Below are 72,089 nucleotides of genomic sequence, written 5' to 3'. Positions count from 1 at the left end.
CCACTACCTAAATACTATACATGGACTGACCCTGGACTCTGACCCCATAGGTAGCAATGAATATCCTAATAAGAGCACCAGTGGAAGGGGAAGCCCTGGGTCCTGCTAAGACTGAACCCCCAGTGAACTAGACTATGGGGGGAGGGCGGCAATGGGGGGAGGGTTGGGAGGGGAACACCCATAAGGAAGGGGAGGGGGGAGGGGGATGTTTGCCCGGAAACCGGGAAAGGGAATAACACTTGAAATGTATATAAGAAATACTCAAGTTAATAAAAAAAATCATTAAAAAAAAAAAGAATGGATCAATTTGCCTTCTTCTACATGCTGTCCTCCAGTTGATCTAGCACCATGTGCTGAAAATGCTCTTTTTTTTCCATTGGATGGTTTTGGCTACTTTCTCAAAAATTAAGTGACCATGGGTATGTGGATTTATTTCTGGGTCTACCATTCTATTCCACTGATTTATTTGCCTGGCTCTGTCTCAAAGCCATACAGTTTTTATGACTGTTGCTCCGTAATACTGCGTGAGTTCAGGGATAGTGATACCCATAGAAGTCCTTTTATTGTTGAGGATAGTTTTAGCTATTCTGTGTTTTTTTTTATTCCAGATGAATTTATGAATTTTTCTGTGTAACCCTATGACGAATTGGATTGGAATTTTGAAGGGAATTGGAATGAATCTATTGGTTGCTTTTGGTATAATGGCCATTTTTACTGTATTAATCCTGCCAATCTATGGACATGGGAGATCTTTGCATCTTCTGAAATCTCCTTCAGTTTCTTCAGAGACTTGATGTTCAGCTCATACACATCTTTTACTTGCTTGGATAAAGTAATCCCTATATATTTTATATTATTTGGGGCTATTGTGAAGGGTGTCTTATCCCTAGTTTCTTTCTCTGCTTGTTTAGCATTTGTGCAGAGTTATTTTTATACCCAGCCACTTTGCTAAAATTGTTTATCAGGCTCAATAATTATCTTGTGGAATTTTTGTGGTCACTACGTATACTATCATATCATCTACAAACAGTGCTATTTTGACTTCTTCCCTTCCAATCTATATCCCTTTGACCTCCTTCAGTGTCTTCTTGCTCTGGCTAAGATGTCTAGAACTATATTGAATAAGGTGTTTGAGAGTGGGCACCCTTGTCTAGTCCCTAATTTCAGTGTGATTGCTTTAAGTTTCTCTCCACTTCATTTAATGTTACTACAGATTTGCTGTATATGATTAGGTATGGACCTTAAATTCCTGTACTTTCCAGAACTTTTATCATGGAGGGATGTTGAATTTTGTCAAAATCATCCTCAACATCTAATGAAAGGAACATGTGGATTTTATGTTTGAATTAGTTTATATAGTGGATTATGTTGTTGTTTTTCTGTTTATTAAAACATCCCTGCAAGCCTGGGATGAATCCTACTTATTCATAGTGAATGATTGTATATAATGTGTTGTAGAAAGAGGTTTGCATGAATTTCATTGAGTATTTTAGTGTCGATATTGATAAGAGAAATTGGTCCGAAGGTCTCTTTCTTTGTTGGAACTTTCTGTGTTTTAGTTATAAGAGTAATATAAGAGTCTTCATGGAAGCACTTTGGTACTACTCCATCTGTTTCAATTTTACGGAATAGTTTGGACAATATTGTTATAAATTTTATAGTGAATTTTAGATGGATTTTTTCACTAAACCCATCTGATCCTGGACTCTTTTTGGTTGGGAGTCTTTTGATGATTGCTTGTATTCCTTTGGGAGTTATGAGTTGTTTAAATGTTTATCCTTTCCTGATGGTACCTTGTATTTGTCTAGAAAAAGTCCTTTTTCTCCAGATTTTCAAATTTTGTTGAAAATAGGCTTTTGAAACACAATAATTTTTTTTAATTTCCTGTGTTTCTGCTATTATGTCTTCCCTTTTAATATTTGATTTTGTTAATTTGGACACCCTCTCTTTATCCATTGGTTTGTCTGGATATGGGTTAATGTTTCCTGTTGATTTTCTCAGAGAAACAGGCTTTGATTCTGTTGTTTCTTTGTATGGTCCCTTTTTTCTTCTTGGCTGATTTCAGCCTTGAGTTTGATTATTTCCTGCCTTCTACTACTCCTGCGCATATTTGCTTCTTTTTGTTCTAGAGCTTTTAGGTGTGCTGTCAAGCTGCCTGCTGATGTATGCTCTCTCCTGTTTCTTTCTGCAGGCACTCAGAGCTATGAGTTTTCCTCTTAGCACAGCTTTCATTGTGTTCCAAGAGTTTGGGTGTATTGTTCCTTCATTTTCATAGAAATCTAAGAAGTCTTTAATTTCTTCCTTGACCAACATATTATTGAGTAGAACATTGTTCAACTTCCATGTATATGTGGGTGTTCTTTCTTAATTGTTATTGAAGAAGAGCCTTAGGCCATGGTGGTTTGATAGGTTTCATGGGATTATTTCTATCTTTATGTATCTTTTGAGGCCTGCCTTTTGACTGATTATATGATCAATGTTGAAGAAAGTGCCATTAGGTGGTAAGAAGAAGGTATATCCTTTTATTTTAGGATAGAATGTTCTATAAATATCTGTTAAGTCCATTTGGTTTATACCTTCTGTTAGTCTGTCTATGTCTCTGTTTAATTTCTATTTCTGTGATCTGTCCAGTGATGAGAATGGGGTGTTGAAATCTTCTACTATTATTTTTTGTGGTGCCATATATTCTTTGAGCTTTCGTAAGTTTACTTTTATGTATGTACGTGCCCTTGTATTTGGAGCATAGATATTTATGATTTCAAGTTCATTTTGGAGGATTTTTCCTTTGATTAATATGAAGTGTCCTTCCTTATGCTTTTTGATGACTTTTGGTTGAAAGTGTGTTTTATATATTAGGATGGGTACTCCTTGCTTCTTCAGACCATTTGCTTGAAAAGTTTTATACCAGCCTTTTACTCTGAGGTAGTGTCTGTCTTTGTCTCTGAAGTGTGTTTCCTGTAGTGCAAAACATGGTGTCCTCATTACATATCCAGTGTGTCAATCTGTGCATTTTTAGTGGGGAATTGAGTCCATTGATGTTGAGAGATCTTAAGGAATAGTGATGGTCACTTTCTGTTATTTTCATAATTGAAGGTTAGTTTATGTTTGTGTGCTTCTCTTCTCTTTGTTTTGTTGTGAAAAGATTAATTTCTTGCTTTATCTATGATTTTACTTGCCTCCTTGTGTTGGGGTTTGCAAGTTAGTGTCCTTTGTATGACTGGATATGTAGAAAGATATTTTGTAAATTTGGTTTTGTCATGGAATATCTTGGTTTCTCCATCTACGTTCATAGAGAGTTTTCCTAGATATAGTAGCTTGGGTTGGCGTTTTTGTTCTCTTAATGTCTGTATGACATCTGTCTAGGATCTTCTGGCTTTCATAGACTCTGGTGAGAATTCTGGAGTAATTCTGAAAGGTTTGACTTTATAAGTTACTTGAACTTTCCCTTACTGCTTTTAATATTTTTATTTGTTTTTCACATTTGGTGTTTATATGATGGGAGGATTTCCTTTTCTGGTCTAATCTATTTGGAGTCTCTAGGCTTTGAGTACGTTTATGGGCATCCCTTTCTTTAGATTAGGGAAGTTTTATTCTATAATTTTGTTGAAGATATTACTGTCCCTAGATGTTGGCAGTCTTCACCATCTTCTATACGTGTTAAGCTTAGGTTTGATCTTCTCACTGTGTCCTGGATTTCCTGCATGTTGTGGGCTAGGTGCTTTTTCGTTTTACATTATCTTCGACAGTTGTGTCAATGATTTCTATGAAATCTTCTGCTCCTTACATTATGTCTTCTATCTCTTTTTTTGTCTTTTTTTCGGAGCTGGGGACCGAACCGAGGGTCTTGCGCTTCCTAGGCAAGCGCTCTACCACTGAGCTACATCCCTAACCCCTGTCTTCTATCTCTTTTATCCTGTTGGTGATTCTCACATCTATGACTCCTGGTCTTTTTCCTAGGTTTTCTATTTCCAGGTTTGTCATCCCTTGTGCTTTCTTTATTGTTTCTCTTTCCATTTTTAACTCCTGGATGGTTTTGTTCATTTCCTTCTCTTGTTTTCCTGTTTTTCCAGTTGTTCTTTAAGGTAGTTTTGGGTTCCCACTTTTGGGATTCTACTTGTTCAGTTCTGTACTTTCTGTTGCCCTGTGTTTTCTTAAGGAAGTTATTTATGACCTTCTTAACGTCCTCCATCACCATGATACAATGTGAATTTAAATCTAGATCTTGCTTTTCTGGTGTGTTTAGATATCCAGTGTTGGTTTTGATGGGAGAATTGGGTTCTGATGAGACCAAGTAGTCTTGATTTCTGTTGCATGTGTTCCTGTGCTTGCCTCTAGCTATCAGGTTGTCACTGGAGTTAGCTTGTCTTGCTCTTTCTGACAGTGGCTTGACTGTCCTGTAGGCTTGTGTGTCAGAACTGCTGTAGACCTGTTTTCCTTTTTTCTTTTACCCAGTTATGGGAACAGAGTATTCTGCTCTCAGGCATGCAGTTTCTCCAATCCACTGGCTTTCAGCTGTCTCTGTGGGCAGGAACTAGATGGAAATTCCCATACTTCTAGATCTTTCTGTGGGGGAGGGGGCACAGATGGCACAACATGTTTTCCTTTTGAGTCAGGAATCTGGGCAGAGAGTAGTCTCCTCTTGTTTCCCAGGAGTATCTGCTTTTCTAAAGGACTAGTTATCCCACCCTCAGGAAATTGGTACAGGGAGCTGTTTGATGAGTTCAGTTCAGATCCAGGCAGAGTCTGGAACATCTTGCTCCAGTAGCTTTACTCCTCCTATATTCCTGTGTCCGGAGTCACCATGCAGTTTTGTCTTGGGCCAGAGATGTGGGCTATGGTGGCCAGAAGTGGCAGTCTCTGTGCCATTTACTCTAGGTTTCGCCCACACTCCTGGGTAATCAGCTCTCTCTCCCACATAGTCCAGGAACAGGGAGCTCTGGGCCGGGGTTCAGAGGTTCAGGAGCCAGCTAGAAACTGGAAGTTCCCGGTCCCAATGGTAATTCTATCTTTGGGTGTCTTGAGTCCACCAGTCAAGTCACTTAGAGCAGAAAAGTTGGATTCACCTCTGGTCTCAGGCCTGAATTTACTCCTCAGGCTGACTTTCAGTTCTCTAGGAGGGCCACAATCAGAAATGTCCAATCCCTACAGCTCCTAGGTCCCTATGCCCAAGAGGCTCATATGGAGCTAGGTGATTTTTTTTTCTAGAGTCAGGAATGTGATCAGTGTTCTCAGAGTTTTCCGTCCCTCTGATGGTCTAAGACTTCCCCACCACACAGGAGATTTGGGTGTAGGATGCTGTTTGGATCAGTTCAGATCCAGGTGCAGTTTGGACTGCTGGGCTCCTGCAGCTTGATTTCTCCTATATTCATGTGTCCAGAGGCAATATGCAGTTTCCTCTTAGGCACAGGTGAGCAGAAGTGGCAGTCTCTCCTTCCCTGAGGTCTCAGTATTGCCCACTCTTCTGGATGATCAGCTCGATGTCCCAGAGTGTTTCCAAAGGTTTTTCAAATGTTTATTACCTATTCTACAGGTCTCCAATCTTTCCAATTCTCCTCCAAAGTGTGTTGGACAAGACCCCTCTCGTCAAGGGGAGGTACAACAGGCCCCATCAGACAAAGAGGGCTGCAAAAGTTCTTCTCTTAAAGGTAATCTCAGTGATTTCTCATATTACACAAATAGATTAAGTCCTGCGCCCTCTCAACATGAGACTATAATAACTTCAACAGTCGCCAAAGCAGGGCAGAGAGCTATGTGCACTCACAAAAACAGACAAGTTGTCCCCCATTTCCACCAAAGTGCCTTATGCAATCTGCTTCAGGTAAAATGAGTTTGAAACCTGATTCTGCTGACAACGGGGATTCCAGAAATTCCCTATTATACCAAGTGGACCTTCAAAGTCCTCCACTATTAAAAATGGGCTTAATTCATTACTTATGGTCCAACGGGGACAATATAGAGTTACAAATCCACAAGTGAAACTCATAACACACATACCAGCCCTAGCAGAGGCAAAACTTTCTGCATGCACACCTTTAGATCAAGGACCATTGGCAGCTCCAGAAGGGGCTCTTGAGTGTTCCACATCCACGCAAGATGTGGTAGAATATATTGAGTCTACCCAAGGGACTCATGTGCCTTCTGCACATAAAAAATGTGATCTAGCACACTCAACATCTCCCCCAGTACTTCCAAGTCCCTATACAATGGAGAATTATTCAAATATCCTATGCCACTTAAAAGGTCCCTCCCGACTTGTCACCAGCCACAAAAGAGCCATGTTTATCACAACACACAGTCAATGAGCCATGCAGACTCCATATTTATCCAATGTGCAGAGAAGATGAAACATTCCCCACCTCTTCAGGGAACTCTAGGTCATTCTTTCCTGAAAGGAGAGTCTCCAACAATTTTCACATATACATCAGAGATGCTAAAATTTCCCAAAAGTGAGCAGGACTCTCTGAGTAGTACTCTATCACATAAAGAGACTGTGGGACATGAAAGATCTACAAAAGGAGTTCTACCGACAGCCACATATTTAGAGATGGCTTGTAGATGTGACACTTATACAAAAGATGTTCTAGGACATATTCCATCTGTAGAGAAGATTATTGATCCAACCATATGTGAATGAGGGGTGGGGGAACATGATATGAAAACACCAGTGTCTGTAGCATCCTCGAAATCAGAGGAAACAGATTCCTTGGATTCCATTTGTGCAAAAGAATGCATAAGACCTCCCCAAACTTCACAGTAGGCTACGGGAACTTCCTTATCTCCTCAAGATCAGCCATCTTCCCCAACTACAGAAGATGCTACACACTTCCAAATCTGCACAAAGAATTTCCAGTCCTTATTTATACACACAAGCATACCCAGAACATCTGCCAAATACCTCAAAGGCCCTGGATTTTACCTTATCTTCTGAAGGCGCCTTGGAACCTGTTTTGCCTATCAAGAAGGCTAGGGAACCTAACACTTTTATATGAAAGCCTGTTTCTACTTCTCCTGCAGAAGACATTTTTCTTGGAACTTCCACAATTACACAACGATATCTAGAAACATACTTATTTTCTCATGAGGCTCTCAGTCCTCTCACATATGTCCATGATGCTCTAGGATTGGTCACATCTTCAGTGGTAACTCTAATACCTTCCCCTCATTCTCACGTCACAGTCAGGATTTCCAAACATATACACTATACATTAAGACCTTACTTATCTGAGAAGGATGTCTTAGGATCTACTGCATCTGGACAGCATGCTTTACCATTATCCACATCTACCCAAGTAGATTTATTTCACATGTGCACTCTGGGGAGAAATTGTCGACATTCTCCCTCTACCAAAATGGACCACAGGCATCCAGTTTCTAGAAGCAAAGGGTTAAGATTTGATCCTTCTGATGGAGTCTTGAGAAATTTCTCCTCTAAGGAAGACAATTTCAACCTTCCCCCTTCTGCCAAAAGGGATTTAGTGCCATCTTCTCCTGCCAAAGAGACACCAAAACTACAACTACTCCTGAGGTGAGTCCTACACCTTCTACATGTGTCTAACAGGCCTTGGAATTTTCCAAAAATGATGAAGGAATTGTGAAAAGTTGCCATTTCTTACAAGGGCATGCTGGACATTCCATATTGACCCAAGATGCTCAAGTAACTCCTCCTTCTAACAAAAAGGCATGTTTACCGTCTACCCTACTGCTTCAGGTAATTTCTTCACCCCTCTCTAGGGCTCCAGAAATTGTTCTCCATGCTCAAAGTGATTTGTTATTGTGGAATTAGAATTCAAAAGTACAAAACCTTTAATTATATTTCCAAAGGTCTGAAGGAAATGCCCTATCAAAAATATATTTTAGACCTTGTGAAATTAGCCCAAGTATATCAGAAAAATTCCATGTCTTAAAAAGCATCTGAAAATAAATCTGGCTCTAGCACTCTTCCTGGGAAACATTTACCATCAGCCATACAATCCCAGGACCATCAAAATCTAAAAAGGGGTATCTAGAAACTTTACCATCCACCCAAAGGTCTTTAGGATGTTCAGAAATTTCTCCAAGAGCTCGGTTTACCTAGAGAACAAAAAAACTAAAGCCATCTTCCCACTGTTTTTTTCCCAAGAACCACATTTTTCTTCTTTTCTTTTATATCAAGGCAGAAGTCCAGCTTACTTCTCCCCATCTCCGATATCTTGATCCTATCTGTTCTCCCTCCCTAATGGCTCTTTACTCTAAATTAGAGGCCAATTAGTAAACCATAGATATATGGAAGGAATATCTGAGAGGCAGTGGCTGACAAGACACTTGTGACATCACAGAAGAAAATAGGGCTCTCCAGGATACAAGAGATTTTTCGTGGAGGGCCTAATGATGATGTCACTGAGAATTGCCATAGCCTACCTATAAACACCTATTCTTATATTGGCCAGATTTGGAGGTGCCATTTCCAGGAGTGTCTTCTGTGACACAGTAGAAACCTTTATATGCTACATCTCTCTAAAGCTACAGACTTCTCTCTTCTGAATTAATCATTACATGATCTGAATGGAGAAAGTTACTCAGGGGCTTGCCATGGTTAGAAAAGATCTAGAAAAACAGAAGGAAGGAGATTCTTCTTGACATTAATTTTATTCCCAGTCCAATCCTGTGAAATAAAGTTCAATTCCCTAGGTTTTCTCTGTTCCCCAATGTCCTGGTATTTTCCCTACAGACCTTTAATTGAGTGAATATTGTGTTACATTTTCTTATTGTAAATTCATTGACAGGGAACATTATATATGTTCCTGCATGTGTACTCAAAATTTCATTTTTTCAATTCCATTTTTTTCAATGAATTTGGTAACAAACGAGGCGCAGCTATAGTGTGAATATAAGAGTGGAACTATTGTGTACCTACTTCAAATGATCAACTCCATATTTTATCCACATATTACAAGACATCAGTAAAGCAAAGGAGAACATGGACTATAGAATGTGGTCCTGTATTTCTATTAGATGTCAGTTCTATAATATTTACCTTCCTGTGTTACCAGGGAAAGACTTGAGGGTTTTGGATGTTTTACCATGATTCTTTCTTCAGGCAAAACATCAGTTTCTGGGTGATGCGCATCGACAGGAATGGCTTGAAGTCCAATGAAACTTCAACTTCAAAAGGTTTTAAGAACAGGAAGGAGTTTATTTGGCATTGTAATTTGTGGATCCTATATTCTTGACGTAATTATGTAAAATCCATGTAAATATTTCATCAAAATTCATAGTTGTAGGAGCCACCAAATATATCTATATATATCAGGCACCAAAACTAAGCAAGATTTTTGAAGCTAAGAAGAGCATGCTGCCATGAACTGGATATAGATGTTTCATGAGAGACACAGCTACAGCATGACAAATACAGAAGTGAATGCTAGTGGCAAACCAGAGAACTGAAAATGGATGTCTTGTTTGTAAATGTTGAGAAAGGATTACAATAGCTGAATGGGCTTTCAACTCCATAAGAACAACAATTTCAACTACCTAGAGCTTTCTAGTACTAAACGATTATTCAAAGACTGTGTATGGGCAGACCTATGGCTCCAAGTGCATATGTGGTAGAGCATGGCGATTTTGGGCATCAATGGAAGGAGAACCCCTTGGTTCTCCCTTGTTTTTACTGCTAGTTCAAGGGAATATCCAGGCTCAGTAAGGGGTGTTATAGAAGGGTAAGGGGACCAGTTAGGAATCTTATGGACAGTAACCTGGGAAATTAAAGAACATTTTGAATGTAAATATAGAAATATCCAATTAAAAAAAAGGTATAAAGTCTGCGAAAAAATAAAAAAAAAGAAATAAAGAAAAAAAATTGGCAGCTAAGCAGACCTATTGACTTAGAAATCTAAAAAGTCCCTGTCAGGGAATTGTAGTCAGAATAATACTGGTGTAAATACTGAGATGATGAAGTCCAAATTTGAAGCAATTCTATTTCCCAGATATCAGTCTCAGACACAAACTGCACTATGGGAATCCAAATCATGGAGGAGTTTACACTGAGTTGAGGAAAGAATACTTGTCTTTCCCTTCTTCCTTAGCACCCTTCTCTTCTGGGAATAAAGAATCTAAGCCATGAGCTCCCAGAAAGAAAACTGGGCCCTTTCCAACACCTGGCTTTTGAATAATGAAATTAATGATACAAACTCTCTGACTTCCAGGAACTATAAGAAGCTGGGATGTCCAGATGCTACTGGGAGGCTCTAAGCTCCAGATTCCCATATGTTGAAGGCTCAGATAAAGGCTATCTCTTCGGCAAACCCAGTCCACCTCTAAACAGGACTCCCTGAGCTTTTCAAGGGACCAAGTATTTCTTCTTTTTTATACAAATACTGAAGGCCAGCTTCCTTCTCCTCATCTCTGTTCGCTTTACCCTCTTTCTTTTCCCTCCCAATGGCTGTTTACTCTGAATTAGGGGCCAATTATTAAATCCTAGAGGTACTGAAGGAATATCTGAGAGGCAGTTGCTGTCAGGACAACACTAGTAACATCACAGAAGAAGCTAGGGCTCTCCAGGATACAAGAATTTTTCAGGCAGTGTCGAATGAATGATGTCACTGAGAAATGCCATGGCCTCCCTCTAAACACCTTTCCTTACATTGACCAATTTCGAATGTGTCCTTTCCATGAGTGTCTCCTGTGACACAGTGGAAACCTTTATATACTACATGTCTCTAAATTTAAGTACTTCTATTTGTTTCATTAGTGGATACATGTTATGAATGGAGAAAGTTAGTCAGGGGCTTGGCATGGGTAGAAAAGGTCTAGGAACATGGAGTGGAGGAGATTCTTCTGAATAAAAATTTTATTCTCAGGTCCATTCCTGTGACATACACTTCAATTTCCTAGGTTTTCTCTGTTTCTCAAAGACAAGTATTTCCCTACAGACCTTCAAATGAATAAATATTGTATTAATTTTTTTGTCTACATTCCTTGAAAGGGGACTATATATGTGTGTGTGTGTGTGTGTGTGTATGATATATATATATATATATATATATATATATATATATATATATTCCTGAATGTGTACTCAAAAATTCTGTTTTTCAATTCAATTTTTTCCAGTGATTTTGGCAAGAAAGGAGGCACAGCTATAGAGTGAATATAAAAGTCTAAATACTGTGTACCTTCTTCAAATGATAATCTGCCAAATTCTTATTTTATCCAAAAATTACAAGACATCATGAAGTAAAGGACAGTATGGAATATAGAATGTGTTTCTATAGTCCCATTAGATATCAGTTCTCTACTATCTACCTTCCTGTATTCCCAGTAAGAGACTTGAGGGTTTTGGGTGTTTTAACATGATTCTTTCTTCAGGCCGAACAAGATTCACGAGGATGGGCAGGATGAGTAATGGCTTGAGAACCAGTGAAACCTCAGCTTAATTAGGTTCATAAGAACAGGAGAGAGTCTACTTGGCACTGCCATTTGTGGATTCTGCTTTCTTGACCTTGTTTCCAGAATCCATGTTAAAATTCCATCTAAATGCACAGCTCTAGGATATATATATATATATATATATATATATATATATATATATATATATGATAGATAGATAGATAGATATAGAGATAGAGATAGAGAGAGATAGATATAGATATAGATGATATATAGATATACATAGAATGATAGATATAGGTATAGAAATAGATATAGATAAAGATATACATGTCAGCCACCAAAACAAGATAAGATTGATGAATCTTAGAATTGCATGATTAGAAGAAATGGATATAAGTCTTTCCTGAGAGACACAGCTAGGGCATGTCAAATAGAGAAGTGAATGGTAGTGGCAATAAAGTAAAATGAAAACAATTCTCTTGTTGGTAGATATTGAGAAAGGATTTCATGAGCTGAAGGAGCATTCAATCTGATAAGAAAAACAATGCCAATGAACCAGAGTTTTCTGGTACTATACGAATATTAAAGCTAGTATATGGATAGAGCTATGGATCCAACAGCATATGTAGCCAAGAATGGTCTTGGTTGGGCACCAATGGAAGGAGATGCCCTTGGTCTAAACTAGGCTTTATTACCAATTCAAGGGTTTATCAAAGGGCAGTAAGGGGCATTATACAAGTAGGGTAGGGGGACCGGTTAGGGATTTTATGTTCAGGAAACTGGGAAAGGCAAAAATATTTGAAATGTAATTATGGAAAAATCAAATAAAAACGCAAAATAATTGCTGAAAAATAAAAAAAAATTAAATAAGTTAAAGATAAGAAAGCTACCATCTAATCACACATTTGGACTGAGAAATCTAAAGGGTCATTATCGGGCAATGGGAGTCAGAGTAATACTAGTGGAAAGACTGATATGATGAATTAGAAAGACATCTCTCTCCCAAATAAAAGTATCAGACACAAAAAAGCAGTATAGGTATCCAAATAATCAAGGAATTTACTCTGAATTGAGGACACAATACTTGTCTTTCACTTCTTTCTTAGGGCTTTTTCTTCTGGGCAAAATAAAAATAAAAGCCATGAGCACTATGAAAAATAACAGTGCCCTTCCCAACACCTGGCTTTTCGGATAAAGATATGAATGATATAAACTCTCTGACTTACATGAACCACTAGAAGCAGGTAAGTCCAGAAGCTTCTGACAGTCTCCCAGCACCTGAATCCCATATGTGGAAGGCTCAGATAAAGGCTATCACTTCAGTGAACATTCTCAACCCCTACATAAGACTCAAGGCCCTTTCTCTATGGTGAAGTATTTCTTCCTTTTTTTATACCAAGAGAGAAAGCCAGTTTCCTACTCCCCATGTCTTATCATTTCATGCTCTGTGTCCTCCCTCCCAAATGGCTGTTTACAATGCATTAGAGGCCAATTAGTAAACCCTAGAAGTACTGAAGTAATATCGGAAAGGCAGTTTCAGTCAGGACAACACTTGTAACAGAAGAAGCTAGGGCTCTCCAGGATACAATAGATTTTTCAGGGAGGCATAATGATGATGTCACTGAGACCTGCCATGGTCTACCTGCTAAACAGCTTTCCCTACATTGACCATATTTGAGGATGCCCTTTCCAGGAGAGTCTCCTTTGACACAGTGGAAACCTTTACATACTACTTGTCTCTAAATCTAGAGACTTTTCTTTGCTTCATTAGTGGTTACTTGCTCTGTATGGACAAAGTTAGTCAGGGGCTCAGCATAGCTAGAAAAGATTTAGGAACATAGAGTGGAGGAGGTTCTTCCAGAAAATATTTTATTCCCAGGTATATTCCTTTGACATACATTTCAATATCCCAGGTTTTCTCTATTTCACAAAGGCCAGTATTTTGACTACAGTACTTAATTGAATTAATATTGTATTACACTTTCTCATTGTACATTCCTTGATAAGAGACTTTATTAATATTCCTGTATGTGTACTCAAATATTCTGTTTCCAATTCCATTTTCAGCAAAGCAAAGGATAAAATGACTATAGAATTCAGTTCTGTGGTCCTATTTGATATCAGTACTACACTATATACCTTCCTGTTTTCTCATTGCTAGACTTGAGGGTCAGATATTTTATCATGATGCTCTCTGAAGACCAAACATAAGATACTGGAGGATGGGCAGAAAGAAGAATGGGTTGAGGACCAGTGAAACCTAAACTTCAATAGGTTCATAAGAACAGGAGGGTGTCTTTTTGGCATTGTCATTTCTGAACTCTACATTCTTGATCTAGTTACTCAGAATCTGTTTTACCATTCCAACTAACAACATAGCTGTAGGAGCCACCAAAACAAGATAAGATTGATGTAGCTAAAAAGTGCATTCTGCCAGCAACCCGATATAGGTCTTTCCTGAGAGACACAATTAGATCATGTCAACTACAGAAGTGAATGCTAGTGGCAAACCAGTGAACTGAAACAGATCTCTTGTTTGCAGATTTTGAGAAAGGATTACAAGAGCTGAAAGAGCTTTCAAGCCCATAAGAACAACAATGTCAATGAACCAGAGTTTTCCTTAACTAGAACAATATTCAATGAATGTACACGGACAGAGCTATGGCTCAACCTGCATGTGGCAGAGAATGGCCTTGTTCATCACGAAATAAACAGAAGCTATCGGTCCTCTCTAGATTGTCTCCGAGTCCAAGGGAAGGTGAATGCGCAGTCAGGGGTGTTAGAGAAGAAGGGGAAGGATACGGGTAGGTATCTTATTAGCAGGAAAACGGGAAACGTAATAAGATTAAATTTAAATATAGGAACATCAAGTTAAAAAAGCAATAAAAATTGCTAAAACCTAAAAAATGAAAGAAATAAAAGAAGAGAAAACTGACAGCTAATCATACCTATTGACTCAGAAAAGTTAAGTGGTAGTCAGTGGAAATATTAGTGGAAAAACTGAGATGATGAAGTCTCAACTAATAGCACTGCTGCGTCCCAGACTGCACTATAGATATCTAAACATGGAGGAGTTTACTCTGCTCTAGGGTCACAATACATGTCTATCCCTTTTTCCTTAGGACCTTTTACTTCTATTCAAAAAGAGTAAAGGCCATGAGCTCTCAGAAAAACAACTGTGACCTTCCCAACAGTTGGCTTTTGGAATAAAGAAATTAATGATATAAACTCTCTGATTTCCAGGAACCATAATAACAGGGAAGTCCAGATGCATCTGAGAGGCTCCCAGCTCCTGATTCTCATAGGAATTCTCTTTAGAAATCCCACTAAATCCCTACCAAGTACTCACTGAGCTATACCAAGGACGACATATTTATTCCTTTTTATATAACAAGACTGAAGGCCAGCATCTTTCATTCTCTCCATATCTGATCTTTTCATCCTCTTTGTTCTCACTTCCAAATGGCTGTTTACTCTGAATTAGAGGCCAATTAGTGAACCCTAGAGGTACTGAAGAAATATCAGAGAGACAATTGCTGTCACAACACTTGTGACGTCACAGAAGAGGATAAGGATCTCCAGGTTCCAAGAGATTATTCAGGGAGGCCCTAATGATGATGTAACTGAGAACTTCCATGTCCTACCTGATGAACAGCTTTCCTTACAGTGACCAGCTGTGACAGTTCCTTTTCCAGTTTTGTCTCCTTTGACACAGGGGAAACCTTTATGTACTCCATCTCTCTAAAGGTAGAGACTTCTCTTTGCTTCACATGTGGTTTCATGCTCTTTATAGAGAAAGTTAATCAGGCACTTGGCATGGTTATAAAAGATCTAGGAACATGGGGTGGAGGAGTTTATTCTGGACAATAATTCTATTCCCTTGTCCATTCCTGTGACATACACTTCAATTTCCAAGGTTTTCTCTGTTTCCCAAAGGCCAGTATTTTCCTTACAGACCTTAATTTGATTGAATATTGTATTTCATTTTTGCATTGTACTTTCCATAATAGGAGAATATATATATATATATATATATAGATAGATAGATATAGATATAGATATAGATATAGATATAGATATAGATATAGATATAGATATAGATATAGATATAGATATAGATATAGATATAGATATAGATATAGATATAGATATAGATATAGATATAGATATAGATATAGATATAGATATAGATATAGATATAGATATAGATAGATATAGATATATATTCCTGAATGTGTACTCAAAAATTCTGTTTTGCAATTCCATTTTTGCAATGAAATAGCAACAGAGTGTGCCCAGGTATAGAGTGAATATGTCAGTGTAAATATTGTGAACCTAATTCAAATGAAAAACTCCTAAAACCTTATTTTACCCCAAATTATGAGACATTAGTAAAGCAACAAAAATCATGGACTATAGAATGTGGAACTCTAGTCCCATTAGATATCAGTTCTATATTATCTACCTTCCTGTGTTCCCAGGGCCAGACTTATAGGTTTTGGAAGTTTTACCAAGATTCTTTCTTCAGGCAAAACACAAGACTCAGGAGGATGGGCAGGAAGAGGAATGGCTTGATGTCCAGAGAAACATCAACTTCAATAGGTTCATAATAACAGGAGGGAGTCTGATTGGGATTGGCCTTTGATGATTCTCCTTTTTTGGCCTAGTTGCACAGAATCCATCCTAAAATTGCACCTAACCACATAGGTGTAGAAACCACCAAATATATACATACATACATACATACATACATACATACATACATATGTAAATGTATATGTATTGATATATATATATAGATAGATATAGATAAAGATATAGATATAGATAGATAGACATAGATAGATAGATAGATAGATAGATAGATAGATAGATAGATAGATGATAGATAGATAGATCTGCCATAAAATTACGTAAGATTGATGATGCTAAGAAGTGCATGCTGCCAGGAAACAGATATATCTTTCCTGAGAGACCCAGGTAGAGCTGGCCAATTACAGAAGTGAAGGTTATTGGCAAACCAGCGGAAAGCAAACGAACCTCTTGTTAGTAAATTGGCAATAGAATTACCAGGACTGAATGGACTTTCAAGAATATAAGAACATCAATGCCAATGACCCATAGCTTTCTGGTACTAAACCAATATTCAAAGACAGTACATGGACAGAACTATGGCATTAGCTGCATGCGTAATCTTGTTGGACATCAATGGGAGAGAAGCTCTTAGGCCTACCAAAGCTGGAACCCCAGTGTAGGGGAATGTCAGGGGGTGCTGGGAAAGGGAGTGGTTGGTGTGGGGGAACACCTTAAAGAAGAACTGGTTGGGGAAGTGATAGGACTCTTATGACCAGAAAACTGGAAAAGTGAATAATATTTGAAATTAAACAATAATATCCAGTTTTTATAAAAGGAAAATAAAAGTTAAACAACCTGAACAGCCAAAGTGAGGAATCTCAATCCGACTTGAGAGGGAGAAGAAATGAACCACAGGAGAAAAGAGAGAAGGACATGGATGAGAAAGAAGACAGTAAGGGAAAGAGGGGAACATGGTCAGGTATTGGTGGGGAATAGGATTGAAGCCCTGAGTGCCAGCAGAATGAAAGTCAACAGGCAACCTCAGGAGCTAAAAGGTTGGAGGTGGGGGGTGGCTCTAGAATATTCCAGAGACCTGAGAGTTAAGATATTATCAGAAATCAGAGAAAAGTCCAGTAGTGGGAAGAGGGAAATTGTAGAGACTACCTCCATGAGGAAGAGAGAGCATCAAGTGAAAGATAAGGTTGCCATGCACAAATCAAAGTTCTGACCCATATTTGATACTCTCTGAAAGAACTTCAGGGAGAAAACCAGAGAAGAACCTGAGTAAAAGGAAGACCAGTGACCCGCCAATTCTGGGAACCAGATTAAGTAGAGGTCCCCAAGGCCTGACACTCTTACTCATGCTTTGTCATGTTCACAAAATGGACCTGACATGACTGCCTTCTGAAAGACCCTGAAAGTGTCAGATGAAGACAATTACACTCAGCCAGTGAACAGAGGCTGCTAAGCCCTGTGGTCGAACTTGGGAAAAGCTGGAGGAAGCTGAGGAGGGTAGCAACCCTGCAGGAGGACCAGCAGTGATAACTAACCTGGACCCAGTGTTTTTTTCAAACACTGTGCCATCAATGTGGCATCATGCACCAGCTAATATGAGGGCTCTAAGACTGGAGTGCTGATTCTGGACACGACCAAAGAAGATGTACTCAACCCTCAAGAGGCATGAGTCCCTAGGTAGTGGAGAGGTATGGTAGACTGGGCATGGAATGGGAGACAGCTTCATTCAGATGGGCATGAAGGGGTATATATGGTATGTAGAACAGTCAGAGTATGGGCTGGGAGAGGGATGAAATCTGGATTGTAAAATTCTATTAAATAAAATTAAAAAAAAGAAAATGTAAACTAAAATAAACACTTTCTTCCCCCACTCTTTTCCGTTTTAGTCATGGTATTTCATAACAGCTATAGAAACTCTGGCTAAGACATGGTATTATGGACAAAAGTGTGCAAATCCTATTTAGAGAAGGATCACATTTCTGGAGTCAAGTAGCATGGTCTGATTCAAACTTCCTTATTCAGACGTAGCAACAAACAGGGAATTTCTAAGACTAAATTTATTATCATGACATAGTGAACAATTTTTAATCCAACCATTATGGTATCTCTGATATCTGGAAACAAACCAAGAGACTGGGAATATGAAAAGGGTAGAATCTTGTTTAAACATTCATGGAAGAAATGATAATCCTATCTATTAGATTACCACAATGAGGTTGATGCTTCTCATTGCTGCCTGGTACCCAACACAATGCGTATTCTCTTTTACTCCTTACAAAGTAATAATAGATTAATTAATAAGACTCTATATCTAGAGAGAAAGTTTGAATTTAATGTGAACTTAATTCCAAAGATATTACTGTTTGTATGGGTGTACTTTGTTTACTACATTTATTATAAAAATAATTTGTGTAAGAATGTCAATTGGAATTGCTTGGAAAAGTTCTTATAGCTTGCAGATATGGTTTTACTTTATTGAGATTTTACTATAGCAGAGAATTCCATTTTTTATATCATAGTTTTTTCTACATCTACTAATGGAAATGACAATAGTTAGATTAATTCTGAAACACCTGGGTAAAATTCCATCTGCACATACAATTTTAATTTCCATAGGAAATAAATGTTTTAAAATCTCAAAAGCTATATTTATTCAACAGTAAGATTTTAGAAGTGTATGTTTATTCTTTTTTTTCATTTTCATTAAATATGGGGTTTCTCATTTGCATTTCAAATGTTTTTATCTTTCCTAGGTTTCTCTCCATCACCCCTAACTTCTCCCACTCCATTTTTATACTGGATGTCCCCTGCACATTGACACCCCCTTCCTTACTGCCACAGACAACCAAATATCCAAACTTTTAAAACGGGTTAGAGAGCTAAACCAAAAATTCTCAGCTGAAGTAACTCAATACCTGAGGAACATATCAAGAATTGTTCACAATCCATAGATATGTGATAAAAGCAAATCAAAATGAACCAGAGATTCTACATTACACCAATCAGAATGACTAAGATAAAACAAGTAGTGCATTAGCAGAGTGGGCTAGGATGTAGGCAAAGTAGAACACTTCTCCATTGCTGGTGGGATTGGTATCTGTATATCCACTTTGGATAACAATGTGGAGGTTTAGAGAAAATTGCATATAGCTTTACCTGAAGACCCAGCTTTACCACTCACTTCAACATATATACACAAACTTGATCCACATACAACAAGGGCATGTGGTTGAACATGTTCAAAGCAGTCTTACTTATATTAGTTAAATGATGGAACCAATCGTGATACATGTAACCTCCACTGAGTAATAAATAAAGTAAGGTATAATAAAACAAAGGAACACTACTCAGATATTAAAAATGAGGACACCAAGACCACTGTCCACAAAGTTATGTAACTGGAAAATAGTGAAGGAACAGAGATCGAAAAGGACATATCATGGGATGTACTTAGGGACAATTGGATGTTAGCAACAAAGTTCAGAATACCCACTATTCAAATCCTTTATCATATGGAGGGTAATATGAAAGGAATCCAATTGTGGATGCTTGCAACAAACTTAGAACGCAGAGGGAAGGAGGGACCTAGTTACAGGTAGAGAAGAATGGAAAAGGGGGGGAGTAGAAAAAATGAAAAGAGACAAGAGAGAAATCCATAGGAAAAGTGGAATAAATAATAATCATCAATGGTAGGTGAACTTGTGTATCCCCAGTAAAGTCCCAGATTTCAGGAATGCAAAAGGCTCCAATACACCTACTGGGATGATAGTGGTTTAAATACCAAGCAGCAAAGAGATAGAACCACTAGAGACTGCCTCTTGCAGCTAGACATGACCCTAGTGAAAGGATGGTGCTGCCCATGTAGCTCAAAATTTTTAACCTATAAATATACAAGGCCTAGAAAAAGTAAAAAAGAAAAAAGAGCAGAGAATGAAGAAAGGCGCTTAAGAAACTACCCCACCATAAGAATCATTTCATCCACAGACCTTAAATCCTCGCACTATTCCTGATGTCAAGATGTACTTGCCGAGAAGACCCTAATATGTCTGTTCTCTGAGGGGTTCTGCCATCACCTGACTGAGACAGATGCTGATACAGCTAAACATTTGACAGAAACTGACAGCCACATACGATGAGTTAGTTGAATGCCTAAGGAATCTTTAGGGGATTGGAAACCAATATGAAAAACAACAGTATCAATTAAGTTTACCTTTCAGAGTCTCAGCAAATTTACCAACAAGAGTATACTTGGCCAGTACATGGATACTGCTATATAGATAGCAAAGCATATGGAGAAGACAACTGCCTCATCTGCCATGCCTGGAAAGGAAGTCAATTGGTCTAGTGGAAACGTCATATCCCAGAGAAGGGGGATGTTAGATGGCTAAAGTGGAAGTGGGCAAGTAGAAGGAGGAGCACCATCGTAGAAACAAAGAGCATCCACACCCGCGGATCCCGGCCCGCAGCAGCTCTCTGCTCCCAGACGCGGTGAGAGAGAGACCCAACCGCCTGGTCAGGTGGGCACTCCGGAGGCTGCAGAGCTGAAGAGACCACCAACTCTGCTCACCCCTGCCCACATCCCTGGCCCAAGACGAAACTGTATAAGGCCTCTGGGCTCCCGTGGGGGAGGGCACAGGAGCGGCAGGACCCCTGCCTGAGACACCATTGGAACATGAAAGAAACAGACCGGATAAACAGTTCTCTGCACCCAAATCCCGTGGGAGGGAGAGCTAAACCTTCAGAGAGGCAGACAAGCCTGGGAAACCAGAAGACACTGCTCCCTGCACACACATCTCGGACGCCAGAGAAAAAAGCCAAAGACCATCTGGAACCCTGGTGCACTGAAGCTCCCGGAAGGGGCGGCACAGGTCTTCCTGGTTGCTGCCACTGCAGAGAGCCTGTGGGCAGCACCCCACCAGCGAACTTGAGCCTCAGGACCACAGGTAAGACCAAATTTTCTGCTGCAAGAAAGCTGCCTGGTGAACTCCAGACACAGGCCCACAGGAACAGCTGAAGACCTGTAGAGAGGAAAAACTACACGCCCGAAAGCAGAACACTCTGTCCCCATAACTGACTGAAATGGAGAAAACAGGTCTACCGCACTCCTGACACACAGGCTTATAGGACAGTCTAGCCACTGTCAGAAATAGCAGAACAGAGTAACACTAGAGATAATCTGATGGCGAGAGGCAAGCGCAGGAAACCAAGCAACAGAAACCAAGACTACATGGCACCATCGAAGCCCAATTCTCCCATCAAAACAAAATGGAATATCCAAACACACCAGAAAAGCAAGATCTAGTTTCAAAATCATATTTGATCATGATGCTGGAGGACTTCAAGAAAGACATGAAGAACTCCCTTAGAGAACAAGTAGAAGCCTACAGAGAGGAATCGCAAAAATGCCTGAAAGAATCGCAAAAATCCCTGAAAGAATTCCAGGAAAACATAAATAAACAAGTAGAATCCCATAGAGAGGAGACACAAAAATCACTGAAAGAATTCCAGGAAAACATAAATAAACAAGTAGAAGCCCATAGAGAGGAGACACAAAAATCCCTGAAAGAATTCCAGAAAAACACAATCAAACAGTTGAAGGAATTAAAAATGGAAATAGAAGCAATCAAGAAAGAACACATGGAAACAATCTGGATATAGTAAACCAAAAGAAGAGACAAGGAGCTGTAGATACAAGCTTCACCAACAGAATACAAGAGATGGAAGAGAGAATCTCAGGAGCAGAAGATTTCATAGAAATCATTGACTCAATTGTCAAAGATAATGTAAAGCGGAAAAAGCTACTGGTCCAAAACATACAGGAAATCCAGGACTCAATGAGAAGATCAAACCTAAGGATAATAGGTATAGAAGAGAGTGAAGACTCCCAGCTCAAAGGACCAGTAAATATCTTCAACAAAATCATAGAAGAAAACTTCCCTAACTTAAAAAAAGAGATACCCAAAGACATACAAGAAGCCTACAGAACTCCAAATAGATTGGACCAGAAAAGAAACACCTCCCGTCACATAATTGTCAAAACACCAAACGCACAAAATAAAGAAAGAATATTAAAAGCAGTAAGGGAAAAAGGTCAAGGAACATATAAAGGGAGACCTATCAGAATCACACCAGACTTCTCGCCAGAAACTATGAAGGCCAGAAGATCCTGGACTGATGTCATTCAGACCCTAAGAGAACACAAATGCCAGCCCAGGTTACTGTATCCAGCAACTCTCAATTAACATTGAAGGAGAAACCAAGATATTCCATGACAAAACCAAATTTACACAATATCTTTCTACAAATCCAGCACTACAAAGGATAATAAATGGTAAAGCCCAACATAAGGAGGCAAGCTATACCCTAGAAGAAGCAAGAAACTAATCGTCTTGGCAACAAAACAAAGAGAATGAAAGTACACAAACATAACCTCACATCCAAATATGAATATAAAGGGAAGCAATAATCACTATTCCTTAATATCTCTCAATATCAATGGACTCAACTCCCCAATAAAAAGACATAGATTAACAAACTGGATACGCAACGAGGACCCTGCATTCTGCTGCCTACAGGAAACACACCTCAGAGACAAAGACAGACACTACCTCAGAGTGAAAGGCTGGAAAACAACTTTCCAAGCAAATGGTCAGAAGAAGCAAGCTGGAGTAGCCATTCTTATATCAAATAAAATCAATTTCCAACTAAAAGTCATCAAAAAAGATAAGGAAGGACACTTCATATTCATCAAAGAAAAAATCCACCAAGATGAACTCTCAATCCTAAATATCTATGCCCCAAATACAAGGGCATCTTCATACGTAAAAGAAACCTTACTAAAGCTCAAAACACACATTGCACCTCACACAATAATAGTGGGAGATTTCAACATACCACTCTCATCAATGGACAGATCATGGAAACAGAAATTACACAGAGACATAGACAGACTAAGAGAAGTCATGAGCCAAATGGACTTAACGGATATTTATAGAACATTCTATCCTAAAGCAAAAGGATATACCTTCTTCTCAGCTCCTCATGGTACTTTCTCAAAAATTGACCATATAATTGGTCAAAAAACAGGCCTCAACAGGTACAGAAAGATAGAAATAATCCCATGCATGGTATCGGACCACCACGACCTAAAACTGGTCTTCAATAACTATAAGAGAAGAATGCCCACATATACGTGGAAATTGAACAATGCTCTACTCAATGATAACCTGGTCAAGGAAGAAATAAAGAAAGAAATTAAAAACTTTTTAGAATTTAATGAAAATGAAGATACAACATACCCAAACTTACAGGACACTATGAAAGCTGTGCTAAGAGGAAAACTCATAGCGCTGAGTGCCTGCAGAAAGAAACAGGAAAGAGCATATGTCAGCAGCTTGACAGCACACCTAAAAGCTCTAGAACAAAAAGCAGCAAATACACCCAGGAGGAGTAGAAGGCAGGAAATAATCAAACTCAGAGCGGAAATCAACCAAGTAGAAACAAAAAGGACCATAGAAAGAATCAACAGAACCAAAAGTTGGTTCTTTGAGAAAATCAACAAGATAGATAAACCCTTAGCCAGACTAATGAGAGGACACAGAGAGTGCGTCCAAATTAACAAAATCAGAAATGAAAAGGGAGACATAACTACAGATTCAGAGGAAATTCACAAAATCATCAGATCTTAGTATAAAAACCTATATTCAACAAAATTTGAAAATCTTCAGGAAATGGACAATTTCCTAGACAGATACCAGGTATCGAAGTTAAATCAGGAACAGATAAACCAGTTAAACAACCCCATAACTCCTAAGGAAATAGAAATAGTCATTAAAGGTCTCCCAACCAAAAAGAGCCCAGGTCCAGACGGGTTTAGTGAAGAATTCTTTCAGACCTTCATAGAAGACCTCATACCAATATTATCCAAACTATTCCACAAAATTGAAACAGATGGAGCACTACCGAATTCCTTCTATGAAGCCACAATTACTCTTATACCTAAACCACACAAAGACACAACAAAGAAAGAGAACTTCAGACCAATTTCCCTTATGAATATCGACGCAAAAATACTCAATAAAATTCTGGCAAACCGAATTCAAGAGCACATCAAAACAATCATCCACCATGATCAAGTAGGCTTCATCCCAGGCATGCAGGGATGGTTTAATATACGGAAAACCATCAACGTGATCCATTATATAAACAAATTGAAAGAACAAAACCACATGATCATTTCATTAGATGCTGAGAAAGCATTTGACAAAATTCAACACCCCTTCATGATAAAAGTCCTTTAAAGAATAGGAATTCAAGGTCCATACCTAAACATAGTAAAAGCCATATACAGCAAACCAGTTCCTAACATTAAACTAAATGGAGAGAAACTTGAAGCAATCCCACTAAAATCAGGGACTAGACAAGGCTGCCCACTGTCTCCCTACTTATTCAATATAGTTCTTGAAGTTCTAGCCAGAGCAATCAGACAACAAAAGGAGATCAAGGGGATACAGATCGGAAAAGAAGAGGTCAAAATATCACTATTTGCAGATGACATGATAGTATATTTAAGTGAAACCAAAAGTTCCACCAGAGAACTACTAAACCTGATAAACAACTTCAGCAAAGTGGCTGGGTATAAAATTAACTCAAATAAATCAGTTGCCTTCCTCTGTACAAAAGAGAAACAAGACGAGAAAGAAGTTAGGGAAACGACACCCTTCATAACAGACCCAAATAATATAAAGTACCTCGGTGTGACTTTAACCAAGCAAGTAAAAGATCTGTACAATAAGAACTTCAAGACACTGAGAAAAGAAATTGAAGAAGACCTCAGAAGATGGAAAGATCTCCCATGCTCATGGATTGGCAGGATTAATATAGTAAAAATGGCCATTTTACCAAAAGCAATCTACAGATTCAATGCAATCCCCATCAAAATACCAATCCAATTCTTCAAGGAGTTAGACAGAACAATTTGCAAATTCACCTGGAATAACAAAAAACCCAGGATAGCTAAACCTATCCTCAACAATAAAAGGACTTCAGGGGGAATCACTATCCCTGAACTCAAGCAGTATTACAGAGCAATAGTGATAAAAACTTCATGGTATTGGTACCATAGCATTTTCAGCAAATGGTGCTGGTTCAACTGGAGGGCAACATGTTGAAGAATGCAGATTGATCCATGCTTATCACCCTGTAAAAAGCTTAAGTCCAAGTGGATCAAGGACCTCCACATCAAACCAGACACACTCAAACTAATAGAAGAAAAACTAGGGAAGCATCTGGAACATATAGGCACTGGAAAAAATTTCCTGAACAAAACACCAAGGGCTTATGCTCTAAGATCAAGAATCGACAAATGGGATCTCATAAAACTGCAAAGCTTCTGTAAGGCAAAGGACACTGTGTTTAGGACAAAACGGCAACCAACAGATTGGGAAAAGATCTTTACCAATCCTACAACAGATAGAGGCCTTATATCCAAAATATATAAAGAACTCAAGAAGTTAGACCGCAGGGAAACAAATAACCCTATTAAAAATGGAGTTCAGAGCTAAACAAAGAATTCACAGCTGAGGAATGCCGAATGGCTGAGAAACACCTAAAGAAATGTTCAAAATCTTTAGTCATAAGGGAAATGCAAATCAAAACCACCCTGAGATTTCACCTCACACCAGTGAGAATGGCTAATTCAAAAACTCAGGTGACAGCAGATGCTGGCGAGGATGTGGAGAAAGAGGAACACTCCTCCATTGTTGGTGGGATTGCAGACTGGTAAAACCATTCTGGAAATCAGTCTGGAGGTTCCTCAGAAAATTGGACATTGAACTGCCTGAGGATCCAGCTATACCTCTCTTGGGCATATACCCAAAAGATGCCTCAACATATAAAAGAGACACGTGCTCCACTCTGTTCATCGCAGCCTTATTTATAATAGCCAGAAGCTGGAAAGAACCCAGATGCCCTTCAACAGAGGAATGGATACAGAAAATGTGGTACATCTACACAATGGAATATTACTCAGCTATCAAAAACAACGAGTTTATGAAATTCGTAGGTAAATGTTTGGAACTGGAAAATATCATCCTGAGTGAGCTAACCCAATCACAGAAAGACATATATGGTATGCACTCATTGATAAGTGGCTATTAGCCCAAATGCTTGAATTACCCTAGATCCCTAGAACAAACGAAACTCAAGACGGATGATCAAAATGTGAATGCTTCACTCCTTCTTTAAATGAGGAAAAAGAATACCCTTGGCAGGGAAGGGAGAGGCAAAAATTAAAACAGAGACTGAAGGAACACCCATTCAGAGCCTGCCCCACATGTGGCCCATACATATATAGCCACTCAATTAGACAAGATGGATGAAGCAAAGAAGTGCAGACCGACAGGAGCCGGATGTAGATCGCTCCTGAGAGACACAGCCAGAATACAGCAAATACAGAGGCGAATGCCAGCAGCAAACCACTGAACTGAGAATAGGTCCCCTGTTGAAGGAATCAGAGAAAGAACTGGAAGAGCTTGAAGGGGCTCGAGACCCCAAAAGTACAACAATGCCAAGCAACCAGAGCTTCCAGGGACTAACCCACAACCTAAAGACTATACATGGACTGACCCTGGACTCTGACACCATAGGTAGCAATGAATATCCTAGTAAGAGCACCAGTGGAAGGGGAAGCCCTGGGTCCTGCAAAGACTGAACCCCCAGTGAACTAGTCTATGGGGGGAGGGCGGCAATGGGGGGAGGGTTGGGAGGGGAACACCCATAAGGAAGGGGAGGGGGGATGGAGATGTTTGCCCAGAAACCGGGAAAGGGAATAACACTCGAAATGTATATAAGAAATACTCATGTTAATTAAAAAAAAAAAAAAGAAACAAAGAGCATCTGAAAGGCTTGGGGGATTCAAGAAAGAAAGACCAGTTTGGGAAACACTTTGAAATGTAAACAAATACATAGATTATTTTACACTTCTAATGTTTATAATATAAGATATCTATGTTTCCAACAGAGATGTTCACATCTCTCTCCTTAATGATTATACAGTCATTATTTGTAACATAGGTTTACTGAAAGTTGAAATCCATAATTGTTGTGACTTCCTTATTGTTTGAATTTCACTTAGATAAACCCATTCAATATTTTATCTTCTGCCCTTGTAACTATAGTAAATATTTAGATACTTGATAAAAAATTAAAAAAAAATATTTTGTCTTTCTACTCCATTAGGTTTCCATTCAATGCCTCAAATGTCTCTCAATTTTAGCTATATATTCCATTCTCTTCATTGTTGCTCATTTCCCTGTCTCTTCACATTTGATATTCCTGTTCCTGACTGTGTCCTTCAACAACACATAAGTACACTTGCACTTCTAAAAATATGGACAGTCTTGTTAATACTAGACTCTTCCACAACTGATCATAGAGATACACAGCTTAGAGAACGAACGTTCAGATTAAAGTGAATATGTAACTCATTTTTCCTTTTTGATCTAGATTAACTCATCTATGATGGCATTCAAATGATGAATTCTGAACTCCTTTCATTGATATTGGGTTTAAATTATTCGTGTAATATATACTTCCTACCTTGGATAAATCCAGCATACCACACACCGCACAGAGCAAGTCAAATAATTGTAGGATATGGGCATGTGTGTGTCTAGGTCATTCCATAGTATGTCGTGCTACAGGTTTGAGAAGCAAATCTGTTCAGAGATAGCATGAACTCCTTTGTTTTGCATGTCTCTTTAACATAACAAATCACTTCAAATTGCAGCAATTATTTATACCACTGGGATACAGATTTAATTAATTATATCTACCATTAATCTCTCCATAGGGATTAAGAGCTGATTGATAAATAATTTTTGGAGTCTTTAGATTACAATTTTGCCCCAAAACTAATTAAGTATTTACTGTTATATAATTCAAACCTAACAGGTATTTTGGAAATTTGAGTTTCAGGGTCAGACCTCGTCAGCTACACGTACTCCATCCATTGTTGGCAACTTCCAGCTATGCTTCAGAATGTCATGTTTGCTGTGACTACCTAGTTGTACAGTCACGTGATACACAAGTGAGTTCTCATATAGTTTTCTCAACATTCTATTGATCTTATCAGAATCTATAAAGTGAAGAATCAATCTCTTAGTGTTGAATATAGGTTGCCGAACTGCCTCGGGATAATTTTTGAGTAGCATCTTGTACATATGCCTGTGCTATTTAGGTGGTTTCTCCTTGTCTATTAACACTCCACATAGCTCCACAGCATTAAATTATCGTAAATTTCCAAGCCAAGTGTTTACTTGTCCTAGATTAGAATCGTGTGGGAGTTTCTAGATCAATCTGTGTAATCCTAAGGGATTCTTCTTGATATATTATCATCTACAGATGGTGTAGTATCTACAACATTTGATACACAGCCTTTGATACACCTTCCTTAACCTGTGTAAAATAAAATTATTTTCAGCAGAGGGATCCTGTAATATTTAGGCTACTACACGAATCCCTTAGCTAAAAAATGTCTATGCATGCTTATTCATTCCCAAAAGATCCATGGGGAGACCCACCGGAAAAAAAAAATGTCAATTACTACTCAGATGCCTACGATGTATACAGTCTGAGGAAGAATACTTCAGTTCAGGAGTGGAACTGAAGAATATTCAGCCATTTTCAAAATGAAAAAAAAACAAACAAACCAGTTACTTAGATAAGGATTGAGAGAATGCTTTCATCTATGTAGAACATTAATTTTAGCCTCAAATACAAATGTGTCATGTGCATTATTTTCTTTCTTTTTTTTTTTTTTTTTTTTATTAACTTGAGTATTTCTTATATACATTTCGAGTGTTATTCCCTTTCCCGGTTTCCGGGCAAACATCCCCCTCCCCCCTCCCCTTCCTTATGGGTGTTCCCCTCCCAACCCTCCCACCATTGCCGCCCTCCCCCCATAGACTAGTTCACTGGGGGTTCAGTCTTTGCAGGACCCAGGGCTTCCCCTTCCACTGGTGCTCTTACTAGGATATTCATTGCTACCTATGGGGTCAGAGTCCAGGGTCAGTCCATGTATAGTCTTTAGGTAGTGGCTTAGTCCCTGGAAGCTCTGGTTGCTTGGCATTGTTGTACTTTTGGGGTCTCGAGCCCCTTCAAGCTCTTCCAGTTCTTTCTCTGATTCCTTCAATAGGGGACCTATTCTCAGTTCAGTGGTTTGCTGCTGGCATTCGCCTCTGTATTTGCTGTATTCTGGCTGTGTCTCTCAGGAGCGATCTACATCCGGCTCCTGTCGGTCTGCACTTCTTTGCTTCATCCATCTTGTCTAATTGGGTGGCTGTATATGTATGGGCCAAATGTGGGACAGGCTCTGAATGGGTGTTCCTTCAGTCTCTGTTTTAATCTTTGCCTCTCCCTTCCCTGCGAAGGGTATTCTTTTTCCTCATTTAAAGAAGGAGTGAAGCATTCACATTTTGATCATCCGTCTTGAGTTTCGTTTGTTCTAGGGATCTAGGGTAATTCAAGCATTTGGGCTAATAGCCACTTATCAATGAGTGCATACCATGTATGTCTTTCTGTGATTGGGTTAGTTCACTCAGGATGATATTTTCCAGTTCCAACCATTTGCCTACGAATTTCATAAACTCGTTGTTTTTGATAGCTGAGTAGTATTCCATTGTGTAGATGTACCACATTTTCTGTATCCATTCATCTGTTGAAGGGCATCTGGGTTCTTTCCATTTTCTGGCTATTATAAATAAGGCTGCGATGAACATAGTGGAGCACGTGTCTCTTTTATATGTTGAGGCATCTTTTGGGTATATGCCCAAGAGAGGTATAGCTGGATCCTCAGGCAGTTCAATGTCCAATTTTCTGAGGAACTTCCAGACTGATTTCCAGAATGGTTTTACCAGTCTGCAATCCCACCAACAATGGAGGAGTGTTCCTCTTTCTCCACAACCTCGCCAGCATCTGCTGTCACCTGAGTTTTTGATCTTAGCCAATCGCACTGGTGTGAGGTGAAATCTCAGGGTTGTTTTGATTTGCATTTCCCTTATGACTAAAGATGTTGAACATTTCTTTAGGTGTTTCTCAGCCATTCGGCATTCCTCAGCTATGAATTCTTTGTTTAGCTCTGAACCCCATTTTTTAATAGGGTTATTTGTTTCCCTGCGGTCTAACTTCTTGAGTTCTTTGTATATTTTGGATATAAGGCCTCTATCTGTTGTAGGGTTGGTAAAGATCTTTTCCCAATCTGTTGGTTGCCGTTTTGTCCTAACCACAGTGTCCTTTGCCTTACAGAAGCTTTGCAGTTTTATGAGATCCCATTTGTCAATTCTTGATCTTAGAGCATAAGCCATTGGTGTTTTGTTCAGGAAATTTTTTCCAGTGCCCATGTGTTCCAGATGCTTCCCTAGTTTTTCTTCTATTAGTTTGAGTGTGTCTGGTTTGATGTGGAGGTCCTTGATCCACTTCGACTTAAGCTTTGTACAGGGTGATAAGCATGGATCGATCTGCATTCTTCTACATGTTGCCCTCCAGTTGAACCAGCACCATTTGCTGAAAATGCTATCTTTTTTCCATTGGATGGTTTTGGCTCCTTTGTCAAAAATCAAGTGACCATAGGTGTGTGGGTTCATTTCTGGGTCTTCAATTCTATTCCATTGGTCTATCTGTCTGTCTCTGTACCAATACCATGCAGTTTTTATCACTATTGCTCTGTAATACTGCTTGAGTTCAGGGATAGTGATTCCCCCTGAAGTCCTTTTATTGTTGAGGATAGCTTTAGCTATCCTGGGTTTTTTGTTATTCCAGATGAATTTGCAAATTGTTCTGTCTAACTCTTTGAAGAATTGGATTGGTATTTTGATGGGGATTGCATTGAATCTGTAGAGTGCTTTTGGTAAAATGGCCATTTTTACTATATTAATCCTGCCAATCCATGAGCATGGGAGATCTTTCCATCTTCTGAGGTCTTCTTCAATTTCTTTCTTCAGTGTCTTGAAGTTCTTATTGTACAGATCTTTTACTTGCTTGGTTAAAGTCACACCGAGGTACTTTATATTATTTGGGTCTATTATGAAGGGTGTCGTTTCCCTAATTTCTTTCTCGGCTTGTTTCTCTTTTGTATAGAGGAAGGCAACTGATTTATTTGAGTTAATTTTATACCCAGCCACATTGCTGAAGTTGTTTATCAGCTTTAGTAGTTCTCTGGTGGAACTTTTGGGATCACTTAAATATACTATCATATCATCTGCAAATAGTGATATTTTGACCTCTTCTTTTCCGATCTGTATCCCTTTGATCTCCTTTTGTTGTCTGATTGCTCTGGCTAGAACTTCAAGAACTATATTGAATAAGTAGGGAGAGAGTGGGCAGCCTTGTCTAGTCCCTGATTTTAGTGGGATTGCTTCAAGTTTCTCTCCATTTAGTTTAATGTTAGCAACTGGTTTGCTGTATATGGCTTTTACTATGTTTAGGTATGGGCCTTGAATTCCTATTCTTTCCAGGACTTTTATCATGAAGGGGTGTTGAATTTTGTCAAATGCTTTCTCAGCGTCTAATGAAATGATCATGTGGTTCTGTTCTTTCAGTTTGTTTATATAATGGATCACGTTGATGGTTTTCCGTATATTAAACCATCCCTGCATGCCTGGGATGAAGCCTACTTGATCATGGTGGATGATTGTTTTGATGTGCTCTTGAATTCGGTTTGCCAGAATTTTATTGAGTATTTTTGCGTCGATATTCATAAGGGAAATTGGTCTGAAGTTCTCTTTCTTTGTTGTGTCTTTGTGTGGTTTAGGTATAAGAGTAATTGTAGATTCGTAGAAGGAATTCGGTAGGGCTCCATCTGTTTCAATTTTGTGGAATAGTTTGGATAATATTGGTATGAGGTCTTCTATGAAGGTTTGATAGAATTCTGCACTAAACCCATCTGGACCTGGGCTCTTTTTGGTTGGGAGACCTTTAATGACTGCTTCTATTTCCTTAGGAGTTATGGGGTTGTTTAACTGGTTTATCTGTTCCTGATTTAACTTTGATACCTGATATCTGTCTAGGAAATTGTCCATTTCCTGAAGATTTTCAAATTTTGTTGAATATAGGTTTTTATAGTAAGATCTGATGATTTTTTGAATTTCCTCTGAATCTGTAGTTATGTCTCCCTTTTCATTTCTGATTTTGTTAATTTGGACGCACTCTCTGTGTCCTCTCGTTAGTCTGGCTAAGGGTTTATCTATCTTGTTGATTTTCTCAAAGAACCAACTTTTGGTCCTGTTGATTCTTTCTATGGTCCTTTTTGTTTCTACTTGGTTGATTTCAGCTCTGAGTTTGATTATTTCCTGCCTTCTACTCCTCCTGGGTGTATTTGCTTCTTTTTGTTCTAGAGCTTTTAGGTGTGCTGTCAAGCTGCTGACATATGCTCTTTCCTGTTTCTTTCTGCAGGCACTCAGCGCTATGAGTTTTCCTCTTAGCACAGCTTTCATTGTGTCCCATAAGTTTGAGTATGTTGTATCTTCATTTTCATTAAATTCTAAAAAGTTTTTAATTTCTTTCTTTATTTCTTCCTTGACCAGGTTATCATTGAGTAGAGCATTGTTCAATTTCCACGTATATGTGGGCATTCTTCCCTTATTGTTATTGAAGACCAGTTTTAGGCCGTGGTGGTCCGATAGCACGCATGGGATTATTTCTATCTTTCTGTACCTGTTGAGGCCCGTTTTTTGACCAATTATATGGTCAATTTTGGAGAAAGTACCATGAGGAGCTGAGAAGAAGGTATATCCTTTTGCTTTAGGATAGAATGTTCTATAAATATCCGTTAAGTCCATTTGGCTCATGACTTCTCTTAGTCTGTCGACATCACTGTTTAATTTCTGTTTCCATGATCTGTCCATTGATGAGAGTGGGGTGTTGAAATCTCCCACTATTATTGTGTGAGGTGCAATGTGTGTTTTGAGCTTTAGTAAGGTTTCTTTTACGTATGTAGGTGCCCTTGTATTTGGGGCATAGATATTTAGGATTGAGAGTTCATCTTGGTGGATTTTTCCTTTGATGAATATGAAGTGTCCTTCCTTATCTTTTTTGATGACTTTTAGTTGGAAATTGATTTTATTTGATATTAGAATGGCTACTCCAGCTTGCTTCTTCTGACCATTTGCTTGGAAAGTTGTTTTCCAGCCTTTCACTCTGAGGTAGTGTCTGTCTTTGTCTCTGAGGTGTGTTTCCTGTAGGCAGCAGAATGCAGGGTCCTCGTTGCGTATCCAGTTTGTTAATCTATGTCTTTTTATTGGGGAGTTGAGGCCATTGATATTGAGAGATATTAAGGAATAGTGATTATTGTTTCCCTTTATATTCATATTTGGATGTGAGGTTATGTTTGTGTGCTTTCATTCTCTTTGTTTTGTTGCAAGACGATTAGTTTCTTGCTTCTTCTAGGGTATAGCTTGCCTCCTTATGTTGGGCTTTACCATTTATTATCCTTTGTAGTGCTGGATTTGTAGAAAGATATTGTGTAAATTTGGTTTTGTCATGGAATATCTTGTTTTCTCCATCAATGTTAATTGAGAGTTTTGCTGGATACAGTAACCTGGGCTGGCATTTGTGTTCTCTTAGGGTCTGTATGACATCAGTCCAGGATCTTCTGGCCTTCATAGTTTCTGGCGAGAAGTCTGGTGTGATTCTGATAGGTCTCCCTTTATATGTTCCTTGACCTTTTTCCCTTACTGCTTTTAATATTCTTTCTTTATTTTGTGCGTTTGGTGTTTTGACAATTATGTGACGGGAGGTGTTTCTTTTCTGGTCCAATCTATTTGGAGTTCTGTAGGCTTCTTGTATGCCTATGGGTATCTCTTTTTTTAGGTTAGGGAAGTTTTCTTCTATGATTTTGTTGAAGATATTTACTGGTCCTTTGAGCTGGGAGTCTTCACTCTCTTCTATACCTATTATCCTTAGGTTTGATCTTCTCATTGAGTCCTGGATTTCCTGTATGTTTTGGACCAGTAGCTTTTTCCGCTTTACATTATCTTTGACAGTTGAGTCAATGATTTCTATGGAATCTTCTGCTCCTGAGATTCTCTCTTCCATCTCTTGTATTCTGTTGGTGAAACTTGTATCTACAGCTCCTTGTCTCTTCTTTTGGTTTTCTATATCCAGGGTTGTTTCCATGTGTTCTTTCTTGATTGCTTCTATTTCCGTATTTAATTCCTTCATCTGTTTGATTGTGTTTTCCTGGAATTCTTTCAGGGATTTTTGCCATTCCTCTCTGTAGGCCTCTACTTGTTTATTAATGATTTCCTGTGTTTCCCTAAATGTGTTCATGTCTTTCTTGAAGTCCTCCAGCATCATGATCAAATATGATTTTGAAACTAGATCTTGTTTTTCTGGTGTGTTTGGATATTCCATGTTTGTTTTGGCGGGAGAATTGGGCTCCGATGATGGCATGCAGTCTTGGTTTCTGTTGCTTGGGTTCCTGCGCTTGCCTCTCGCCATCAGATTATCTCTAGTGTTACTTTGTTCTGCTATTTCTGACAGTGGCTAAACTGACCTATAAGCCTGTGTGTCAGGAGTGCTGTAGACCTGTTTTCCTCTCTTTCAGTCAGTTATGGGGACAGTGTGTTCTGCTTTCCGGCGTGTAGTTTTTCCTCTCTACAGGTCTTCAGCTGTTCCTGTGGGCCTGTGTCTTGAGTTCACCAGGCAGCTTTCTTGCAGCAGAAAATTTGGTCTTACCTGTGGTCCCAAGGCTCAGGTTCGCTCGTGGGGTGCTGCCCAGGGGCTCTCTGCAGCGGCAGCAACCAGGAAGACCTGTGCCGCCCCTTCCGGGAGCTTCAGTGCACCAGGGTTCCAGATGGTCTTTGGCTTTTTCCTCTGGCGTCCGAGATGTGTGTGCAGGGAGCAGTCTCTTCTGGTTTCCCAGGCTTGTCTGCCTCTCTGAAGGTTTAGCTCTCCCTCCCACGGGATTTGGGTGCAGAGAACTGTTTATCCGGTCTGTTTCTTTCAGGTTCCGGCGGTGTCTCAGGCGCAGAAGTCCTGCCGCTCCTGGGCCCTCCCCCACGGGAGCCCAGAGGCCTTATACAGTTTCCTCTTGGGCCAGGGATGTGGGCAGGGGTGAGCAGGGTTGGTGGTCTCTTCCGCTCTGCAGCCTCAGGAGTGCCCACCTGACCAGGCGGTTGGGTCTCTCTCTCACCGGGTCTGGGAGCCGAGAGCTGCTGCGGGCCGGGATCCGCGGGTGTGGGACTTCCGGTAAACACAGACCGTGCCTCCTAGAGAAATTCTGCTTCCGTGTCCCAAGCTCACCAGGCAGCTTTCTTGCAGCAGAAAATTTGGTCTTACCTGTGGTCCCGAGGCTCAGGTTCGCTCGTGGGGTGCTGCCCAGGGGCTCTCTGCAGCGGCAGCAACCAGGGAGACCTGTGCCGCCCCTTCCGGGAGCTTCAGTGCACCAGGGTTCCAGATGGTCTTTGGCTTTTTCCTCTGGCGTCCGAGATGTGTGTGCAGGGAGCAGTCTCTTCTGGTTTCCCAGGCTTGTCTGCCTCTCTGAAGGTTTAGCTCTCCCTCCCACGGGATTTGGGTGCAGAGAACTGTTTATCCGGTCTGTTTCTTTCAGGTTCCGGCGGTGTCTCAGGCGCAGAAGTCCTGCCGCTCCTAGGCCCTCCCCCACGGGAGCCCAGAGGCCTTATACAGTTTCCTCTTGGGCCAGGGATGTGGGCAGGGGTGAGCAGGGTTGGTGGTCTCTTCCGCTCTGCAGCCTCAGGAGTGCCCACCTGACCAGGCGGTTGGGTCTCTCTCTCACCGGGTCTGGGAGCAGAGAGCTGCTGCGGGCCGGGATCCGCGGGTGTCATGTGCATTATTTTCAACACTGTATTTCAGAAGGAATTATATACTATTGTGTACGGTCTCTCTCGACTAGTGTATGATATCAATATAGTTTGCTGTGACAAATTTTCAAGTAAATATGAATACTGAGGACTCCAGCAGAGTTACACTAGCTCAAACAAATACCCTTCATGTTATTTGTAACCCTCACTGGGGACATTTACTGCTTATCAGAGTTCGGACTCAGTTTTAAGTCTCTTTTTGATCTCATGCTAACTTTTGATGCTTCCTTTCTCCAATAGAATAGTTAGTAAACGAGACTGTATACCAGATATCAGCTGGATTATCAACCATGGGTTGCAATTTGCCTCTCTGCCGAATTCACAGCTATAAGGAAATGTTCCTTATGAGAAGGCCTTGATCTCTACAATGTAGATTTTTGTTGACTGTGGCTTTCTGACTCCCTCAGTTCTCTTAAGGGTCATATCAGGGACGAAATGGCAACGAGAGTGAAAAGGGTTCTTTGTGGACCCCAGGATAGACAAAATCCACCAAAGTTTCCTTGAATGTGATAAGAACATAGTGGACAGGGTTTATGTTCAACTTAGTTAATTAAATGCTATCCTTTATACCCTGTATATAAACAAAGGTTTACACACCTGGATTGGCTTGTTAGCTATGCCTGCTTACCCAGATTACCCAGTTCCCAGGTTATGAATAGGAGACTTTGTTCTCAGCAAGGTATCAGGTGATGGATCAATATCTTACTGTTGCTCACTGTTTTCCAGTTCCTCCAAGGTAAGCAGCTTCTTCTAAAAGGATCTCCATTTTCCATAGTATCCCTGACTCCAGTCTGAAGCTATGAGCCCAGTCAACAAGAAAATCTCCGTAGCTAAGAAAAATTAATTTTTTTCTTTATTTAGTGCTAAGGTTGAGGGGCAGATATTATGGAGACACTCTTTATTGTAAGTTCTTCTTGAGACTGAGAAGGGGTAAGAGCATTGGAAGAGGGTTAGTTTTTATATATTAAGGTTGCATAATAATAATAATAATAATAATAATAATAATAATAATAATAATAATAATAATAGTAAGAAGAAGGAGGAAGAGGAGGAGGAGGAGAAGGAGGAGGAGGAGGAGGAGGAGGAGAAGAAGAAGAAGAAGAAGAAGAAGAAGAAGAAGAAGAAGAAGAAGAAGAAGAAGAAGAAAAAGAAGAAGAAGATTAAGAAGAAGAAGAAGAAGAAGAAGAAGAAAAGAAGAAGAAAAGAAGAAGAAAAGAAGAAGAAGAAAAGAAGAAGAAGAAGGGTAAAAGGAGAAAAGAAGAAGAAGAAGAAGAAGAAGAAGAAGAAGAAGAAGAAGAAGAAGAAGAAGAAGAAGAAGAAGAAGAAGAAGAAAATTAGGCTGGGAAGATTATTCAGCATTTAAGAGCACTGCCTGCCTTTCCAAAGGTTCAATTCCAAGTATACACATCGTGGCATCCAACTATCTATAGTGTCATCTGATGTCCTCTCCCTGTGTCTGACAGGTACATTATACTCATAAAAATCAAATAAAATAAATCTTTTAAATAAATAAAAAACAAAAGTTTACTTACCTAAGTCTAAGTTACTGTGCTTCTGTAGCTGACCAGCTTTCTGTGCTCCTCTGAGAACAGAAAATGCATTCTCTATCTATTAAAATGCAGGATGAGAGCTCGCAAAATGCTTGCCATATCTCAACTGTTATTCAAACACAGCTTCTGCTTTCCTGAGAAATGAAATAGCTGCCCATTACACTCCTATCATACCTTCAAGTTCTGCTTTTTAGAGGCACATCAGAAAAATTAGTGTTTGCATGAGGACCTTGGAGTTGCAGTTTCTTCTGATGTGAGAATACTGGGGTTAACAAAGAGGAGTCAAGACAGTCAACGAATGACTGGGTGTAATGACTATCTTTTGTTGAAATTCTGATGATGCAATGGGTCAGTATTCCTGGAAGTTTACCCAACTAACAGGTTTTCAACTCCAGCTCAATAGTAAGTTTCTCCAGAAGAAGAGCTGTACTTGCTCATTGATGGTGGAGGTTGGCATGATGCCTTCCCGGCACACCCTGTAGATAAACACAAGGGAACATGCATATTATCGGCCAAGTCACAGGAGAGACCATGCTGAGTCCCCCAACAAAGCATGAAGAAAGGGGAAATCTACAGACACTTTGAAGCACTGAAAGAGTAAGAGAGGTCTTTTCAAGTTGGACCTATTAGTTGCTCTCCTGCCTGCCACCATGATTGCTAGACATATGCATATTACTTGTTACAACATGTCAATGACATGTCCAAGAATCCTCTGAAGATGAAGTCCAATACTCTACCCTGAGAGTCAAAACTTTATCTCTGTGACTCCTATTGTATATCTTCCTCATTCAGAGTGTAATTAAGGAACTCATAGCAAACCAACTGCATGCTTGTCAATTCCTGGCTGTTTGCCAAACATTCATCAGATATTCTTGTCTCTTGGTCCCTTCTTAAATAATCCAGCGGTTTCAGACCATAAGTCCTGCTCCTAGAAGGTCTGACCCGAGCACAGATTCTCCAGGAAGCTCGCCAGCAATGGCTCAGGGCTTACTCTGTCTGCTTTTCACCAGATTGTTTCATTTGCATTTTATAACAAGAAAGAAGTCTTAATTTCATTTTTGTCTCCCTCTCTTCTCTCCATGCACTCTGTTTTCCCTGTAAATAACTTGATAATCCTGAAAAACATGTCTGTGTGTAAACCAATAAGTATTAATTAAATACCAAAAGGGCACCTTCTGTTTCCATAACACTAGTGACATCTCAGTGAATACCATGGAATTTCAGGCACACGATAGTGTATCTAGAGGAGTGTCCCCATCAACAGCACATAACTACACAATTACTAGCTCTTCTCCAAATCAACAAGCCAAATTGTCCTTTCCAGTACCTTTGCCTGAGACACAAGGGAAGACTTTCAATCACTCTCCATCCTAAAATGGAGATATGACTATTTTATTGAAATCTTTCCCACCTTCATGTAGAAATATTGAAGCCTAAATTTTCAAAAAAGCCCAGAAATTGTTCTTCCCCTCCTTATGTTGAAGGCTGAAAATGATAAGGAAGAAAGGAAGTTGAGAATTTAGGTCAGGATGATTGTCGTTGATGCAACGATTCTACACAGTTAACCCCTCTAAGAGGACATCTTCTGGAGCCAAATGATCATTTTCTCAAATTTCCTCATCCGTTGTTCCTCATAAATAATGGTGGAGGGTTGGGATTATGCCTTGTTTTTAGAGCAGGTACATAGATAAGTACAAGTAAGCAAAGATCTGGGAACGATCAACAGAGTAGTAGAGTTTGGGTGGGGGAGTAAAAAATAAGGAATAATTGCCTGAATTCGGACATAACTTTGGTCAGAGCCTCAAAAATAACAAGTTTTAGCCATGGGACTGTTTATGATGTGAGCAGAGGTTCACAGGTGAGGCTACAGGTGCATTGGTTAACATAGGTGCAATTTGAGACCTCAAAAACAGTCAGAGAAAGCATGATGGGTCAACCTTGGAATGATCAATTAAGGAGTCATGCTGTAATATGGAGAGTTATAATGTGGAGGAAAAAAACAGACAGAGACAAATACAGACAGACAGATGGACACACACACACACAGACACATCCCACATCGAAGCATCAGTCATGGGGACAAATATGTTGTAGATCAATGATAAGGAGCTTCAACCAGAGAAGAAAAGTCAAATTCTTCTGTTGGGTGCCACATGTGATGTCTATACTCTTGAAAGTGTGTCACTACTTCATTGCTGGACAGCATCCAGTAGAAACATACAGACAGGGAATGGTAAAGTAAGGGTAAAGTCTAGGTATTATTAAACTATACATGTTTATCAAAGCCCTATGTTACCTTTTGTCATGATGCTGGCAGTCCCAGCCAAGAGAACCCAGCCCATGTTCAGCTTGCCATGCATTTCTTGGATCTCTGAAAATTTACTTTCCATACATGCTTATTGGGCCCTAGGCTTGTTTGGAGTTGTTGAATATTCTGCATCTTCACAGTTGTTTAAGTTCTAGTCTAGTAGAGTTGGATGTCAACTCTATTTCTAAATGTGGTTCTCCAGAGGACACCTAGTTCAGATCACGCTGGAGTTTATTAGATAAGAAAGTGCATAAACTGGCAAGAAATATGTTATCATTAGTAAAGACAGCTGTAGGAAAGAGCAAAAAAATATGACAGCGAGGCAAAGAGACACAAACACACACAGAAACAATGAAAGAATATGCCTTATGTACATGAAGCCAGAAAAGAATTTGTGAATCTAGAAGACAAGGTATGAAGCACTGCCTGTAAATCCCAGTAACTAAGAAAGAACCTTGTAGCCAGTTTTGATATTGAGGCTTCATACAGCTTGACCTTTACCAATGTGAGACTCTCGATTTCAATGAGCAAATCCTTAGCCTGGAAAACATATTTGTGGTGGCCCACAAAAAACACAGAGTTGTCCCCTCTCTCTGTTTCTCATTATTCTGATCTCCCATGTCACAAGAGACTGAATGGTCTTCCACTTACCCTCAGATGCAGCTCACAAGGAACAGCACCTATCTTCAACAGTACTTCATCTGAGCCTACCCTTGGATTGTGGATGGTACTCAGGAAGTGAAATGACACGTTGAACTTTGCTTAGCTGGGTGTCAAAGTTCAGAAATGAGATTTCAACTCTGTGATTGTCAACACTTCCATGTATTCATTGGGATGGCAGTGTCACAATGGTTGCAACTGTCTTGTCATGCCTTTCACATGCTTCATGTGACTGAGTTGAAAGTCTCTCTCAGCTTATTTACAGATTGACAGGATGCAGCTAGGCTTCAAAGGCCACATGTCTGACCACAGAAGCCAAAGAAACAATGTTCCAGTTCACAGTTATTTTGTAGACATGTCAGGGTATTTCCTCCAAGTTTTGTTTTGAAGCATATTCTTTTTTTTTATTAACTGGAATATTTCTTACTTACATTTCAATCGTTATTACCTTTCCCGGCTTCCTGGACGACATCCCCCTAAACCGCGCTAACTGCTAACTCCATTGTATATGGGTGTTCCCATCCCCATCCTCCCCCCATGACCGCCCTCCCCCCATCAATCACGTTCACTGGGGGTTCAGTGCTGGCAGGACCAAGGGCTTGCCCTTCCACTGGTTCCTACTAGGCTATTCATTTTTCCCTATGAGGTGGGAGCCCAGGATCAGTCCATGTATGATCTTTAGGTAGTGGCTTAGTCCCTGCAAGCTCTGGTTCCTTGGCATTGTTGTTCATATGGGGTCTCAAGCCCCTTCAAGCCTTTCCAGTCCTTTCTCTGATTCCTTCAACTGGGGTCCCGTTCTCAGTTCAGTGGTTTTCTGCTGGCATTCGCCTATATATTTGCTGTAATCTGGCTGTGTATCTCAGGAGAGATCTCCATCCAGTTCCTTTCTGCATGAACTTCTTTGTCAAGTGTATTCTTTCATTGCAGATTATGCTACTCTTTCTAGAAGGCCACAGTGTGGGAGAGCATTTGGATTATGCCCCATCCACACTTTATAAATTTCTTACATAGACTTCTTTCAGTGACAAGCTTTCTGTAAACTTGCATACAAACTAAACATTTAAGGACACAAACATACACACATGCACATAATAGATACCCAGATACATACAGACACAGACACACACACATGCACACACACACACACACACACACACACACACACAGTGTGCAGGGATAATAGAGATGTGCATGTTGAAAAAAAGTTAGTTATATTTTAGGACATCTAAAATATAAAATGTGAAGGGTTGCAATAAAATCTAAGACCCCAGGATGGAGGATGGGAAACAATTGTGAGGTGTGCTTTTCCCAAAATTTGGACACATAAACAATGAAGTATGAGACATCAGAGCTGCAACGTTAAACAAAGACCAGAAACATACACAGTCAATTGAATGCAAATAGAGCTCATCTCGCTGATGTCTAATAGAAGAGTTCACGTATTCCCCACACCTCCTCTGCATAGTATATCATTGCAGTCCAATGCTAGAACACCAAAGGATATTCAGGAACATATAAAGAGATGCAGCCAGAATGTCAGCAATCCCAGGTGTCAGCTGAGCAGGGACTTCTGATTTCCTCTGACTCCCTTAGCTACGCTTCAGAAAACTAAGGAGACAGCCTCTTCAGGCATTTTCACATCTGCACGGGGTGTAATTTGGCTTCAGAACATCTTAGCCTGTAGGTACAAAAGCCAGGATGAAAACTAAAAATTCCATCTGCATACAGTTGATGTGCAGATGTCCAGGATAACTGCTAAGAGTCTCTAGATCTACGAGTGTAGATAGACATGCCTTGTAGGAATAGAACCTGGTTGTTTAGTTCCCTGGTTATTTAGTACTTTTCAGGACACATACAGAAGTCAGGAAGGAGCCAGTCCCTCTTCTATTTCACTAATTGATAGTTCTTCAGTGTAGTAGAAAACAGCCTGCCAAAGACACTGTAATTAGGACAAAACAGCAGGAAACAGATTGGGAAAAGGTCTACACCAATCCTCCATCTGACAGAGGGCTATTACCTAATACATATAAAGGACTCAAGAAATTACGCTTCAGAGAGACAAATAACCCTATTAAAATTGTGGTATAGAACTAAACAAAGATTTCTCAACTGAGGAATATCAAATATTTGAGAAGCATCTAAAGAAATGTTCATCATACTTAGTCATCAAGGAAATGTAAATGAATACAACCTTGAGATTCCACCACAAACATGTAAGAATGGCTAAAATAAAAACTCAGGAGACAACAGATGTTGATAAGGATGTCAAGTGAGAGGAATGCTCCTTCTTTGTTGGTGGCATAATGAACTGGTTCAACCACTCTGGAAATCAGTCTGGAGATTCCTCAGAAAATTGGAAATTGCACTACTTGAGGATCCAGATATACCTCTCCTGGGCATATAATCAAAAGATGCTCCAACATACAAAAAGGACACGTCCTCTGTTAGGTTCATAGCTGCCTTATTTATAATACCCAGGAGCTAGAAGAAACCCTAATGGCATTCATCAGAGGAATGGATACAGAAAATGTGGTACATCTACACAATGGTGTACTACTCGGCTATCAATACCAATTATCTCAAGAAAGTCATAGTCAAACGGAATGATCTACAAAATATCATACTGATTGAGGTTACCCAATCAGAGAATGGTATTAAATCACACATGGTATGAAATCACCAAAAGTGGATATTGGCACAAAAGCTCAAATTACCCAAGATGAAGGCCACAGACAACTGGAAGCTCAAGAAAAGAATACACAAAATGTGCACGCTTTACTCCTTTTTAAAAGGTGGAACAATAATATCTATGGATTAGACTGAGGGAATCTCAGTAAGAGCATGCCGTACATGTGGCAAAAATATATACAAATCAGTCACCAAAACTAGATAAGATTGATGGAGCTAAGAAGTGCATGCTGCCAGGGACTGTATATAGATCTTCCCTATGAGAAACAGCTAGAGATTATCAAATACAGAAGTGAATTATAGTGGCAAATCAGTGAAGTGAAAACAGATTGTAAGGGGAGTTATAGAAAAAGAAAAGTGGGGCCGGTTAGGGATCATATGGGCAGGTGATAGGGAAAGGAAATAACATTTGAAATGTAAATATAGAAATACCCAATTAAAAAAGGAATAAAATTTACAAAAAATAAAAAAAAAACAAATGAAAGAAATTAAAGAACAGAACTCTGCCAGGTATTCACAGCTATTGACTCAGAAATGTAAAGGTCATTGTAAAGGAAAGATAGTCAGAGTATTACTAGTGGAAAGACTGAGATGATGAAGACTCAACTAGAAACACTTCTCACTCCCAGATGTCAGTGTCAGACAAAAACTGCACTATAGGAATCCAAAGCATGGAGGAGTTTACTCTAAGTGGAGGACACAATACTTGTCTTTCCCTTCTTCCTTAGGACCTTTATTTTCTTGACAAAAAGAATAAAGGCTATGAGGTCTCAGGAAAACAATTATGCCTTGCCCATCACTTGCTTTTGAAATAAAAAAAATAATGATATAAACTCTCTGACTTTGAGGCACAATAAGAACAGGGAAGTCCAGATGCTTCTGAGAGGCTCCAAGCTCCTAATTCCCATATGTGGAAAGCTCACATCAAAGCTAACTCTCTAGAGAATCCACTCAATCCCTACTGAGGTCTCTCTGAGCTATCCCAAGGATCATGTATTTCTTCCTTTTTTGTATACAAAGACAGAAGGCCAGCTTCTTTCTCCCTATTACTTATATCTTTATCCTTTTTGTTCTCCCTCCCATATGGCTGTTTACTCTGAATTAGAGTTTAATTAGTAAACCCTAGAGGTACTGCAGGAATATGTGAGAGGCAGTTGCAGCCACGACAATACTTGTGACATCACAGAAGAAGCTAGGGGAGTCCAGATTACAAGAGATACGTGAGGGAGTGCCTAATGATGATGATGTCACTATTTACTGCCATGTTCTACCTCCTAAAGAGATTTGCTGACATTGACCAGATTTGGAATGTCCTTTCCATTTATGTCTCCTGTGACAATGTGGAAACCTTTGCATAGTCCATCTCTCTAAAGCTAGAGACTTCTCTTTGTTTCATTAGAAGTTACATGCTTTGAATGGAGAAAGTTAGCCCGGGGTTTGACATTGGGTATAAAAGATTTAGGAAGATTTAGGAAGATGGAGTGGAGGAGATTCTTCTATATAATAATTTTTCCCAGGTGCATTCCTGTGACATATAGAACACTTTTGCAGGTTTTCTGTGATTCTGTGTTTCCCAAAGGCCAGTATTCTCCCTACAGACCCTTAATTGAATATTGTGTTTCACTTTCATATTGTACATTCCTTGATAGGGGACTTTATACAGATTCCTGAATGTGTACTCAAAACTTCTGATTTACAATTCCATTTTTTTGCAATGATTTTGGCAACAAAGTTGGCCCAGCTATAGAGTGAATATAACAGTGTAAATATTGTGTACCTAATTCAAATGATAAATTCCAAAATCCTTATTTTATCCAAAATTTAACAGACATCAGTGAAGCAAAGAACAATGTCTACTCTAGAATGTGGTTCTGTAGTCCCAAAATATATTCAGTTCTCTAATATCTACTTTCATTATTTCCAAGGTTCAGACTTCAGGTTTGAGGGTGTTTTACGATGATTCTTTGTTCAGGCCAAAAATAAGGGTCAGGAGGATGGGCAGGGAGAGAAATGTCTTTAGGTCCAGGGAAAACTTAACTTCAATACTTTCATAAGTACAGGATGGAATCTATTTGGCATTGTCATTTGAGGATTCTACATTCTTGAAGTAGTTGTGCATAATCCGTAAAATTCCATCTAACCCCATAGGTGTAGGAAACACCAAAACTACATAAGATTGATGAATCAAAGAGGTGAATGTTGCCAAGAGCTGGAGAAAGATCTTTCCAGAGATGCACAGTTAGAGCATGTTAATTACAGAAGTTAATGCTAGTACCAAATCAGTGAACTGAAAACGGGTCTCTTCTTGGTAGATATTTAGATAGGATTACAAGAGCTGAAGGGACTTTCAACCCTATAAGAACAACAATATCAACAAACCACAGCTTTCTGTTACTAAGCCAATATTCACAGGCTGTCCGTGGACAGACCTATGGCTCCAACAGCATATGTGGCAGAGAATGGATTTCTTGGGCACCAATGGAAGGAGAAGCCCTTGGTCCTTCTCAGATTTGGTTCCCAGTTCAAGTGAATGTCAAGGTGCAGTAAAGAGGGTTGTAAAAGAAGGGGAGTGGGACAGGCTAGGACACTTATGGAGAAGAAATTTGGAAAGATAGTAACATTTGATATCTAAATATAGAAATATCCAGTTCAATAAGCAATAAAATTTGCTAAAAAATTAAAAAATGAAAGAAAGAAAAAAAGAAACTGTTAGCTAATCTAACCTATTGATTCAGAAATATAAAGATTAACTGTCAGGGATAATACTAGTGAAAAGACTGATATGACGAAGAATCAACAAGAGTCACTTCTCTCTCCCAGATATCAGTGTCAGACACAAACTGAATTACAGGAATCCAAAGCGTTGAGGAGATTATTCTCAGATGAGGACTCAGTAATTGTCTTTCACTTCTTCCTTAGGACCTTTTTCTTCTGGGCAAAACGAATAAAAGCCATGAGGTGTCAGGAAAACAATTGGAACCTTCCCAACACTTGGGTTTTGGGATAAAGAAATTAATGATATAAACTCTCTGACTTCCAGGAACGATAAGAACAGGGAAGTCCAGATGCTTCTGAGAGGCTCCCAGCTCCAGATTCCCATATGTGGATGGCTCAGATCAAACTATCTGTTCATGAAACAACTCAACATCTATCCAGGACTCAGGGAGCTTTCCCAAGGACCATGTATCTTCCCTGGAAGGTTTGGTTGCTTGGCATTGTTGTTCATAAGGGATCTGGAGCCACTTCAAGCTCTTCCAGTTCTTTCTCTGATTCCTTAAATGGGGACCCTGTTCTCAGTTCAGCGGTTTGGTGCTAGCATTTGCCTCTGTATTTGCTGTATTCTGTCTGTGTCTCTCAGGAGAGATCTACATTCGGCTCCTGTCAGCCTGCACTTCTTTTCTTCATCAATCTTGTCAAATTGGGTGGCTGTATATGTATGAGCCACATGTGGGGCAGGCTCTGAATGGGTGTTCCTTCAGTATCTGTTTTAATCTTTGCCTCTCTATTCCCTGCCAAGGGTATTCTTGTTCCCCCTTTTAAAGAAGGAGTGAAGCATTCACACTTTGATCATCTGTCTTGAGTTTCATGTGTTCTATGCATCTAGGGTAATTCAAGCATTTGGGCTAATAGCCATTTATTAATGAGTTCATACCATGTGTGATTTTCTGTGATTGGGTTACCTCAATATGGAAGATATTTTCCAGGTCCAACCATTTGTCTATGAATTTCATAAAGTCATTGCTTTTGATAGGTGAGTAATATTCCATTGTGTAGATGTACCACATTTTCTGTACCCATTCCTCTGTTGAAGGGCATCTGGGTTCTTTCCGGCTTCTGGCTTGGCTATAATAAATGAGGCTGCGATGAACACAGTGCAGCACATGTCTTTGTTATATGTAGGGACATCTTTTGGGTATATGCCCAAGAGAGGTATAACTGGATCCTCAGGTAGTTCAATGTCCAATTTTCTGAGGAATCTCCAGACTGATTTCCAGATTGGTGGTTCCAGAAAGTGTTCCTCTTTCTCCACATCCTCGCCAGCTTTTGTTGTCACCTGAGATTTTGAGCTTAGCCATTCTTACTGGTGTGAGGTGAAATCTCAGGGTTGTTTTGATTTGCATTTCCCTTATGACTATAGATGTTGAATATTTCTTTAAGTATATTTCTGCCATTCGATAATCTTCAACTGTGAATTCACTGTTTTGCTCTGAACTCTTTTTTTCAATAGGGTTATTTGTCTCCCTCTAGTCTAACTTCATGTATTCTTTGTTCGTTTTGGATATTAGCCCTCTATCAGTTGTAGGATTTGTAAAGATCTTTTTCTAATCTGTTGGTTGCCTAACAACAGGATCCTCTGTCTTAAGTAAGCTTAGTGGTTTTATGAGATTGCATTTGTTGAATCTTGATCTTGGAACATGAGCCATTGGTGTTTTCTTCAGGAAATTTTCTCCAGTGCCCATGTGTTCGAGATGCTTCCCCACTTTTCTTCTATTAGTTTGAGTATATCTGGTTTGATGTGGAGTTACTTGATCCAGTTGGAGTTAAGCTTTCTACAGGGCAGTAAGAGTGGATCAATTTGCCATCCTCTACATGCTGACCTCGAGTTGAACTAGCACCATTTGCTGAAAGTGCTCTTTTTTTTTTCCATTGGATGGTTTTGGCTCCTTTCTCAAAAATTAAGTGACCATGGGTGTGTGGGTTCATTTCTCGGTCTTCAGTTTTATTCCACTGGTTTATTTGCCTGCATCTATCTCAATGCCACACAGTTTTTATGACTGTTGCTCTTTAATACTGCTTGAGTTCAGGGATAGTGATGCCCAAGGAAGTCCTTTTATTGTTGAGGAATTTTAGCTATTTTGTGTTTTTTGTTATTCCAGATTAATTTTTGAATTGTTCTGTCTAACTCTATGAAGATTTGGATTGGAATTTTGATGGGGAAAGGAATGAATCTGTAGGTTGCTTTTGGTATAGTGGCTATTATTACTGTATTAATCCTGCGAGTCCATGAGCATGGGAGATCTTTCCATCTTCTGAAATCTCCTTCAGTTTCTTCAGAGACTTGAAGTTCTGATCATATGCTCATATCTTTTACTTGTTTGGATAAATCACCCCGAGATATTTTTTATTATTTGGGGCTATTGTGAAGGGTGTCATATCCCTGGTTTCTTTCTTCACTTATTTAGCTTTTGTGCAGAGTTATTTTTATATCCAGCCACTTTGCTGAAATAGTTTATCAGGCTTATTAATTCTCTGGTGGTACTTTTGAGGTCTCTAAGTATACTTTCATATCATCTACAAACAGTGCTCTTTTGAATTCTTCCTTTCCAATCTAATCCCTTTGACCTCCTTCAGTGTCTGCTTGCTCTGGCTAAGATGTCTAGAACCATATTGAATAAGTTGTGAGAGAATGGGCAGCCTGTCTACTCCCTGAATTCAGTGTGATTGCTTTAAGTTTCTCTCCACTAAGTTTAATGTTAGCTATGGATTTCCTGTATATGTTTAGGAATGGGCCTTAAATTCCTGTAATTTCCAGGAATTTTATCATGAAGGGGTGCTGAATTTTGTCAAATGCCTTCTCAGCATCTAATGAAATGATCACTGCGTTTTTATCTTTGAGTGTGATTGTATAATGGATTACGTTGGTGGTTTCCATATACAAAACCATCACTGCATGCCTGGTATAAAACCAACTTGATCATGACAGATGATTGTTTTTATGTGTTCTTGGACTCGGTTTGCAAGACATTTATCGAGTATTCTTGCATCGATATTCTTAAGGGAAACTGGTCTGAAGTTCTCTTTCTTTGGTGTTTCTTTGTGTGGTTTAGGTATAATAGTAATTGGGGCTTCATAAAGGAATTAGGTAGTTCTCTATCTGTTTCATTTTTGTGGAGTAGTTTGCAGAGTATTGGTATGAACTTTTCTATGAGTTTTGGATAGATTTGTGCACTATACCCATCTGATCCTGGACTCTTTTTGGTTGGGAGTCTTTTATTGATTGCTTCTATTTCTTTAGAGGTCACTGGTTATTTAAACGGTTTTTCTGTTACTGGTTTAGCTTTGGTACCTGGCATTCATCAAGAAAATTTTCCTTTTTCTCCAGATTATCAAGTTTGTTTGAATATAGTCTTTTGTAGGATGATCTGATGACTTTTTTAATTTGTTCAAAACTGCTGTTTTGTCTCCCTTTTCATTTTTGATTTTATTAATTTTTTCACACTCTGTGTGCCCTCTGGTTAGTCTGGCTATGGCTTAATGTAATCCGTTTATTTTCTCAAAGAACCAGCTTTTGGTTCTGTTCATTCTTTGTATGGTCCCCTTTTTTCTACTTGGTTGATTTCAGCTCTGGGTTTGATTATTTCCTGCCTTCTACTACTCCTGCATATATTTGCTTCTTTTTGTTCTAGAGGTTTTAGGTGTGTTGTCAAGCTGCTCTTATATGCTTTCTAAAGTTTCTTTCTACCGGCACTCAGAGTTATGAATTTTCCATTTGGCAAAGCTTTCATTGTGTTCCAAAATTTTGGGTATATTGTACATTCATTTTCATTAAATTCTAAGAAGTCTTTAATTTATTTCTTCCTTTCTTTCTATACCCAATTATCAATGAGTAAAGCATTGTTCAACTTCCATGTATATATGGGTGTTCTTTCCTCATTGTTATTGAAGAACAGCCTGAGCTCATGGTGGTCTGATAGAATGAATTGGATCATTTCTATCTTTCTGTATCCTTTGAGGCCTGCTTTTTGTCTAATTATATGATAAAATTTGGAGAAAGTGCAATGAAGTGGTGAGAAGAAGTTATATCCTTTAGTTTTATGATAGATTTTTCTAAAATATCTGTTAAGTCCATTTGGTTTATAACTTCTGATAGTATGTCTATGTCCCTGTTTAATTTCTGTTCCCATGATCTGTTTGTGATGAGAGTAGGGAGTTGAAATCCCCTTCTATTATTATTTGCGGTGCCATATGTTCTTTGAGCTTTAGTAAGGTTTCTTTTATGTACGTAGGTGCCCTTGTATTTGGCTCTTGTAATCCTTTCTCAAAATCTACCAATAAGAGATATGTTTTCAGGTCACTGGTTTGCCACTAGCATTTACTTCTGTATTGACATGATCTGGTTGTGTTTCTCAGTAAAGTTGTACATCCAGTTCATGGCAGCATGCACTTCTTAGTTTCAACAATCTTATCAAGTTTGGGTGGCTGATATACATATATACTTTTAGTCGCACCTACAGCTAAAAGGCTAGGAGGAATATTAACATAGATTCAGTGCAAGTAGGTAAAGAATGTAGAATCCACAAATGGGATTACAATATAGAATCCCTCCTGTACTTATGAACTTATTGATATTGAGGTTTCCCTGAACCTCAAGCCATTCACATTCTTGAGCATCTTCCTGAATATTCTTGTTTGCCTGAAGAAAGAATCATTGTAAAACATCTAAAACCCTCAAACTCTGGCCATGAGAACACAGGAGGGAAGATATTGCAGAATTGACATGAAATGGAATTAGAGAACCGAATTCTATAGTCTATGCTGTCTTTGATTTACTGATGTACGTTAATTTTTGGATAAAATAAAGATTTGGAGTTTGTCATTTGAAGTGGGTATACAATATTTACACTGATGTATTCACTGCTTACCTGGGCCCCCGTTGTTGCCAACATCATTGCAAAAGTGGAATTGGAAAACATTTTTCTACATTCCTTGACAGGGGACATTATATATATTCCTGAATGTGTACTCAATTTTTTTTCCAATTCAATTTTTTGCAATGATTATGGCAAAAAAGGGGCCCAGGTACAGACTGAGTATAACAGTGTAAATATTGTCTACCTACTTCAAATAATAAACTCCCAAATCCTTATTTTTTAAAAAAAAATTCAGACATCAGTAAAGTAAAGGACCACATGGAGTATCGAATTTGTTTCTCTAGACCTTTTTGTTACCAGTAATACAGTATCAAACTTCCACTGTCGCAGAGACAGATTTGAGGGTTTTGGATGCTTTACCATGATTCTTTCTTCAGGCCAAACCAAAGATTCAGGAGGATGGGCAGGGAGAGGAAAGACTGAGGTTCAGGAAACCCTGAACTTCAGTTGGTTCATAAGAACAGGAGGGCATTTTTTTCGGCATTTTCATTTGTGGATTTTAAATTCTTGACCAAGTTGTGCAGAATCCATGTTAAAATTCCACCTTACTTTATCACTGCAGGAGCCATCAATGTGTGTGTGTGTGTGTGTGTGTGTGTGTGTGTGTGTGTGTTTGTGTGTGTATATATATATATATATGCCACATATACATGATGAATATATATACACATCATATATATATATATATATATATATATATATATATATATATATATATATACATACATACCACCAAAACTAGATAAGATTGATGAAACTAAGAAGTGCATTCTGTCAGGAACCAGATATAGATCTTTCCTTAGAGACACACACATTAAATACAGAAGTGAGTGCTAGTGGCAAACCAGTGAACTTAAAATGGACCTCTTCTTGGTAGATTATGAGAAAGTATTACAAGAGGTGAAGAGGCTTTAACCGCATGTGAACAACAATGCAAATGAAAAAGGTACTAAACCAATATTCAAAGTAGGTACACGGACAGAACTATGGCTGGAACTGCATATGTGGCAGAGTATGTCATTCTTAAGCATCAATGGACGGACAACCCATTTGTTCTCCCTGGGTTAGATTCACAGTTCAATGGAACGTAAAGGGGCAGTAAGGGGCATAATAGAGCAAGAACAGGAGCATGGTTAGTGATCTTATGGGCAGGAAATTGGAAAAGGAAATAACATTTGAATATAAATATATAAATATCCAATTATTAATAAGGAATAAAATATGGTAAAAAATTTTAAAAAAATGAAAGAAATTACAGAAAATAGCACAGCCAACTAATAACACTTATTGACTCAGAAATCTAAAAAAATCATTGACAGGGAATGGTAGTCAGAGTAATACTAGTGAAAAGATTGGGACAATGAACTGTCTAATAGGATCACTTCTCTATCCCAGATAACAGGGTCAGACACAAACTGCACTAAATGAATCCAAATCATGGAGGAGTTTACTCTGAGATTAGGACACAATACCTGTCTTTCCCTTCATCCTCAGAACCTTCTTCTTCTGTGACAAAAAGAATAAGAGTCATGAGCTCTCAGGTAAACAACAATGCCTTCCTAACTCTTGGGTTTTGTAAGAAATTAATGATATAAGGTCTCTCACGTCCAGGAACCATAACAAGCAGGGAAGTCCAGATGCTTCTGAGAGGCTCCCTACTCCTGATATCCATATACAGAAGGCACAGATCAAGGCTATCTTTTAAGAGATCCCACTCAAAACCTACCAAGGACTCACTGAGATTTCCCACGGACCATGTATTTGTCCTTTTTTTCATTCCAAGACAGAAGGCCAGCTTCTTTCTCCCCATCTCTTATCTCTTCATCCTCTTTGTTCTACCTCAAATGGCTGTTTACTCTGAATTAGGGTCCAATTAGAAACACTGAGAGGTACTGAACGAATATCCGAGAGGCAGTTGCAGTCAGGACAACACTTGTGACATCACAGAAGAAGCTAGGGCTCTCCAGGATACAAGAGATTTTTCATGGAGGGCCTAATGATGATGTCACTGAGAACTTCCATGGCCTACCTTCTGAACAGCTTTCCTTACATTGACCAAATACAAGGTGCGATTTACAGGAGCTTCCCCTGTGACAGAGTGGATTCCTTCACTTACTACCTCTTTCTAAAGCTAGAGACTCCTCTTTGCTTCATTAATGGTTACATGCTCTGAATGAGAAAGTCAGTGGCTTGACAGGATAGAAATGATCTAGACACATAGAGTAGAGGAGGTACTTCTGAATAATAATTTTATTCCCAGTTCAATTCCTGTGACACACAGTGCAATTTCCTAGGTTTTCTCTGTTTCCTAAAGGACAGAATTTGCCCTATACAACTTTGACTGAATGTTGTCTTACATTTTCTTATTGTAATTTCCTTTATAGGGTCTTTGTATATATTCCTTTGTATATATATTTTTGTACCCAAAAATTGTATTTTTCAATTCATTTTTTGCACTGATGTTGGCAATAAAGAGGGCCGAGCAATAGAGTAAATCTAAGACTTTAAATATTGTGTGCCTACTTCAAATGATAAACACCCCAATCCTTATTTTATCCCAAAATTACCAGACATCAGTAAAGCAAAGGACAACATGAACTACAGATTATGTTTCCTGTAGACCCATTAGATATCAGTACTCTAATATCTAAATTACTGAGTTTCCAGGGACAGACTTGAGGGTTTTAAATATATTACCCTGATTCTTTCTTCAGGCCAAACGCAAGATTCAGGACGATGGGCAGGGAGAGAAATCGCTTGAGGTCAAGATAAACCTCAACTTCAATAGTTTCATAAGAACAGATGGTAGTCTATTTGGCATTGTCATTTGTGGATTCAACATTCTTGACCTAGTTTCCCAGAAACCATGTTAAAATTCCACCTAACATCCAAGCTGTAGGAGCCAATAAAGTGTGTGTGTGTGTGTGTGTGTGTGTGTGTGTGTGTGTGTGTGTGTATACATTTTGTATATATTTTTCAGACACCAAAGCTAGATAAGATTGATGATGCTAAGAAGTGCATGCTGTCCGGAAAACAAGGGCACTGGAGAAAATTTCCTGAAACACCAAGGCCTATGCTCTAATATCAAGAATCAACAAATGGAATCTCGTAAAACTGAAAAGCTTCTGTAAGGCAAGGGATACTGTGGTTAGGAGAAAACGGCAACCAACAGATTGGGAAAAGATATTTACCAATCCTACAACAGATAAAGGGCTTATATCCAAAATATACAAAGGACTCAAGCAGTTAGACCGCAGGGAGACAAATAGCCCTAATATAAAATCGGGTTAAGAGCCAAGCAATGAATTCACAGCTGAGGAATGCTGAATGGCTGAGAAACACCTAGAGAAATGTTCAACATATTTAGTCATAAGGGAAATATAAATCAAAACGACCCTGAGATTTCACCTCACACCAGTCAGAATGGCTAAGATCAAAATCTCAGGTGAGAGCAAATCCTGACAAGGATGTGGAGAAAGAGGAATACTCCTCCATTGTTGGTGGGATTGCAGACTGGTACAACCATTCTGGAAATCAGTCTGGAGGTTCCTCAGAAAATTGGACATTGAACTACCTGAGCCAGCTATACCTCTCTTGGGCATTTACTAAAAAATGCCCAAACATATAAAAAAGACACTTAATCCACCCTGTTTATAGCAGCCTTATTTATACTTGCCAGAAGCTGGAAAGAACCCACATGCCCTTCAACAGAGGAATGGATACAGAAAATGTGGTACATCTACACAATGGCATATTACACAGCTATCAAAAACAATGACTTTATGAAATTCGTAGGCAAATTGATCGAACTAGAAAATATCATCCTGAGTGATATACCTCAATCACAGAAAAACACACACGGTATGCATTCATTGATAAGTGGGTTATTAGCCTAAATGCTCAAATTATCCTAGAAGCACAGAAACACATGAAAGTCAAGAAGTATCATCCAAATGTGAATGCTTCACTCCTTCTTTAAAAGGGGAACAAGAATACCCTTGGCAGGGAATAGGGAGGCAAAGATGAAATGAGAAGCAGAAGGAACATCCATTCAGAGCCTGCCCCACATGGGGCCCATACATATACAGCCATCCAGTTAGAAAAGATCGATGAAGCAAAGAAGTGCAGGGTGACAGTTAAAACATGTAAATCTCTACTGAGAGGCACAGTCAGAATACAGCAAATACACAGGCGAATGCCAGTAGGAAACAACTGTTCTGAGAATGGGACCTGCGTTGTAAGAATCAGAAAAATGAAAGGAAGAGTTTGATGGGTCTCAAGACCCCATATGTACATCAATGCCAACCAACCAAGGCTTTCAGGGACTAAGCCACTACCCAAAGACTATAGATGGACTGACCCTGGGCTACCACCACATAGGTAGCAATGAATAGACTAATAAGAGCACCAGTGGAAGGGGAATCCTTTGGTCCTTTTAAGACTGAATCCCTAGTGAACATGATTGTTGGGGGTGCGGGAGGATGGTGTAGAGGGCCACAATAACATTTGCCACCACAAGATGGCGATGGCTTCCACTGCACCCCATGTGGAAGGCCAGGATAGCTTTCTCCATTTCAAGATGGCGCTGGCCTCCGCCGCACCAGCCGACTTCCTTTCAGGAAGTTAACTGTGTGCGCATGTGCAAGAGTGCCTTCGTGCCAGGTCTTTGCCCACTCTGGGGCATGCCTAATGAGGTCATGGGTAAGCAATCAATCAGGTGTGATGCGCCACACTAGGGTGTACATAAGCCGCGACATGCTGGCGTGCAGGGCCTCTCCTTAAGATTTAATAAACGTTTAGCTGCAGCAAGGATTCGTGTGTCCCTGCGTATTCTTGGTGGCGAGAGGTCACGCGGGACATCTGGTGCCAGAAACCCGGGAGAAAAGTCACCTCCATCGCCAAGGCGCCAAGAGGGGTTCTTCCGTCTGCGGAAGTAATCCAGAACTGTAGTGTTTAAAAGGTAAGACCCTGAGAGACAATGCTTAGCCTTGACCTGCTCCACTTCACTCCCCTGCTAGATGTGGCAGAAGTTTTCATTATCATTTTGTCAGCACTCGGGCTTTCTCTATTGACCTTTGAGTTTCTAGCTACTGCAAGATGGCGTCAGAGTTCACATGGGAGCTGCCCAGCTGTAACAGCAAAGTGGAGAGTGCTGGGGGAGGGGTAAGGCGGCATGTCAGAAACAGGATGGGATAAAAAAATTAAAGAGCTCAAGAAAAAAGGATAACAAGCAGACAGTCCCCTCCAATGCGGAGGCGAGGGATTGTGAATAAAACACCACGGAGGAGAAAAAGGGAGGAGATAAAAGGAACACAGTATTTGGGGAGAAAAATTTTGTCTTTGAGCTTCAAAAAGGTGTGATTAGGCTCTGGAAGCTTCACAGAGTCATACTGATCAGATTTGATAGAGGTAGACCGCCTGAAAATTTATTCAGGAGAATCAAACAAAAGGACATCTCAATGCCCATGCACAGCTTGATGGAGTTAATGTAATTGGGTTGTGAGTGGCATTATTCTGGACTGTGTTTCAGTTCCATAACATTTGTGAATGTCAGTTGTGCTGCTCAGATACCCCGTAATATATCTCAGTATCTTACAGGAATTAGGTTTCAACACGTTGATGGACTAGTCCAGGAATTGAGACAATCCATAGTCCATATCAAATCCACTGGAGTGGATCGTCACCGTGAAAGTGGTGGAAAAGAGCAAACACTACCTCTCTGCTGACACCATCTGGTTTTTTCCCTCTTTGTCTATTGTCTGTCCTCAGTGCACGAAGATGTCCCTATATGTCAGTTTATGTCTGTGGTTTTTGTTTCTTGTTGCTTAAATGTTTTATGTTTCATGTTCAAAAGAAAAAATGGTAAAAACTTTATCTGCTGGTCGGTCACATCTTGATTTGTTTTTAACTCGTTTCAAAAAAGGAACAAATGAATAAAAAGCAGTTTCAATCAGGCCTTTAGAGCCCTGTACCTGCAGCCAGGAGCTAAGGTCAGCTGGAGAAGCTGCCCAGGAGCTAAGCGTCTACACGAGCTGATCTTAAAGGCGCCAGCATCTCCTTAGCTTCTTTGGTACAAATCTGATAGCTGTTTCTCTTAGAAAAATCCATGACTTATTATTTGACTCAACAGGTGACAAGGTGCTTCTCTTAAAATCATAGCTAAAAAGGTAAAAATGGTGCTTGGTCTAAATATTAAAGATATGTGTAGCCACTTCAATTTTGTTTCTCATTGGTTTTAAATGTATAACTATGCTCTACATGTCTTGGTTATGGACTATTGGCTTTCAAGTTATTGGTTATGGTTAAAAGGTATAATATTGATAACAAAAAGTTGACATAAAGACGGTAATTTGTATAGACTCATTCTTAACAACATGTGTCATGAGCCAATCTAGGGAAACAGGTCAAAATTGAGATAATATTTTTATGGAATTCTTATTCTAGAAACCAGGCTTCTAAAAGAATTTAGGGTTCTGGTGTTACAAGGAGAACTTAAAGATTGTGATTAAGGATTGCCAGTGTTACATTGACTAACTCAAACTTATTTGTAATTAAGAAAAAATCAAAGAGGTAGAGATTGTTACAGGATTTACAAAGGATTGATGAGGTTTTAGAACTTGTGAGAGCATTACAGCCTGTTTGCTCTCTCCAACTGCCATTTCAAGATAGATTTAGAGGATTGTTTTTATGCAATTTATTTACGTACTGGTGATTGTGAGTTTTCATTTCGTGAGCTTGCTTATAATTTTAGAGAGCCCTTAAAGTGATATCACTAAGAATGGCTAACAGCTTTATATTATGTAATTTTGTTGCTTCTTCAATGTAAGAAGTTTGAACTTTGAATCTTTCAGTGTATATAGAAATTTTTACTACAAATTCTGCTCTCAAAATGAGCTTTAATATTTGGGGAGTAGCTGACACACTACTCCAGAAAAGAATATTTAAAACTAATTTTAAGCTTCTAAGGATATGTTAATTGGCTAAGTACCTCACCTTGCCAGAGGACTTATGTCTTTTTTATCCACATTAGAGATAAAGCTTCAGTTCTGTTAATACAGAATTGTAGGCTAGAGTCATAGAAGTATTTTACAAAGAAACCTGGTAAAACATACCTTATTCCAAACAGCAATTGAATTGGTGATTACAAAATTCTGATATTTGGCCTATTACATATACAATTTTTTCAGACAAAATTGATAAATGTACTCTTTACATGCTTTTGTATTTACTGTATATTTGTACATGCAACCCATAGGAAATGGGCTTACAGTATTTATAGGTTGTTCATCGAATGAAAAGGCTACATATATGATTGGATAACTTCTTTACTCTCTTGAGTTTTTGTTGTTTCTACACAGATTATTAATTTCCATGGTTTAGCCACTGTTTTTAAATCAAGCTTTGAATTCACATACTGATAGCCAATGTGTGGCTTGTGGTTTTCAAATGATTTCAATTACTTAATGTTTTATTAGAGACAGGTTTTCTACTTAAAATCAATGAGTGATTTCAGTGTGAATGTCTGACAACTCACTGTCCTTTCAGTGCTCTGGCTCAGACAACTAAATTAAACCTTAGACTCATTCCTAACTTTGAAAATGGTAATATAGTTGATAGAAAAAGAGGAAGACTCCATTTGCCTACTTTAACTTCTCAGCCTCGCCCTGCCAGCTCAGGGATTTCTAATAAGAGTAAAATTGGACAATATTTACAAGATTTGACATTTCTAATTAATGCTTATGTTTAGGTAAATAAAATTTGTGAGGGGCTAGAGAGATGACTTAGTGGATAAGAACACTAAGTACTGCTCCTTTACAGAACATTTAAGAACTCAAACCGGATTGCCTGGACCCTTTAGCAAGGGAGGACAATGATACAAGACAGATTATAGGCCTTACATAAGAACAGTTAGTCAAAAAATCTCATTCTTTATATATCCCAAACAATAATGCTCGAGACAATAATTTGGTATACAAGTCAATTTATAAATACAAGTGCTCCGTGTCCTCAATTTAATCCTCGAGGACTTACCTTAATAAATAATATCTTTACTATATTTTAATAAATAAAAAGGGGGAGTTTTCACTTTATGCTAAATAATGCTCCTTTTATTTCAATTTTAAAATTTGGATGGCAAAGTTTATGACACTCAACAACTAGGCATAATTCTGACTAGGTGATACAAAAAGATCCACATATTGGCATGATCCTGTCCAGACATTTTATTTGGGGAAGAGGGAATCTTTGTGTTTTTTCTATAGGATGCTACAAGAGTGTGCCAGCTGCCTGAGTGGCTGGTGAGACTTGCTGCTTCTGGGAGCATGGAGATTCAGCTCTCCTGGTTCGGGTCCCTGAAGTCATTCCTGTGCCCTTAAGAGGAAGATGGAAGATTCCCCCTCATCTTTTGTCATCATAGAGATTTTTCCATTGCTGCACTTAGTGTTAACGCCGTGTGTGTCCCGTCCCAATGTGGCCTGTTCTCTGACCCTCTGTGCACTGCTGCTTGCTGAAGAAGACTGGACTACAGCTGTTGCTGCCCCCCCTCATTTCCCTGGTGACTCTTGCTGCCTTAACTGGTATTGTCATTTTGCAGACTATAGCTTCACAGGAATGCCACCTTCATGAAGCTGCTGTGGACTGGGGAAATCTGTCCTGGTTATACAGATCTCAGACATGGTTCCATTGCCTGCTGGTTGTTCCACAGATCCTGAACTGTCCTGGAAAAGATCTTGACACTTTCACTGCTATTGTAGCAGCCATTACTGCTGCAGACAATGTGTCTGCATGTTTTGAATTATCCTTCCCCAATCTATTGTTAGACAAGCACAGTGGGTGAACTTTCTGGAGTAGTTACTAACAATTGGGAATTCTAAAATTTTATTATAGGAGAGGCTTGACTACGGCCCTTGATGGTAACAGCTGAGGTGAACCAAATGAAGTGCCCACTACTTATCAGGAGTGGCTCTGTTTGGTGCAGCCCTATGCTGTGGATTAGTGTTCATGCTATGGGTGGTTTGCAAACTCAGATCTCAACAGAAACGTGACAAGGCCGTTATCACTCAAGCACTTGTGGTCATTGAAAAAGGGGCCTCCCCTGAAATTTGGTTATCTATCTTCAGAAATTAGACTGTATCTGAGTTCTCTGCATTTGCACGCCACGGATCTGTGGATCCATTGCACTGGGATGAGAGAGACTCAATGATTCTTTGATCAGCCCTTCCACATCGCTGAGGTTTCCTCATTGCATGCGATAGGGTGATCATGATTCCCCCACTAACTCATCTTCTGGCTGCCTCTTTTTAGAATTTGCCCTAGGTCATTGACAGTTACTGTCATACAGCACTGTTGTATCCAGAGACGGGCAACTTTTCTCATGCACAGTACACAGGGCCCGGTGGCGATAGGGTTACCCTTCGATAAGGCTGTGACATAGAGGAACGACCTAAGACAGGAGCCATAGCAGATGGACGTAACTGCAGGGACCTAGACCAGCCTAGACAATAATTTATTGTTATTAATTAATTAAATAATAAGGGGGAGATGTAGAGGGCCACAATAACATTCGCCACCACAAGATCAAGCTGGCTTCCACTGCACACCACGTGGAAGGCCAGAATAGCTCGCCATTACAAGATGGCGCTGGCCTCAGCCACACAAGCTGACTTCCTTTCAGGAAGTTAACTGTGTGCGCATGTACAAGAGTGCCTTTTGTGCCAGGTCTTTGCCCACTCTGGGGCATGCCTTATGAGATCATGGGTAAGCAACCAATCAGGGGTGGATGCGCCACGCTAGGGTATACATAAGCAGCGCCATGCTGGCACGCGGGGTCTCTCCTTAAGATTCAATAAACGTTTAGCTGCAGCCAGGATTCGGGTGTCCCCGTGTATTCTTGCTGGCGAGGGACAGCGCGGGACAGGATGGGAAGGGGATCACCCATGTAGAATAAGTAACACAATGGACACCTTTACATACTACATCTCCCTAAAGGTAGAAACTACTTCTTGCTTCCTTAGTGTATACATGCTATAAATGTAGAAAGTCAGGCACTGGGCGCACAGAGAAAAGATCTAGGAACATGGGGTGAAGGACATTCTTCTGGATAATCATTTTTTTCACAATTCCATTCCTCTCACATACTGTTCAATTTCCTAGGTTTTCTCTGTTTTCCACAGGCCAGTATTTTCCCTACAGACATTTAATTAAATGAATTTTGTATTACATTTTCTTATTTTACATTCCTTGATAGGGTAATTTATAAATATATTCCTGAATGTGTACTCAAAACTTCTGTTTTCCAACTCCAATTGTTGAAATGATTTTTGTAACAAAGGGGGCTCAGCTTTAGATTATAATAGTTTAAATATTATGTACCTACTTCAAAGGATAAACTCTCTAATCCTTATTCTATCCAAAAATTACCAGACATCAGTAATGCAAAGGACATCATGGAGTATAGAATGTGGTTCTGTAGTCCCATTAGATATCAGTTCTCAAATATCTACCTTGCTGTGTTCCCAGTCCCTGACTTGAGAGTTTTAGATGTTTTACCATAATTCTTTCTTCAGGCCAAACATAAGATTCAGGAGGGTGGGCAGTGAGAGGAATGGCTTCAGGTCCAGTAAAAAATCAAAACCAATAGGTTCATGTGAACAGGAGGGAGTCTATTGGGCATATTCATTTGTAGATTCTACAATCTTGACCTAGTTGCACAGAATTCATGTTAAAATTGCACCTAACCAGCTGTAAGAGCCAGCAAATGTATATTTAGCAGCCACCAAAACTAGTTAAGGTTGATAAAGCTAAGCAGTGGATTCTGCAAGGAAGCTGATATAGATCTTCCCTGAGAGACCAAGGAAGAATCTGTCAAGTAGAGAAGTGAATGGTAGTGGAAAACCAGTGAACTGAAAGCAGACCTCTTGTTGGTATATTTTGAGAAAAGATTACAAGAGCTGAAGTGGTTTTCAACCCCATAAGAACAACAATGCCTATGAACCAGAGCTTTCTGGGTCTAAACCAATATTCCAAGACTGTAAATGAACAGACCCATGGCTCCAACTGCATATGTAGCAAAGGATAGCCTTGTTGTGCATCAAGGGAAGGAGAAGCCCTTCATCCTCCCTGGGTTTGAATCCCAGTACAAGGGAATGTCAAGGAGCAGTAAGGGATGTTGTAGAATTGGGGAGAGGGACAGATTAGGGACCTTATGTGCAGAAAATTGGGAAAAGAAATAACATTTGATTTGTAAATAGAGAAATATCAAATTGAAAAAAAGGAAAAAATTGCTAAAAAAATTTAAAAAATGAAAACATTAAAGAAAAGAAATCTGCCACCTATTCACACCTATTGAACTCAGAAATTTAAAGGGTCACTCACAGGGAATGTTACTCAGATTACTACTAGTGAAAAGACTGAGATGATGAAGTCTCAACTAGAAGCAATTCTATCTCCCAGATATCACTGTCAGACACAAACTGCAATACAAGAATCCAAAGCATGGAGTAGTCTACTCTGAAACATTACTTGGTTTACCCTTCTCTCTTGAGACCTTTTTTTTTTTGTCTGGGAAAAAAGAATAAAAGCCATGAGCTCTCAGGAAAACAACTGTGTCCTTCCAAAAATATGGCTTTCAGGATGAAGAAATTAATGATATAAACTCTCTGACTTCTAGGAACCATAACATGCAGGAATCCAGATGCTTCTGAGGGGCTCCCAGCTCTTGATTCCCATATGTGTAAGGCTCAGATCAAGGCTATTTCTTCAATGAACCCCCCCCAACGACTACACAGGAAACATGGAGCTTTCCCTGGGACCAAGTATTACATATATATATATATATATATATATATATATATATATATATATATATATCAAGACAGAAGGCCAGTTTCCTTCTTTCCATCTCTGATCTCTTTATCCTCTTTTTTCTCCCTCCATAATGGCTCTTTATTCTGAATTGAAGGCCAATTAGGAAACCCTAGAGGTACTGAAGGAATATTCAAGATTCAGATGTTGTCAGCACAACACTTGTGACATCACAGAAGAAGCTTGGGCTTTCCAGGTTACAAGAGATTTTTCAGAGAGGTCCTAATGCTGATGTTACTGAGATCTGCCATGGCCTACCTGCTGAACAGCTTTCCTTACATTGACCAGATTCAAGGGTCCTCTTTCCAGGAAAGTCACCTGTGACACAGTGGAAACCTTTACATACTAGATCTCTCTACAGCTTCTCTTTGCTTCAGTAGTGGTTTCATTCTCTGAATGGAAAAAGTTAGTCAGAGGCTTGGCATGGGTAGAAAAGATCTAGTAAGTTGAGGAAAGTTGAGGAATTGAGGAAATTCTTCTGCTTAAATTTTTATTCCCTGGACCATTCCTGTGACATCCAGTCCAATTTCCTAGCTGTTCTCTGTTTCCCAAAGACCCGTAGCATTCTCTGTACAGACCTTTAATTGAGTGAATATTTTATCATATTTTCTTAATGTACATTCTTTAATAGAGGAGTTTATATATATTCCTGAATGTGTACTCAAAAATCTGTTTTCCAATTCAATTTTTTTCAATAATATTGGCAACAAAGTGGGCCAAGCTATAGAGTGAGTATAACAGTGGAAATATTGTGTATGTACTTCATATGATAAACCCCAAACCCTCATTTAATCGAAATATTACCAGACATCAGTAAAGCAAATGACAACATGGAATATAGAACGTGGTTCTACAGTCGCATAATATATCAGACCTCTAATATATACATTCCTGTGTTCCCAGGTCGAGAGTTGTGGGCTTTGGATGTATTTCAGTAATTCTTCAAGAAAACATAAGATTCAAGAGGATGTGCATTGAGAGGAATGGCTTGAGGTCCAGGGAAACCTCAACTTCAATAGTTTTGTAAAAACAGGAGGAAGTCCATTTGGCCTCATCATTTGTGGATTCTACAATCTTGACCTAGTTGCGCAGAATCTATGATAAAATTCCACATAACCTCATAACTGTAGGAGACACCAAAAGGATATATATATATATATATATATATATATATATATATAGAGAGAGAGAGAGAGAGAGAGAGAGAGAGAGATAGGTATAGGTATAGGTATAGGTATAGATAGAGATAAAGATAAAGATATAGATAAAGATATAGATGATATAGATAGATAATGATATAGATATAGATATAGATATAGATATAGATATAGATATAGATATAGATATAGATATAGATATAGATATAGATATAAATATATAGGTGATATAGATATAGAAATAGATATAGAAATAGATATAGATATAGATATAGATATAGATATAGATATAGATATAGATATAGATATAGATATAGATATAGATATAGATAGGTATAGATATAGATATAGATATAGATATAGATATAGATATAGATATAGATATAGATATAGATATAGATATAGATATAGATATAGATATAGATATAGATATAGATATATCTCAGTCTCCAAAATGACATAAGAATGATGAAGCCAGGAAGTGCATGTTGCCAGGAACAGGACATGGATCTTTCTTGAGAGACACAGCTAGAGCATGTCAAATATAGAAGTGAATGTGTTGTTGTAAAAATATAAAAAAATAAAGTAAAGTTGCTTTTCAGCTGCTAGCTCTGACACCATAGTGTCTCATGATATATGCTAGGTATCTTGGCGGAAATCCATTTTCGCCGCCCATTTTCTCTTTCTTTCACACACATTCCTACATTCAAACCCCCTCATAATAGAACACACAACACATTAATCTTTGAACCAGTTGATAAGATATATTTGCCCACTTAAACATACAAAGCCCAGTATCATCCATTCCTTAGGAAAATTAATAACAACCTGTAAATGGACAGAGCAAAATCTCAAGGTCACCTGCCATGGCTTCTCACCCTCTCCTCTTCTTGTCTCTCCTTTTTCATCTAACTCCTCCTCTTCCTTCAAACTTCTCTCCTGCCCATCCTTCCTTCTCCTCAAATGACAGGTTTCCTTCTATCCTGTATTTTACCCTCACCTGTACTTTACAAATTCAATGAGTAGTTTGTTCTGGTGAAGTCACCTGAGTTCTGGGTACATGACTAGGCAGCTGTCCTTGGGGCAGTGGAATTAGCACCAAAATACAGATAACTTCAGGGCAAACCACAACAACATGTCCCACTTTTTGTCCAGCTAAAAAGCCATTTCACTTATACATAAATTGAGTGCAATTATTACTATTCTCCAATTTATAAAGCATATGATATACTCAAAACCCAGTCAATCAACATATCAGTTAGACAAAACATTTAGTTCTACATTCCAGCTTAAGAAAGGCTTAAAATCTACATTATATCTTGGCTAGCTTTTATACCATCTGATAACTATCAAATAAAATATGTATATTCAGAGTTATACAGCCTGGTAAGCTTTGAGACTATAATAAGTCTTCTACCCCATCAGAAATCTCAGAACGAAAATATATCTATACACATAGGAAGCCTAACAGAGCATCTTGAACTGACAGGTTGTAGAGACAAATCTCCACTAGCACAGCCCCCTGTTTGCAACATGTGAACACAAGTCTTCAGCCTTCTGGCCCAAAATCAACTGAGAGACTCTGGAAATGCAGATTTTGCATGGCTGATCACCCTATCTTGGCAGCATTTATCAGTCAATTATTCTGCTCAATTTGTCCTTTCCTGGACAGTCTTAGTCTGCAGATGAATCAGGCAGTTTTGTCCAGTGGCTGTCAAGCCACAAACCATTGCCTCATCTGGAGGTAGAGATGTTCTACTTCTTAATTAAATCCACCAAGGGGAACTGTTAGGAGCATATATGTCTCAACAAAAGATTTAAAAGTGTAAATCTCAAATTTTGTGGATTTCTGACATTTTTGAAAACCATCTATCTATATAAGACAATCTGTAGTTTTGTCTCCATTTCCTAAATTTTATCTTGAAAATACACTTACAAACTCAGAGCCATGACTTTATTTGAACCTTAACTCACAGTTGTAATCAAATGAGAAGTTTGTAATGACAACAATAGAAGGACTGGCTCTAAACTGTGTACTCTTAAACGTTTTTGACAAATAAGTTCTATACCAAAACAATGATTTAAGCTTAGTTACCAAAGGAGATTATGACTGCACTATTCAATCTAGCAAATTCCTCCCTGTTAAATTATAACCGTTTCTAAATTCCTCATGAAAACAACTTTAGAATAACCACTTTTACCCTCCCAAAATCCAAGGAATTGGGGCGATGACTCCATAAGTTCTTCAAGCTGGACATGGGCATTGATATATCCTTGGGGGTAGGGGGTATGGAGAATGAAGCAAATTATGTATCTGATGTGTCCTTACTGGACCCAGTTAAAAGTCCTTGAGACCAGGATTCCAAGTAGGTAGACTCTGCAAAATACAACTCTCAAGACAAAGGTTTAGAATTGAGATATCTTTTTGATTGATTATCCTGAATAAATTTTTCAGTCGGTCTACCTCTATTAAATCACTGTGACTCTGTGAGGTTTCCAGAGCCTAATCACACTTTTTTAAAAATACAAAGACAAAATCTTTCTCCCAAAATACTGTGTTACTTAGTCTGAAACCAGAAAAGCTTGTATCTTGCACTCTCTCCTATAGTAATAATGTAATCAAAAAACTCAAAGTCACACCCATCATGAAGATTAAATAATCTTTAAAAAAGTAAGTAAGGTAAACAATGAGCCAGATCATCTTTTGTACTCTGTGATATCAGGAAACTAACCCAAAGTTCACGTGGAGCCAACGTTAAGAGAATATGAGCTTCGTATTGTTGTATATATCAAAAGTAACCACAAACCCTAGCTAACTGGCATCAATGAGCCATATGGCCTTTAGTGGGGTAATTCATAAAACAAACTAAATACCTTCTATCAATCCTAATATCAATAAGCAACACATCAAATCAGGACTTTTGCACTAAATATCTCACTCTTTGTAAGCATTCTATCCGGAGCCACATATTTTTCTTTACCCTTAATAACTTCTACAATATATGTCTCCATTCACTCTCCCCAGTGTTACAGACATTTATCACAACTCGCTACTTGAAGCTATTGACCAATTTTTCCCTAGGTTTCAAATAATAGAAGAAAATCACCACGTGATTCAGGTAGTCTTTTTACTCTCCTTAAGACAAATTTAAACACCTTCTATCAATTCTAAAATTAATATGCCACTTAAAACTCAGGGCTTTAGTACAAAATATATCCATCAGTTAAGCTCTCTACCCGGGGTCACAGAAATTTTTAACCTTAATAACTTTTACAATATATTCCTGCAATCATTCTGCCTCGTGTTACAGACATTTATCACAACTCTCAACTTAGAGGTAGTGATTAATTTTTTCCTTATCTATGTTTCAAACTATGGATGAAAATCCCCTCCTGATTCAGGAAATGTCTCTACACTCTTCTTTCTAAAACCAACTTTTATCACTTTTTAATAATACCTCTCATAAAGAAGTACTTGTGTAGCTAGGATTTCAACCCAAATATCACTTGGAGCCCACGTTAAAAAGAAGATGAGTATCCTGAAAGACTTCCTAAACGTCTTTCTTTAAAAAGCAGCTTTAATCTCTTAACTCTCTGAGCTGCCCTTACTTATCACACAGCCTGTCAGCACAGGCTGCTTCTCCATTTCTTTGTTTGATTTCCTGCCCTTTAGTTACCACATGACTTAACATGGCCATGTGTCCACTTACTTAGAAAATAATACTTTCGATCAACTCTAAGGATTGCTAGTGGATTCTTGATCATCACCTTGGTTCACCATCTGTTGTTGTAAAAACAGAAAGGAAAAAAGTAAAGTTGTCTTATACCCAACTAGCACTGGCCCCATATTTTCCCATGATAACTGGTAGATATCTTTGCGAAAACACATCCCCATTCCTTGGCAGCCCAGTGTCTCTTGCCGCCACACACTTTCCTATCCTCTAACCCTGACATAAAAGAACACACAACACAATAATTTTGACCCAATTAATAAGATATAGTTGCCCACTTAAACATACAAAGCACTTTACAATCCATCCCTTAAGAACATTAATAACAACCTGTAAATACACAGAGCAGAATCTTGACTTCACCTTCCATGGCTTCTCACCCTCTCCTCTTCCTGTCTCTCTTTTATCCTCTAGTCTCCTCATCTCCCTTCAAACATCTCCCTGCCCATCCTTCCTCCAATGACAAGCCTCCTTCTATCCTGTACCTGCCCCTCACCTGTACTTTACAAATTCAATGGGAAGGTGGTTCTGGAGAAGTCACCTGAGTTCTGAATCATGACTAGGCAGCTGTCCTTGGGACAGTGGAATTAGCATCAAAATACAGATATCTTCAGGGCAAACCACCGCAAACCAGCAAGTAGCTTTTATATCCTAGTGAAATCTTTCATGCCATGTAAAATTGCAAATGTGATCATGTTCTAGTTTCTTCTCGTGCTTCATGCTGAAAAAAGTGATACCCAATACTGTATGAGAAAAAAATATTACATAGTACACATAAAGAAAACAAATTTCTCTCATGGTCAACATAACTTCATAATTAAGCAATTTGTTATAGAGTAACAAACAGTAAGCAAAGTAGTTTTCTCAGTCGGTTCCCCTTCACCATAATTTAAATTTAATTTTAATTTAAACTAAATTTAAATTTAAATTTAAATTTAAACTAAAACTTTATTTTTTCCAAATATCTATGTTTGATGATGACTCTTAAAAGCTTTCAAGTTCTTTGTAGCCCTCATCCCACCTGAGGTAAAAGAAAGGATGGGGGGCATTGTGAGGTGGGGGTGGTGGCCCTGTTTAGAAAGTTTCATTGGAGCAGCTCCCATCTGTGTTGTCTGGAAATCAGAATTTCAGTTCACAGGTTAGCAGAGGCAGCTCGTTCCATTAGCAAATATTTCACGAATACACTAGTAGTCCAGTTTTGTAGAGTTGTCATGACAAACAGGAAATAGCAGCAGTTGCACAACCTAGTAGAACAGCCAGGCTTCTGTCAGTAGCCTGGACAGACAGAAGTTCAATGCTGTGCCGGTCTCAGGGAATTGAAGATCAGCAGAGACTCAAGATACAATAACATTCCAGCTGCTGCTATATTTGTTTGCCATAGTCTGTATAGTCAACTTTCCCTTGGAAAAATATAAGATGTTGGAAACTTTTGCTACTGCTACAAATATATTACTGTAGCTGAGTATTGCTGTACATGATTTTCTCCTCAGAGGGATAGAGACTATTCCAATCATTTATAGCTATTGCAGCTAATGTTGAAATGGGTAATCCAATATGTGATCAGATGAGAAAAATTAAGACAGTGTAGATCCCTTGACCATGTTTCTTATATAAAAAGTTTAAAAACACTTACAACCTATGAGCTGTAATGGTACTGCAAACTCTTAAAACCACCTTAATAGCAGTTACTTATTGTTACTCTTGTATGAAATAGAATACAGTTAATTAACAAAAGGTTACACAAGGTGCTTTTGAATATGTAAGCCTGATGCTGTCTTTGGTTAAGATGATAATTACCAAAACTACGAGGGTAAGCAAATATACAAAATAATGTGTGTAAGACCTGGAGCTCATCTGTTAATTTTCCTCTTCTGTTTGGCCAAAAAAACACGCCATCTAGTTGTAGGGATAAGTCAGGTTTATATTGTAGAACCTCAACCTAAGTATACATGTTTTTTCAAGCATCTACTAGCAGGGTCACATACCTTCATTTTTTTTCAATTTTCATCTATAAAATTCCATTCCAATGACACCTGGGTGGTGGGAAGTAGTGGTAGAGGTTTTAATTTTTTTCTAGTTATATGGTTATTTTTTTTTCCGGAACTGAGAACCATACCCAGGGCCTTGTGCTTGCTAGGCAAGCACTCTACCACTGAGCTAAATCCGCAATCCTCTAGTTCTATGTTAAATGTAGAGATATAGAAGGGAATATGTGAGTGGAAAAACAATTTCTAATTGTATCTTATTAATATATTTCCCTTAGATTTTATTTTGTTAAAAAATTTACTAACAAAATAGTTATAATTTATTGAACTTGGTGACTCAAGGCAGCAAGTATAATACATTTTTTAAAATGACTTGGAGCAATGTATTATGTGAACTTGAATTTTAACTCCATTACTATCTTATTTTAAAAAGGACTTTTTCACACTGTTGTTTCTGGTATTTAAAAAAAGAAGTGTACTCATAACTAAATGAATTTTTGGAGGAGAAAAATGATATAATAGGAAGAAAAAAATTTGTGCAGATTATATACTTAATAAATAATGATATTTGATTATATCCTCATTAGATGGTAAAGCCCTTGAAAGGAAGCAGAAACTACAAATTTATTTTTATAAATCTATTCTCTAGATATGTACTGGAAACATAATAAGGAATCACTTATTTTTGTAGAAAGTGTATGTGTGAATTAGAGAAGCAAAGGACATCCTATCAATCCCCAAGTTTATGGAAGTCAGATCGCTAAAACAATCATCATGTTAAACAGGCAAAATTGAGTACGCAGACAGAGTCATTTAGCAGTAACATAATTTTTCTCTTCTTTAGCTAAACCATATACGTCATGCCTAGGCTAATTATTTTAAAAACATAGTTTTTACTTTGAAAAAGCATGTATGTATGTATATATGTATATATATATATATATATATATATATATGTATATATATATGTATGTCTATATGTGTATGTGTACATATGAATATATGTATATATCTTTATATATGTGTGTATGTGTATAGGCATTTATATGTGTATGTGGACACAATTAAACATATATATATGTATATGTAAATATATATTTGTTTGTATGTGTATATGTACATGTATATACATATAAATATGTAACATACAAATGCACTCTATTTTCTAATTTTATGAAACTTTATTTCTAAATACATTAGTACTGAAGAATTTTAAAACCTGCTTTATACATTTGATTCATTTTAAAATCACAGTTCAGAAAATAGATTCAATGTAGGTGGTTAATTATTAAACTATTAAATTTCCTCATCTATTTCATAAGCACACAAAGATTTAATTTAGTAATATCACTTTATATGTTTTTGCATGTGACTATCTAATATTTTTTCCAGCATGTGATATAATTTCAGGATACTAGACCTATGTAAGGTAGAAAATATAACAAATATATTGTTATATGTGATATATCAGAGCAATAGATAGATATATAGATAGATAACTAGATACATACATACATACATACATACATACATAGTTACAAAGATGAAAGATCACAGGTGAAAAGTAGACAAATATCACATACACAGAATCATCCATCATGAAATAACTAGTATTTATTAAAATGTGAAAATATCTTCTTATATGAAGCAAAATTTTAAATGTGAATTATGTTCATATTTTAATACCTAAAGGGAGATTTATCATCCATAATATTTAAAATAAAATGTCTATTTGAAAATTCGTCTCAAGTAATTAATAGACATTAAATACTTAACTTCCTTTACATTAATTTGTCAAATGCTCCCATCATTTTTTCTTTCTTACTTAAATGCAAAACATCATAGTTTGTTTCCAAGTTAAAATCTTCAGTCACTTTCCACCCTGCTCTGCATTCTACCTCAAATCCTATCACTACATATAAGTCTCTAACAAATCCTCATGTGCTCTCATGAAAATTAATCACGATGAATCATTTTTAACTTTACTAACATTGTTCTCATACCAATAACTATTATTTTTCTGTCACAAATGTGATCACTATCCCCTTCTCAGTTTTCAGTACCATTTTCTACATCAACCATTTTATAGTTGCTCTTTACTGGAGAATATAAAATGTTCTATTTTTTCCCTAAAAATTATCTACCATGAGTTTGCTCCATTGAAACTTTAGACAAGAAAACAAACTTGTTACAAAGTGCTAGTTCTACTCAGACCTAAAACAGAAACCTGGCTATGTGACAAGAATCATTGGAAGAACACTTCTGGAAGAGAAAGCAGAAATGTAGAAGAAGACCTCGTGCAGGGAAGTGCTTCATGCAATTGTAAACAAAAAGTGTAAATGACCTGAACTTTCATATTGAGTGAAAGTTGTTGAAGAATATTTACAAGTGATTCTGAGTGGGCTACATAAGCAGGTTTATTTATAAATCCATATTAAATACTAGAAAAAAATGGCATCAAGTTGTAATAGAGCAGAAAAGGAAATAAAGTTAAAGGTTGGTACAGGTTTCAAAGTGGATGTTGGCAATTTGAACGTGCTGAAGGTTAGTGGATGATTTAATGTGATGAATGACTCATATATACTAACAATATTGCTTGACCCTATAGTGAAATTACACAGAGTGAGAACACTAACAAAAACCTGTGACAAAAATCTATTCA

At 38.6% G+C, this 72,089-nt stretch overlaps 1 long non-coding RNA gene across 1 annotated transcript; it reads right to left on the bottom strand.

Moving 5' to 3' along the window:
- Positions 1–36,665: 36,665 nt before the first annotated feature.
- On the bottom strand, positions 36,666–52,595 carry LOC134484461 (uncharacterized). The gene is made up of 3 exons (XR_010061921.1): positions 52,419–52,595; positions 37,367–37,860; positions 36,666–36,754 (listed from the first exon to the last, which is right to left on the bottom strand). It is a non-coding gene; the product is annotated as an uncharacterized LOC134484461 (long non-coding RNA).
- Positions 52,596–72,089: the final 19,494 nt, after the last annotated feature.

This window comes from Rattus norvegicus, chromosome Y (genome assembly GCF_036323735.1).
Source record: "Rattus norvegicus strain BN/NHsdMcwi chromosome Y, GRCr8, whole genome shotgun sequence".
In the NCBI taxonomy this organism is placed as follows: Eukaryota; Metazoa; Chordata; class Mammalia; order Rodentia; family Muridae; genus Rattus; species Rattus norvegicus.
This window is presented reverse-complemented; position numbering and strand designations above follow the sequence as displayed.